The following is a 71491-nucleotide window of genomic DNA, read 5'->3' as shown; positions in this document are numbered from 1 at the left end:
CACAAAAAAGTGTTCATGCTTTGCATGACAGTAACTTCAAAATAAGCCTTACCTTCCCAAATAACATATCAATGTCTGAGTACACTTTTATTTTGAAATACAATGGCCTACTTGACTCATCAATGACGTCAACAACATTATGTTGTCCTGAAATTAAGTTTAATTGCTAACGATAATTAAAAAGTCTTAAAAAAGAATTTATTACGTCAGCACTGTATTATACAGCACCTCTTGCCAGTGATTAGCGGTGGCTCTATCGTTAGCATCTAGCAGCACCAGATGCTAGCAGCATTAATGGCTAGCAAAACTCATCTGCCCCATATAACCAAGCAAAAATTTACTTTTGATTTTATTTAACGACTCGATTAATCAATAGAATTTTCACTAGGAGATCCGAATACCAAAACATTCAATAGCTGCAGCCTTCCTTGCCATAGAGTCCCGATACCTCAAAAACTTTTGATTTATAAATTTTTGTATCACACAACGACAAAAAAATGACACTTTCCTTTTTTTTTTTCCAGATCATAATTCTTCCATGTGTCACACTGCTATAGTACAGCGCCAACTACTGCCCAGGAGAATTTTGTCAACGTCACAAGACAGGTATCGGCCCGCTATCGCACTTTTCTGGAATTTCAAGCATCACTCCTCTCTCTCCTCCACACACACACACACACACACACACACACACACACACACACACACAGACACACACACACACAGCTATTACTCCCTCCATCTTGTCCATTAGCATCCTTTCACTTTCTTCCTTTTTATAGATTTTCCTCTCCTCCTGTCTCATCTCATCCTGATGCTCCTTAAATACACAAACAAACACACGCGCAATAAGCGCACACAAGAAAAAAAAAACACACAATTAATCCCCGTTGATTTGCACACAAAAGTCCCTTGGCAACACCCCCCATCCCTCCCGAGGCAACGCACAGCACAGGTCGCAGCTGCGTGAACGCGAGGCTGAGTGCATCCTTGCCGTCGCCGTGGCAACACCCTAAAGCCAACATATAAGCGATGTATACATCAATGCGCGTGTGACAATTCCAAATACACACAGATGACAGGAGTTGATGCGAGACGTGTGACAGAACATGAATAATTCTCTTTATGTGATGATGAGCGTTCACATGAAGTCACACAATTCGGATCAAAAAGACGTCACGGCGTCACACCTGCGCCAACGGGTTAGAAAAGTCAGACGGGGAGGGGGGGGAAGTCACTTTGGTGAGAATGGAAAAGTTTTTACCTTTTCTTACGTAGAAAAAACGAACAAAAAAAATACCGAGTTAAATGTGGACGTTTCTGTGGAGACGTCAAATCGCAAACAATAAATACATGCGGGATATGGAGAAAAGCTAAGTGGTTAGCAAAGTTATCAGAAAGCTATGCAGTAAAAATAAAAATCTTTCAAATCAATGATGAGATAGGCGGTCAACAAAATGCATCCAGATTACTTCAAACTGTGATGCGGGCTCTACAGGAATTCAGGCTGTTGCTGAAGTTATGTGATCTTAAAAAAATGATCCAGATGAATGCAGGTTTTCAGCAGAGCTATGCAGCTGTCTGCATGGCTGGTCAGTGTGTGAAAGCATGCTCATTTTCTCCTTGCCGTCTTTAACGAGTGCATCAAGCACGCTAGCGATGAGCTCCTTAGCAATCGGCGCCCGCTAATAAGTATTTATTGGGTGCTAACAGGCGCTAGCGGGGCTCGTCAATGAACGCCGTTAGCGTATAATTGCTAATTAATTAGCTTTGCCGGCTGCCTCAATTAAGGAAGATATGAAGCCCGGCCCAAGCTCGTTAACGTCAACTATGCAAAAGGGGCAAATGTTAACTGACGCGGGGGGGAATCCAGACTCTGGATTTCTACTATTTTTGCTCCAAATCTCAAGATGTCCAATTTTTCAAAAGTGTGAGACGTTTGTTGATTTTGAGTGAACTCTGATGCAAGACAGCGTCCGTCAATGAAACCTTTTTTTTTTTTTGTCATTTGTAATAACATCCAGCTCACGATGACCAAAAAAAACAACAGATAATATTGTAAACTAAAATCGTCATGAGTCCAAAATGTCAGTCATTTGTTTTTATTTATGTATTTCTTTTCCCAAGCACATCAAGATTTTTCTCCAGGTTCACGAATTCCCATTTATGAGTTGTCGTAAGACTAGGAAAAAAAAAAAAAAAAAGATATCGATTGGACTCTACCATGGCTGCGTGGCATCTTTTTATGATTTTTGATAGAGACAGTGCGAGGGGTGAGAGGTGTGTGCAGCTCCCAATATGTCATTACTGTTAACTTCTGTAAATAAAAAGCTAGCTTCGTAGCAAATAAAAGAATAGTGCCTGCTTATTTTCACCTCAGAGGTTAGACTCTTGGAAGTTAGGTTTTGTTTGATGCTGATTTTTTTTTAAGCATAATGAAGGGCCATGATTGACATTTTGAGCGACATTCATCCGAGACGATTTTGAAACTTCCTGATTTTTGAAAGCTAGCATAATTTATCATATGATCGCAAGAATCATGTTGCTTTTGAACGCTATGCGGACGACAGTAATGGACTATTGATTTTCAACAAAGTTGGTCCGATTCTTCAAGTTTTGTGCGTCAAAGGAAGAACCCCGTCGATTTTTGAACGACGTCCAATCCAACTGGGGATTCGTTTGCATGTCGGAGCAAGAACCCCGTCGATTTTTAACGAGATTTGCTCTCAAACGCTTGAGGTCTTTGTCGTCAGCGCTCGGCAGTCAAAACTGCTCATTCCCACTTTTATGACTGAAGCGATAAGCCTATTGATTTTGTGTTAAATGGCGCACAAGATCTTCTTCAGTGTGGCGAAATAAGCTATAAAGTCATCCGCAGCACTCAAACGCCACCCAGCCAAGGTTGCGGCCGTTCGTCCGCTGCGCCCCGTGCTCGTTTTTTCCCATTCCGGAACTTTCCATCAAAGTGATCCGGGGTTCGAGATTAAGGTGTTAAAAACAACAACAACAAAAACAGAAGGTCAGCGAAATGGAGCGTAAAAGGTAAAAATGTCTCAAGGCAAGCCAACGCTCTTTTTTTTTTTTTTATTTATATATTTATTTTACGACAGCCATTTCTGTTTACGTGTTCTTTGCGGCGACATTTTGAGGCGTTTGACACAAAGCGACAGGAAAAAGCTGCACAGGTGCTAAAAGTGAAACACTACACACAACATCACCTGAAGGCTCAAGGAGCATTTTCAAAGAAAAGAAATGTGATTTTTAAGTGACGGTATCATCTTGTGACACGGAGAAAATCTTGACAGATCTGGAAGGCCCTCATCGAGACCTTTTCTTCTTCATTTTCTTCTTCTTGATGAGTGGATGTATGATTACTGGTTTAAATTTCAACGGCTAAAACCGAGCCACGATAGTTTGTTTCTAGAGGCAGGTATGGGGTTTCAAGGTGCACATTTTTAGTGGACATATTGTAAAGTTGATTTACCCTACTTGGTCGACGTTTTCTTTTCTCCCAGTCGTAATTATGGTCAATCCAATTATTTGTATATGTGGAAGCTTTTGATTATGCAAAACCATCTGAAGGTGCTTGAATGACATCACGGGTATGTTTCGCTTTGTTTGGTGGACTGGATTTGACTGTGAATAACTTCTCATCACTTTGTCGGTTTTGAGTTTGTAAGATAGCAGAACAAATAAGAGGAATCATAGCACAGTCCATGTGAAACAGTGACTTTTTCTTTGTTCTTCATTGTTGTCTACTTCTATGTAGCAATTCGATATATTTCTTTTTTGCAAGGTGGAGGTTACCTGCCAAGTTGTCACATTATTGCATTTATTTGGCATGTTTACATTTTGTGACTGCTGGTTTATTTATTGTTACAAGCAATATCAGCTTTGACAATATAGTACATGGCTGAGTGTGCGAAAGATTTTTGTGCAGGATACGATTTGTTATTGTGTTATTTTGAGTGGTTTTGTTTCATTTCTCTTTTACAAACTATAGTTTAATTCAAGCGTGTTCCTCCATCAAAGCGTAACAGGAAAAACAAGGCTCTGCGGGAAAGTCTTCTTGTAAGGACTTTGCAGTGTTTTTCCGTTTATTCCCCTTTTCTTCTTTTCCTTTTTATCTTCCTGCGGTTGTCTTTGCAGGGGAGGAGGCGGCGAAAGAATTTATGCCTTTAATTAGGAAGGCGGCTCGGCCTTGGAGGGACGTTACTCGTTTTACTCGCAGGTCGGCGGGCTCGTCTGGGACGTGCTCGCTGCTTTAGTGCTTTATTGGAAAAGGACGCGCCGTAAAAGCAAGTCGGCAACCTTTCCCTCCTGAGATGATCGTCATCGCGTCATCACGGCGACCGCTCTCCTCGGGTCAAAAAATGATCAAGTCGGTGAAATTAATCTCGGCTTTAGCAAAGACAATATTGTTGTCTGAATAAAAAATACACGCGCACTTCGGAGTTCAACAAGGTGTCAAACATCAGCGTGCCTCATTGGCACTCAATTAAGTTAAAGCATTAACTTCTACATGATGGTGATTATAAATAATCCATAATGTCAAAAATATTAATTCGTGCAACCATCAGCGGTGTTACCGCACAAGTCATACAATCACTTGAATATGATTGCTGAGTTATTCTCGATTACTTTCAAGCTTGCACAATAGAAAAAAATACATCTAATAGAAATAGAGAAAAATGACAAGGTCAACTCCATGCATTCAAAGAAAATGTATTTCCAAAAAACAATGCTAAGCAGATGAATACAATCAATGCTCTCACCAGATGCTAACAAAAATCCTCACCTCACCAAACACAAATATACAGATTCATAATAAAATAAAAATCATTGACACTATTTTTCATGCAAGTAAAATATGTCAGGCAGCTACTACCATTGTGAATAGGCAATTGTTCCTTGCATAATAGAAATAAGCAGTGTTACAAGAAAGAAATACCCACCACCTGCTCTAAAATATTATAATTTTCTCTTGCAGTTACTCATACTTGCCACAGTAGGAATACATGGCATATAACCACTCAAAATAATCCGCAAAGTGGACAGTCATGCATGGGCTTGTATGAAAACACATCACATAGGACATTAATCTATAATGTGCATGATTAAAAATAAATGCAAAGAATATACAAATGAAACGTTCCTTACGTAACAGAAATAAACAATTCTAACAATAATAAACAAATGAAATAGAATTAGGGCTGGGGGAGTCATCCAAGTTGACATGTATGCAAAGACTGTCTTGACATAGGGCTCCATCCCATTTCTTGGTGCACCACCTAGTGGCCGAATAGCTGATGCTATTTTTGTGCTTAAAAACACCTAGTGATTTAATAGTTATCAATTATTATTCACGTCTCCTTTAACAAAAAAACAGACCTTTAAGAGGGCTTTCGAGATCCGTCTATATTTTGTCAATGGGACTTCATTATGATGACGTAGTGGACATTTTTATTGATTGAAAGTAGTTGTTTTCTTGGCCTTTTGCTTGGGCAAACAGCTCATTGATTTGATCCCCGATTGGATTTGCGCTCGTCCAGCAGACAAAACTGAAGGCCGACAGCTGACATCCCGAATGCGGCAACCGCAGCAACATCAAATCAGTCTGTTGAAGGGTTCTCGCGACACGTACGCGGTTGTTACTTTTCATTTCTTACGCTCCTTTGGTTGACATTTGAAAAAGACAAAAGTTTGCGGGCTTCATTTATCACTGGTAATGATGACACAGACTTTGTTGTTCTCGGAGAAGAAACAAAGCAAATGTAATTTAGTCTGTTATTAATAATCAAGAATTTGTGCAACGGGTGCGATGAGCTCATCTGTGATGATGTCATTGCCGTGTGTGTGTGTGTGTGTTGAGGGGGGCTTCTGCACTCTCCCCTTCCCCCAATGTTTCCTGGGATGCTTTGCTTCAAAAAGCCAGCATGTGTGTGTGGGTGTAGAATAATGTTTGTTTAAAAGGAAGAATGATAAAAAGCATGAGGAAATAGTTTGCACAGGATGTTTTTGCCTTTTTCTAATGTGCCCCAACATTGACTGCCTGCCAGTTTCTATTAAAGTATTTTGACGACCTTGTCTTTAATATTCCAAGGGCATTTTTTTTCCTCTTCCATTGTCTGCCTGATGGAGTGAGCAGGGGGCATGTTGTTATTGATGATTTCGATATGCCAGAGCAGCGGTTTTCAACTTTTTTTTTTCCAAAGATGCACCCCTTGTGACTGTAATTCTAATTTAATGCGTTTTAATGCCAACCAGGAACAGTATTTTTTTTTTTTTTTTTATCAAAAACTACGTTGTTTATAGTCTTTTATACATATGATATTTTAGACACCAACAAAATGTGTTTATGCTAACCGACTAGCAATCACGATTAGCATTAGCGTGTTAGAAATTTCGGGCATGGGTGGGGAATTCCACTCCTCAAAGGCCCCTACCCCACATTTTTAAAATGTTTCTGAGCTGGAGCACACCTTAGTCACATGATCAGAATCATTATCATGGCCGCTGAAAAGCTGATTATTTGAATCAGGTGTATCGAGGGCGGAAAGCTCTAATATATGAGTTGCCCACCTCTCATTCAACGTATCACCTGACTTGGTCGACTTTTTCCCCCCCACTGCTAGTTATGTGGTACTTCCCTGGAAAAAAAAAAATCACATGTTGTACATTATAGAAAAAAAGTTAAGAACCACAATACTTGACTGTAAATCCCAAGCCTGATGTTGTGGCATCGCATTTGTATTTGCGATTCCGACTGAAGTGGGAATCATACGTGAGGCGGCTTTCATCCGGCAATGTTTGACAGGCCAAAGTCAAATAAATGTCGACCTGATAACTCGCTCGTTGAAAGTGCGCGCGAGTGCTCCCCCCTCATGCCATCAAAGCCAGAGCACAACTTCACACATTTTTCACCTGCATCACTAATAATGTAGAAGGGAACAAATTCGTTATAGATAACTAATAAAACAATTTAAACGAGAATTTAAAAAAAAAAAAAAACAACAAAGCTTATTCAAAAACTGAAAACGACCTTAAACTAGTATGTTTACCAATATTTTTCCAAAAGGAAACGTGCCCTTTTTTTACCTCTTTGTCGAAAAAAGAAAGAGTGTCAAGGACAATACAGTTTGAAAAAGTAGACAAGCATTCTGGAATTATGACAAACAAACAATATTTGACATGACATTTTATTTTTTTAGACATTTATTCACTCAAATAATTTTGTCAAAAATAACCCAATCATTGGTCGAAAAAGCACTGACCCAAAATTTGAGTTAATTTTTTTGCAAATTTCTGAGCTGTTTTATACAAAATACAATAAATATTGTTTAGATTAATTTGTAAAATGACCTATGTTTGTAAAACAACAAAAGTTGGGTCGGATTGCCCTTTATTCAGTTATTTTTAACAGCACTGTTTTTAGAGTCCATCATGTTTGTTTTAACATTATTATTATTATTATTACCGCTATTACTTATTATTTATCATTCCAAGAGTTTGAATTTGACCTTTTTGGTCATAGAACACATTGAACTGGTGTACCAAATGAAATGACTCTCAATGACTATTTGCATTACTTCTGGCATGAACTCTGCAACCTTGACAGATGTTATCAGGGTGGACACCATCGTGTGTGTGTGCGTGTGTGTGTGTGTGTGCATTTGTACCCTCAGGGGACTCCCCCCATCCTCTTAATAATAATGAGCAACACAGCAACATTTGGCTTATGGGTGCACAAACAATCCACTTATTAAGATGAAAGTTGCCAGTGGCTAATTCAGGCGCACATGCATATACAATTATGTGTGTATGTGTGTGTGTGTGAGTAGAATGGGAAGGTTGACAGACAAAAAGAAAGCCCGTGTGATTTTGTGTCCATATTTGGCGCGGTGGCGCACGGGCGGGCAAGAAGATCTGAAGATGCGCTGGAATGAAGATAGAAGACGACGATAGCAAGAAGTTGATGATGATTTAAAAAAGAGCAAAGACTATCGGCAGTAGATAGAAACATTCGATATATATTTGATGTGGAAAAGTAGTCCATGTACGTCGTGCTACTCGAGTCATTGCAACTACGCTTGAACTAAACTGGACAATAAAAGCCCGGTTTATTTGTCTAGAATCACATCTTCACTGAATTCCTTTTTAGTAAGTTATTACTTGAACAATTAGTTGGGGGCTGTTGAGAACAGTAAGATTTTTGGGGTGCTTGGATTCTCTTTACCAGTGCTTCAGCGCCCTCAAAAATGGGCTGACTACTTCACACTCAACTTTAGTAAAAATCTTCAAGTCTTCAGTCTGCTCTTTTTTCCTCACGATCAATGCCCCTTATGCAAGATATGAATATTAGTATGAGAGCGTCTATGAATATTTCTGTTATAGTTTGTGTGTGTAGTTTGTGTATTCAAATCCAGTACACATCTGAATTGAGACAAAGTGTGGTCTTAACGTCCTTGGGTCTTTTGAAAAAGCCTGCTTTTATTTTTTTTTAGTCTTTGTTGGCGCTTTGCAAAGCAGGAATCAAACATGAAGAAGCACACTTTCACATACAAGCATGTGTGGGTTTGTGTTATAGGATCGATGAGTTTTCTCCTCTACTACTGTGCAGAACTCACACTCAGGAACAATCATTCGATAATCAATTTGTGTATCCAGTGTCAATATGTCAGACGTAATTCACTTGTTCCTATTCCATTAGTCATTCATTGTTAGTTAGAATTTCAAAAATTGAGTTTTTTTATGATTACTGCGCGTGGTGTCATTTATCATAAATGACTGGCGTCAAAATACTACATAAGTCTGTTTAGCATAATGCTAACAGAGAACAATTCACTTTGTAGTTTGTTTGATAACGAATCTAACAGGAATCACTGCAGGAATCACTACAAGTATCAGCAAATCTAATTAATGTTTTTAATGCCAGGAGCTACAGTTTTCTTTTCGAATTAAGAGCAAATTAATAGGAACATAATCATCACAACATAAATGTTGAAACCTCTTCTGTAAGTGACTTTAATGACACTATTACTTGTGTTATTATTTGTGTGGTTTTCATCCCCGCCCCCGAAAATAAATAAATAAATAAATAAAGTTCGTAGCTCTACTCCAAAAAATCCAAAACATCTCTGCCTTGTACAGAGACTTTATGTTGGCCACAGTTTGAACCTGGAACAGATTATTTCTTTTTTACATCATTCCAATTATTTTTCTAAATCTGAATCATTATGCGTATTGTTTGACTTGACAATGCGCGTGTGTGTATGTGAGCCCGTGGGAGGCAGTATTAATAGAAAAAAAAAAAGCTGAAAGATGAAGCATGCATGTATGTAGAAATCTTCCACAAACACGCCTCCGGTCAACATTAGCTCTTTGTTGTTTTTCTTGCATTCCCCTGAGGCAGCACTTGACTGGGGTTAATTGAGTGTGTGTGTGCATAACCGCGTGTGTGTGTGTGTTTGTGCTGGTTTTACTGGTCAAATAAAATCTCTTTTTTTAAGCACTGAAATGTCACACAGGAGTCATCTGCATCTGCTGGCTGAGATAGTGTGTGCGTGGGTGTGTGTGTGTGCGCGTGTCTACAGAAGTGCATCAAATGGATCTTTGTTCATTTGTTCCATCAGAAAGTCATCAATGTACTTGTTTCCATTCTTGGCATGTGTCGCCTTCAAAAAGGCGCGCGCACACACACACACACACACACAGTTCAGTCACATGAGATGAGCACACACACATGTACAAACAAGTGCAGACAGTCAGATAAATACAAATACGCCAGGAGCTATTTGCACGCACACACAGACACACACACACACACACACACACACACACACACATCATGTGATGAACACGCAAAAAAATACACACATGAACTCATTGTTGAACACACATGCACACAGTGAATATGAATACAAAACATGGTGTGTATATGCTTAGTTATGCACACACATTATAGACATACACATGCAGGTGTGTGTGTGTGTGTGAGGGGGTGCCAGCCTGTTTCCATGGCGACATGTGAGAAAAAGGTGTGAATGAAAACTTTGCACCAACTGCATCACGGCGCATCAACTTCAGTCAATATAAGATTTTTCTTAAAGGGATACTACATTTATTTAGCAATTGCAGCAACAACAAAAAAAATCAATAGTTTTGTAGATAACTTTTAAAACCCATTTGTCCACTTGCTGTCTATTAAAAATGACATCACATGCTCAAGGGTCGGGTAAGGACCAATCAGGGACCAAATCCTGGAAACAGGTGATTATGTCATTTTCCATCGACAGCAAGTGGCAAAATGTGCTTTTAAAGACTTCAATCGTACATGGAAAATTATTTAATTTTCAAATTATTTGTAGACAAAATACACAACTGCTGTACTAAGCGTGTCACTCTGGCCCTTGTTCCTAATATTCTGCCTGCCTCATGTGGTCCAAAAGGGGGAAAAATGGAAAATTCTGAGTGGACGCCGCATTCACAGTGCACACACACGGTTCAGTGGGGTCTCCTAAAAATGTTGCGGGTTAATTATGCGTGCTCCACATTACATGGCGTTACCGCTCAGCTGACATGCTTAATTTCCCAGAGTAGCCGACTGCGCGCCAAAGAGGACGACGGACAACAATAATATATGTGTGTGTCCATATAGATAGATAGATAGATAGATAGATAGATAGATAGATAGATAGATAGATGAAGGAATTTCCATTTTTTAGGGTAGTTATTTTTTATTATTATTTTTATTATTAAATTTATACTGTATGTAGAAGCTGACTGTTTTAACGTCTAGAAACCTTTGGGAGATTTTAGACCATCTCCCCATTTGGTTTATGAAACAAAGTTTCATCAAAACTACGGTAAAACAGCACATTTGAGTAAGCCTGGTTTGTCCAAATTGATCAGTTGGAACTGTGTTCACGATTGAAGAGTTTTGCCATATGTTTAGTATTATCATACCAAAGATTAAAATTCTCATTCTGTTCACTTCTCCGAGCAGACTACAATCCATAATCGGGCAAATAAGTAAATAAATAGCAATATAAATAGCAATAAATACTCAAATTCCTCAAGGACCCGTTTCACTCCCAGACGCTAACTCAACCAGGGTGTTAGCTAACTAGCTAGCTAGCTGCGTCATGACTTGTTAATGATGTCGTCGGGGGTGCGAGGTTTGTCCTCTTTTGAACCGACTTACTCGAATTACTCAAGGACTCGTTTCACCCCTGGAAACTAACACAGTGAGCGTGTTAGTAAGCTAGCTAGTTAGCTGTGTATTTTCAAATGTTGTTGCCTGTGCTTTGTCCTTGGTTGCGGTAATGAGGCCAAGGTGTGCTTATTTACTGCCACCTTCACTTGATTCAATGTGACACCTATAAATATACACACCGTACTGTATATATACATATGAATGTGTAACCTGTTGACTGAAGCGCGGCCATGAATCATGTATGAGCAGGCACACGCACCATTGCGCACTATTAGGCAGTGTTTGTGAGCGCTGCCTTCTTTCTCGACAGACGCCCTCAATATCAATTCAATCGAAGACATGACATGAGTCCTCCATCTCCTTTACCCTCCATGTGTCTTTCATGTAAACTTGTTAGCCGACGCTCACCTTGGTACTGCTGACAGAACAATAAAATGATAACAAAAATAATTGTACGCCGACCAAAATGTTTGCTAGCTTGTCAAACTATTAATGAGTTTTGTCAGTTAGTTAGAAATTCAGCTGTATGTTGTCAATTTGTCGTCATTGGGTTTTCATCAGTTCTCAAATTAGTTAGCGAGTGAGCTAGCTAGTTCGTGAGTGAGCGAGGATGGTCGTCAACAAGCGAACAAACGAGTTAGCCAGTTAGTTGCTCAACCAGTGTGTTAGCTATTCCATTTTTATCTAGTTACTTAGGCAAGCGGTTTAGTTTGTTGGTAGTCATCATTTGGTCAACTAGTTCATCAATTATTCAGTCATTTCTTTGTAATTACATTTAAGGTAGTCATGTTATTTATTGCAAACAAGCTTAAGTTAGTAAATCAATATATTTATTTATATGACATGGTAGTCATAGCGGATGAACATGAGTGCCAACCATTGTGGTTTTTACTGCCGTATGCTCATGACAAATGCAGCTTTTTGGGTGAGGAGGTATCTTCCCCCTCCTTCCTCATCCTCCTCCTCATCATCATTATCAAAGCATACAATAATATTGGCGTCTATTAAAACCTCTGTGGATAATTGAAGGAGAGACTTGCAGAAGCGTTTTGCTGCCGTGATGAGCTGCGCATCCTTAATTGACATGGTCGTGCAGCGTGTTGATGCAAAACAATAAAATAAATAAAAGAAGGTGGCAGAATTACAACCCCCGTCTTCTATTGGGCTTCGTGAAAGTGGACACAGAAACATGTGGGCCGCATGAAATATGCAACAAGGTTACAGGCGGGACGAAGCAGGTGCGAAGGCGTCGCGGCGGCTTCGGCCGCTCAGCATTCAGCACCAGCTTCTCTTCCTCTGGCCACACTTCTTTTGTAAGAAGCTTGTCCATATATGGGCATGAGGCTCTATTTGCATTGAAGTTGGTCCCAGGCCTAGTCATCGGAGTATGGTTTTTCGTTGATGCTTTTTTAGGAACTTCACCAACCACAAATCAGGGAAGTAGTCGGTTGGTTAGACAGTCAGAATATTCTGTCTCATAATTGGGTAGCCAGTAAGTCATTCATTCATTCACCCATTCATTTATTTAGTTAGTGAGTGAATGAGTGAGTTGATTGGTGACTTATTATGCAGTAAGTTACAGTTGATAGTTGCACACTTAGTTAGTTAGTTAGTTAGTTAGTTAGTTAGTTAGTTAGTTAGTTAGTTAGTTGCTCAGTCAAATTGTTCAGTAATCCGTTTTCGTCATTTGACTAGTTTGTTACTCGGTCATTTTATTCATTAGTCAGTGAGTTATTGAGCCTGTTAACATACATAAAAAGTTTGTTTTTCAGTTAATCGGTTTAGTTAGTTAGTTAGTTAGTTAGTTGCTCAGTCAAATTGTTCAGTAATCCGTTTTCGTCATTTGACTAGTTTGTTACTCAGTCATTTTATTCATTAGTCAGTGAGTTATTGAGCCTGTTAACATACATAAAAAGTTTGTTTTTCAGTGAATCGGTTTAGTTAGTTAGTTAGTTCGTCTGAAGTGATTATTCAATCAGTGAGTCTGTTGATTGGTGACTTTAATTTAGTAATTGGTTATTCAATCAGTTAAGTAGTCAATGAGTTAGTCATTTAGTTAATTAGTAAGTGAGTTGCTTAAGGCTGTCCAAGGAGTTAGTCAGCTTGGTAGGTATTTATTCGGTGAGTGAGTTAATTAGTTACAATGTTAGCTTTTAAATTAGTCATATATATTCTTGCAAAAAAGGTCCAAAGTCAAGACAATGCAGAGTTAAAGATTTGGCATTTGCATTTTTGTAATGACATTTAAGAAGCAGCGCACTACATGTAGTACACGTACATGTGTACTACACGTACATGTAGTTCACGTGTGTACACGATTGAATTCGTCATTCAGCTAAAAACAACAAAACCTGCAGGATCGACATGAAAGTCCTCCCCGTTCCAAATCCAGACGCTCTCTGATAGGAGCCAGCTCTCCAAATTAACAGCCAGGTTTCAAAGTAAACACACTTTGCCACCACGCTTCATTTAGCTCCTACGCCCTAATTGGCCCCGCGGGTGAGGGCGGTCAGAAGAGAGGGAGGGTCGGAGGCAGATGGGATGCCGCCGGCCCAAATTTCCATACAACATGTGCACTAAGGAAAAGAATCCAGCAAAAAGAAGATTGCTAATGGCTGTACTAATAGCCAACCTAAGAGCCTGCTGGGACTTCATGCCTCCAAGCAAATGAATACTTAATATCATAAAAGTATTAATTAGACTCCCAATAACACATTTTAGGGTGAAATATAGCCAAACAGCAACTCCACATTTATCATCATCATTATTATTATCATCATTACTGTTTACAGCAATATGCCACTATGAAGCTCTAATGGGGTACGCTAAACAGTGAGAGGACCATACACCCTGTGATGTGGATCCCCTATGTGACATGTGCATACTACAGTCATATATACATCCTGTGTGTGTTGTGAGTGTATATACCACGTTACACGTGCATACTATACATTGCGTTCACCACTTTTCATGTGCATAAATTATACTATGTTATGTGTATGTATGCACCGTGAAACCTGCACATATCACGTGGCATGCAAATAACATGTTGTGCATTTTGTGTGATGTGTATACAATGTGCGCTTTGTCCATATACCATGTCAGACGTATACACCCTGTGACCTAGGTGACGTGACTTATGAGTGCATACTAAATGTGACATCTGTACACCATATGATGTGCATAAACCATGTGTCATGCGCACATACTATGTAATATGTACATACAGTATACACCATGAGACCTGTACACACTTTATTGTATATACACACTTATTGTATATACTCCGCATGAAAAGTGCATACACCGCATGATGTGTATGGACCATGTGACATGCTAATAGCCATTGGACATGCACAGACCATGCACCATATTTACACCATATGATGTGCATATAGAATGTGACTTGTATACACCTTGTGATGTACAGTACATACCCCATGCGGTATGTGCATATAACACGCGCATATCATCTGACCCGTCCATAAATCATGTAATGTGGCATGCATAGCACACACATCAAGTGACTTGTACATACACCTTGTCATCTACTATGTGACCTGTGCATACACATACTTGAAGGGACATAATGCACATCTCATGTTATCTGCCATGTGACCTTTGATTGGCCATGCCCTTTTCCCCTTATGTCTAGCTAGCCAATCATATACTTGTCTTGTCCAGCGTGTGTCTCGTCTCATTAACTCTGCTTGTATTCCTCTCTGCGCTTTCATTGATTGTACCGTAAAATCTTTTGTTCAACTGGCATTTCAAGTGCCTCCAGTCTCTGGAAATTGTATTTCCAAGCCTCTTTTCCACCAGCGCGGACAGTCATCTACAATATCTCAGCATGAAATATGCTTTCAGTGCTTTCGGTGAGGAGGGGGATGTCAGCGCCCAGCCAACTGTCACTCACCTCTTGGATAAAAAAAACTATATAGCAAAGACAATGTGGGTTTTTGAGGGTTTTGTTTTCAGTCCGACACTGATGGATGACTTAACGCCAGCATCTGGACAGTGCAGACCTTTATAAAAATCTGGTGGAAATAGCACTCATAGTACAACAATGCTTGACCCACCAAGTGGCCTATACACCGAGAGGCTACTACATACAGTACATGACACCAAATGACATGAATTATACGGGGGAAATTGGCTTTTCAATGTTTGGATCACAATATGCTAGACGACCTGAATCTGTGGCTTTATTCAAAATACTCTAAAATTCTAAAATTTGTCCGAATGCGATGTCACAATTCTGTAAATTACAGTATTTAGGCCGTACCAAGCGCTATCGTGTCAAACCTGAACGATAAGGAAAGCTCCTGTGTTAGCAAATATTAGCATTCCGCTGGTAGAAACAAGACATAATGCACAGTACAGCCAAATTGTTATTCAAATCAAAGCCAAGCCAATAATTGGCTCAGCGGTGCATGGGGCGGGATGAGCGCACACTCACCTCACAAGACAAATCCACGCTTAAAACAAAGCAATTTCACACCACCATTTCAAGAAATTTGCGATAATAAGCTTGTCATTCATGATCATTGGGCCATTCTAGCAAACACAGGCCCCAGGTGTATTATTAAGACCTCCTTTTGAGAAAAGGAATAATACAGTTTGTCTCATTTGAAAGAAATGTCATTTAGACATACTTGAAAATACCTGCAAGTCATGTGAAGTGTCCTATAATGATCCTATCAGTTTGGAGTAGCAAGACATGAGGGACATTTCCAGCCCGAATTCCACTAGCTATTATGTGAGCGAGCCATGCAGAATTTTGGCAGATAATGACCCAACAGACTGGAGGCAGCAAAGAGGCAATGTCTCCAACTTCCTATTCACGCCGCCAGGGAAAAGGAGAAAAAAAAAAAACTCCCACTCGCTGTCAGCGAGAACACAAGGAAGATATCCAAAGACAGCGAGTGAGAGAGTGGAGCTTCTGGCTTGGAGTGAGTGTGCAGTCAAAGCATGTTGGGCTCTAATATCATCTCCGAGGAGAGCAGGTTGGCAATTAGCTTGCTGCTAAATGATTCATAACTACAGTATACATGTGTGCCACTGGGGGGGGCATTCTGTGGCCTCCTCAAAGGTTGATTACAATACTGTACATGACCAATTGTTTTTGTGTGGGTGTTCACTGTACTGATCAAGCCCAATGAGTAAAAGCTCTCCATGTAGACTCATTCAGTAGTTACATTTACCCGCATATACCGCGTATAATAAAATGCAATACTGTAGAGTAATTCTGTTTCATCATCTCATAGCATAATTTCGAGTTGTATAGATTCCAGAAAGTAATATAATGTAGTATATTTTAGAGTCGTGAAATATAGATAAGTCTGTTTAATTTTAATTATTTAGCATTTACTACGTACATAAGACGCATGTGAGAATATAATGGCGCTAGAGAAATGATTCGAAAGACGCATTGAGAAAATTAAATGGTTATACAGGGACATCTGCTGGAGAAGTTATGAAACTACGTTTGAATAAAGGCGTTCATTTACGCGTTGTTATAAACTTTGTAATTACACACACATTTAGAGAAAATTGTTGCATCAGCTCTTAAAAGACAGGAACATTTATTTTTAAGTTTGGTTCAAGTTTCTTAATTCCACGCTAGGGTTACATGAATATTCCTAAAGAACGAGCGAACGTAATATGTAACCTATCCAAGTTAAAATGGCGTACAGTGAGAGTTAGCCAATCAAATGTTGCCTTTCTTTCAAGTTGACAAATCACAAGCAGGGATGCTTTTGGGTTGTTCGCGGAAGGGCAAATACCGGCGCCGCAGATTTCTATCAGTACTGGATGCAAGCGACATTGCGTGAACATTTGTGTACCTGCGTTGACACTTTTTGTGAGATCTGCGCTCAGTCATCTGTCCCTCAACCCAATATGGCCGCTCGGTTTGCGAATTGGACGGCATGAGAGGACACGGGATGCTGTAATGTCACTTGGCTGACATTATTATTCAATTCCAGGGTAACAGTTGTGTACATTGGAGCACAGCACGGAGGACGGTCTATCTTATGAGCAACAAGATAATTTAGCTCGCCATGTTTCGCCAGACGAAGGCGGTTCTCGAGAAACTTCGACATGTCCGGTAAGTTAGCCAAGCATTGGCTACCTACCCACGTAGCATCGTCTCATGAAATGTGCTAAAATAACACATGGACAGTGACAGTAACAGTTTGTTATTTGTTTTTGCTTAGTGAAGCCGTGACCAAGTTTTTAAAATATAGATGACTAGTTAACATACAATTGAAGTTAATGTTAAGGACAGTTTGGTAAGTCATTTGTTATCTGTGGATGTGAGATTTCGGATAGTCTGTGAATGCAACAATAGACTTAACTAGAGCGATGATAAATCGATTGAAGTGAACATTTAAAGGGGAAGTTAACCCATTTTTTCTTTCCAGTGTGTTCTATGCGCTATCACGAGTTTAAATATGTATATATTACAGTTGAATCTATGGAATATGAACTAAGCAACACAATCCTAGTTTTTTTAGTTTGTTTTTAACCTTCTTGCTGAAGTGTTAACAGAAACCGACAACACCGTTACTCGAGGCTCAGGTAACAGCCAATCACAGCTCAGCTTTTTTCTGACTTAGGTCATGTGATATTTCTACGTTGAGCTACGATTGGATGTTACCTGAGCTCTGAACAACTGTGATGTCATTTTCAGTCAGCAAGAACAAAAAAGCCCGCCCCCTGAGATAGATAAACAATATTTAGTTACTTATCTTAATCCACAAATGCAATATAAATCAAATGTGTTTGTTTAATCTGCTAGGGATGTAAAGAATATATTGGAATACTTTTTGAGAAGTTTGCTTCAACTCTAAGGATTTTAGGAACACTGACGCACAGTATATGTTTACTGGGAAAACTGTTATCACTTAATTATACCCAAAGCCAACACAAGATTGATTGATTTTTTTAAGGACACTTGATCCAATCACTCATTTGTGGAAGTGAGAACTGAAGTTTATACCTTCCTTGACCAGAGTGCGTTTTCATTATTTCTTTCCAGGTTTCACATATTTTAGAGCATGCTTGAATCAGTGTGTGCTGTCTGTTTGTGAATATACTCAAATTCATAACTTTTCTTCTTAATCTAGTTTAAAAGGCCCACATCTGTCTTGGAGACAGAGGAGCACAGCAGCAGCAGTAGACAAGGCTCTTCAATACACAGCTGGCCAACGCATCCATGGGTTTACTGTTAAAGAGGTGCGATCACTCAGTTGGGCTGGGTAAACTATAATCTCAGAAAGAATAGATGAACTGATTGGTAGACATGACATATATCTTATGTACTGAAACTTTAAATCTTGCGATATTTGCAGGTTGTGGCGGTTCCTGACTTGTTCCTCACTGCCATCAAGCTGACTCATGACAAAACAGGAGCTCAGTACCTTCACGCTGCCAGGGATGATTCCAACAATCTATTCAGGTGCCCAGAAATATTTAAATAAATCACACTATATGTGCACCACTCATTTTTTTTTTTTTTTGCATTTTTAGTGTGCAATTCCGGACCACCCCCATGGACAGCACGGGGGTCCCTCACATCTTGGAACACACGGTGCTGTGCGGCTCCCAAAAGTACCCGTGCAGGGATCCATTCTTCAAAATGCTCAATAGGTCGTTGTCCACCTTCATGAACGCCTTCACAGGTATATATTAAAACTAGGGCTGTCACCAGTTAAGATTTTTAGAATCAATTATTCTACAGATTATTTAAATGATTAATCAAACAAAGTGCATTACTAAGGCATGTTTTCCTTGAGAACTGATTATTCATCTATTATTGATATTATTGATCTTGTTTAGTCAAACAACTCAATGACACTTCAACAATAGCATTATTAATAATAAAGTAATATTAGTTAATTAATTAACAATAAAGTAATATTAACGTATATATTACATATATCAACAAATATTAATATTATTGAAAATAACAAAAGCAACTTACTTATTGCTTGATTGTTTATTGTTTATTTTTATTGTTTATTGCTTATTGTTTTGAAAGAATAAAGCAGAGGATTGCAAATGTTTTATTTTAATTGAACAAAAAAGATAATTGAACAAGAAGATTTTAGACAATTTTTAAACAATGACTCTTGAGTCTAAATAATTACTGTACTTGATTATGTAGCAAAAAAAAGGCAATTAATTTGATAGTCCATTACTGACAATTGATTAATTAATTAATTAATTCTTTGCAGATCATTTTAACAAACTACTTATTTCGGTTTTATAGTAAAAAAAAACAAAAAAAAAACAATAGATGTAGTAGAAAAATAGACCCCTTCCCCTCCCAAGTTATTCACTCCCACTGACAACTATTTATGTCAAAAGTCCATTTGAACTAAGCTAGAAGTGAATGAGTTAATAAACCCAACATTTAAAATGACTAAATGCGGTGTCCCCTTGCCAACAGCCAGCGACTACACCATGTATCCATTCTCCACGCAAAATGCAAAAGACTTCCAAAATCTTCTGTCCGTCTACCTGGATGCCGTCTTCTTCCCTTGCTTACGCGAGCAGGACTTCTGGTGAGTGTTTGAAACTTTTAGGTTGTGTTTTTTGGTTTTGTTTTCCTTCCCCTGTCCTAAGCGAGAACTTTCCAGGCAGGAGGGCTGGAGGCTGGAGAACGAAAACCCCAGCGACGCTAGCTCGCCCCTCATCTTCAAAGGTGTCGTCTTCAACGAGATGAAAGGAGCCTTTGTGAGTCCCGTTCCTGTTTGTTCAGCTGAAATTGAAACCGGCTGAGATGATTGACTGCCGGCGTTTGCTTCCTGGCAGTCGGACAATGAGCGCTTGTATGCGCAACACCTCCAAAACAAACTTTATCCTGACCACACGTACTCAGTGGTGTCCGGCGGCGAGCCACTGGCCATCCCCGACCTCACCTGGGAGCAGCTCAAGCACTTCCACGCCACGCACTACCACCCCAGCAATGCCAGGTAACACACAAACACACACATCACCGCTTCTGTTATTTCTCTCCTGAACCTCCAACTCTGTCGTCAGGTTCTTCACATACGGAGACCTTCCACTGGAGCAACACCTGAAGCAGATTGACGAGGAGGCACTGTCCAAATTTGAGCGAATCCACCCCAACACCCAAGTCCCATCGCAGCCGATCTGGACAAGCCCCGTGAGCTCTCAAAATCGGCGTGCGGAGGCTACGTTCGCGTCACAAGATTTGACGGGTTTATTTGAACGTTCAGAGAGAAGAGCACGTGACCTGCAGTCCAGACGCCATGGCTCCCGACGCCGCTCGACAGAACACGCTGTGTGTCAGCTTCCTGCTGGGAGAGTAAGATCACAGTGATTCTCCTGCTTCGTGTCTTTTCAATTTGAGACAGTAGGGAAGAAAATGATTTTGACAGAGGCATTTATTAATTATGTCTGAAATATCATAGACTCCAAAGCTCCCCTGGAGTTCAGACACCTGATTTATACGTAGAACATTAGTCAGCAAGAGTATAAAAAAACATATCACTTAATTTATTCCAAAGTGCACATGAATTCAACCTCAAACATGAGACTGCTCTGCATTTGAATCAAATTAAATACAAATTAAATTAAAGAACCGCTGTATGTTTGTGCTTTTATCAAAAATTTTGGAGATACACCAATATGCATCGATGCACTTTTCTGGCTAATCTTGTATCAGGACATGCCTAAAGTATGTTATCATGTTAGTATCATAAAATATTTCCTGCCTAAAAAAGAACAAAAGCACGTATGTTTGGGCTAATATAGTATCAGATCAATATCGTTATTTAACATCACTCTTGTAGGCTGCAATATTTGCATCATCATCAAAGCCCCTAATTTGTAATTTGTGTATTGAAGCAAATTTGATTATTTTGTCTAGCGTGCAGCTTTGTTTTTTAAGTTCACATATTTGGCACCCGAAATCTGGAAAAAACATACTTTGCCCTGTGCAACGTGTATTCAGGATGTGAAGATGATTTCCCAAAGCCTAAAACTCAAACGTGCCTTTTCACCCGCAGCATCACCGACACCTTCGAAGCCTTCACCCTCAGCCTGCTTTCTTCTCTGATGACATCCGGCCCCAACGCCCCGTTCTACAAAGCCCTCATCGAGCCCAAAATTGGAACGGACTTCTCCTCGGTGGTCGGGTGAGACGAGCGGGTGGAAACGGAACATTTGAATCAGGAATCGAGCGCGATGTTGCTTTGCGTCGCGCAGGTACGACGGCAGCACCAAGGAGGCGTCGTTCAGCATCGGCCTGCAGGGGATGGCGGAAGAGGACGCTGAAAAAGTCAAGAACATCATCCACAAAACCATCGACGACATCATCCAGTAAGGCGAAATGGGATTGTTTTCTATCATGAGCGATTCAACCTTTTGATGTGTGAAATTTTCAAGAATATATTTACAATCAAAATTAGTGGAAGCCAACCAAGTTTAAATACTTATTTTTAATTTACGTTGTGAAGAAAATTGCTGGCTTAAATTGCTTGTAATATTTGAAAGAGTGTTGTGCCATCCATGTCTGATGTGTTAAATTTTGGTGCTATTGTTTCTCATGGTATCTGTAGGCATATTTTACTCATCAACTCCAGAATGTAGAATTTGTAACCTCATCTGTTGTATTTTTGATTATCCTTGTGGAAAATTGCATCACTAATGACATTGCGCAACTTAACAAAAAAAAATGCATACAATGTTTAGTAAATGAGGTGCTAAAACACAATTGAGCAAGTTGCATCAGGTTCCAATTAATTTCCAATTAATTTGCTCTTAATTTGAAAAGAAACATCCTGTCACGGCATGGAAAGGCACTAAATAAGGTTTGCAGCAACCCCATTTGAAGTTTCATGTTAGGTGCCTTCATGTACACCCGGGAGCAGCTAAACGCCAATTTGAGAACCACTGGACCAAAGCTGGCTTTGTGATAGTCTCATGCTGGTGCTAGTGAAGAAGTGTTTTCTAGCAAATTTGAATTGCCAGTCCTGGTTTCCATATTTGCCTCTCTCCTCAGGACTGGCTTCGAGGACGAGAGGATCGAGGCCCTCCTGCACAAGCTGGAGATCCAGATGAAGCACCAGTCCAGCAACTTTGGTCTCTCTTTAGCCTCGGTGAGCAGAGTGATTTCTGAGCCGGCCAGGTTTGTTTTTGTCGAACCGGCTCCTGCTTTTGTAGTACATCGCGTCTTCGTGGAACCACGATGGCGACCCGGTGGAGCTGCTACAGATCAACGACAGCGTCCACAAGTTCAGACGAGCCCTGCAGGAGAACCCGCGGTTCCTCCAGGACAAAGTCCGACACTACTTTAAGGTTGGTATGAGGGACACCGCGGTTCACAAATGAAATCATATTAACGTTTGCTTGCTTTTTGATATTTATTTATTCTTTTTCCTCGCTTTGAAATTGGATGCTTTCATAACATACCAGGAAAACACCCACAAACTGACCCTCTCCATGAGTCCCGATGCCTCCTACCTGGACAAGCAGGCCTCGGCCGAGCAGTGCAAACTACAAGAGAAGATCGACGCTCTATCAGATAACGACAAGAAGGACATTTACGAAAGAGGTGCTGAGATTTACGCAGAATTAGCATTCCCGAGGGGCCCATTGCATACCTTGACTTACTAATGCTCCAACTTGAGTATTTTTCCAGCTATGTGCCATCGCCTGGTCCTCTTATTTCAGGTCTTCAGCTGCTGGAGGCTCAAAGTCAAAAGCAGGACGCGTCCTGTCTGCCCGCGCTCAAAGTGTCCGACATTGCGCCCACCATACCTGTCACTCCTGTACACATGACCAAAGCAGGTACTGCACAGCTTCACTTTCTTCCTACTTGCTGATGTATTTTATGATATTATCTTTCTGTTGGATTTTGATTGGTCGAAATCTTCACGCTAGTTTTTTTTGGGGCGGGGTGTTTTCCGATACTCAGACGGCGTTCCACTCCAGTTGTGCGAGCAGCCCACCAACGGCTTGGTGTACTTCCGGGCCATGTGCAGCCTCAACACCTTGCCTGAGGACCTGAAGCTCTATGTGCCGCTCTTCTGCAGCGTCATCACCCAGTCAGTTTACTTCACCCGAAAACGATCTAAAAAAAATAATACTAATAATTTAAATATAGACCCCCTCAAAAAAATACGTACTTAAATTTGTTTACCTCTTAATCATTAAAAAAGCGCCCCCCAAAGAGTTATATTTTGAAAGTTTTCTGCTATAGAAATGTTTGTATTTTTATGTATAAAAAAGCAAAACAAAATATTTTTTGTCCCCTGAACCCAAAAATTTTACCTTTTTTCTCTTTTTCCTTTTCCTTTGTAATATTTTTTCCATGGGAAAAATCTGCAATTTAATTTTACATGCACAAATGTGCTCATTAGTTCTTCAACAGTAGTTGTTTTATTTTTTTGTGCTCAGGATGGGTTGCGGTTCTATGGACTACCGTCAGCAGGCCCAGCGGATGGAGCTGAGGACCGGAGGCATGTCCGTGTCCCCCCAAGTCATCCCTGACTGCTCCCACATGGACATGTTTGAGCAGGTCAGCTTGACTTGACTCGCCTGACCCGTAATAACTACAAAAACGTGACGTGGAGGCCTCAATGCTCTCAGGGCGTCCTCCTGTCCTCCTCGTGCTTGGAGAGGAACCTCCCTGAAATGTTCCGGTTGTGGGGTGACATCTTCAGCAGTCCCCGCTTTGATGACCAAGAGCGTTTGCGAGTGCTGGTGATGATGTCGGCGCAGGAGCTGGCCAATGGGATCTCCTACTCCGGCCACGTGTACGCCATGACCCGGGCCGGGCACCACCTGACGCCGGCCGGGGAGCTCCTCGAAACCTTTGATGGGATGGACCAGGTAGCGTAACTGGAGACATTTGAAGAAATGTCCTTCATCCGCGATCGGTCTCAATCTGCCGTCCTCAGGTGAAGTTCATGAAGAGGATAGCTGAGATGTCGGACCTGACCCCAGTTATCCGCATGCTACCTAGGATCAAGAAGCACCTCTTCAACCCCAACAACATGAGGTTCCTCTCACCTCCACGTTCCTGATTTGCCACCCATGGCATGGCAAAAAAATTTTTACTTTGCATCGTTGCTACAGATGTGCCATCAACGCCACTCCTCAGGCGGCGTCCGAGTCGCTGGCCCATGTGGAGAGCTTCATCAAGGACGTGGCCACCAACAGGAAGAACTTCAAAGCCGTGCGATCAAACGTCGTCCAGGTGCGAGACTGACAAACCGCTTTGTGCTTAGAAAGAGCCAGGCGGAATGTTGATGCAATGTCACGTTTATCCTTTAGAGGCCGCTAGATGTCCTCAACGTCTCCGGAGCCAGCAAGGCACTTGTGGCTGTAGGTTTTTGTTTTCATCTTTCCTCAAAATCAATCATCTAGCTTTGCTCAGAATTTGAGAATGCATCCTGAATACATTCACAAGTTCCCTTTTATCCAACAACGGAGCTTCAACATTTTTTTTTTCAAAGTCTATTTACATACATTGTTGTGTTATGATGAAATCTCCCTTCCTTTTTCAAGGACACAAATTTCCAACCTTGTCACATGAAGACTTTCTTCCAGCTGCCATTCCCTGTCAATTTTGTCAGCGAGTCCATCCGCACCGTCCCTTACGGCCACCAGGACTTTGCCAGGTTTTCTTTCAAATAATCGACATGACGGACAGAGTCTGGGGAAGCATTTCCAAACGACTTCTTTTTCTTTCGCCAGTCTGTGCGTGTTGGCAAGGATGATGACTGCCAAGTTTCTCCACGGGGAGATCCGAGAGAAGGGCGGGGCCTACGGGGGCGGAGCCAAGATGGGCGGAGGAGGCCTCTTCTCGTTTTACTCTTACAGGTGACCGGATGTTTATTTAATACGTTTAGACACGGTTGTTCTCATCGCTTTTCAGGAGACCCCAAAAATCGCAAATTTGTTCAAGCATTAGCGCCGTGGAACTGAGGAAGCCATTTTCAGCAGTTTAGACAGGGTTTATGGTCAATAATTTGTCAAATTAGCACCCAGTCATGATGACTGACCAATAGAGTTAATTTTTGACAAAATATGAAATTTGCTAAAATGTAACATGATGTTTTGGAAACGTTATTTTGAAGTACAGTTTTCGCTAATTTATCGCAGGTTAGTTTGCTCAAAATACCCGCAGCAACCAAAATCATAGATTGACCTTTTTTGTTCCCTTTTTTTTAGTTTGTTTATTTTAAAAAATAAATACGTAAAATCGCTACTTGGCTGCAAAAGGTTTGCTCATTAACAAATACCAATGTAGTAAAGGTTGCGTTTTTGAAAACAAAAAATTGCTATTTTGACTTAATTTTTGAAGCACCAATAGCTATGAAGTGTAAAAACACAAAAATAGTAAACAAAAAGAAATGTTAGCGACATCAAAAAGACATCTATAAACATTCGCCCAAAAATTATACAAATATATCAGGTATAACTATAAAGTCCTGCGATAACCTTTGTCCGATTCTTTTAGCTTTAATGCTGACTATGCTAATTAGTAACTACCAGAAGACTGCATGATCTCCATTAAAATATTTACTGCATGCCAGAAAGCTGTTGCACACAGCTGTGGAGCCTTATTCTGCTCAATTCGGAAGAAGGTCCGATCTCTCACCAAATGCTTTCCACTCCATCGTGCCGCCATTTTATACTAGTAACGTTCGATGCGTCAGAGCCGTTTTTGTTTCGGGGGGGGAACGTGGACACCAAAAGCTTATTCTCCTTCATCGGGTTGGTGAAAGGGATCCCAACTCGGTCCAGACGCTCGCCGCCTTCAGCAAAGGCGTGGACTGGGCCAAGTCGGCCAAGTTCAACCAGCAGGACATCGACGAAGCCAAGCTGTCGGTTTTTTCCGCCGTCGACTCGCCCGTGGCGCCCTCCAACAAAGGTAACCGACGCTGCCCATTTTGGAGCATACCCAAAGGCTGACGATACTTTTTTGTTTTTGACTCAGGAATGTCCGTCTTCCTGAGCGGAATCACCGACGAAATGAAGCAGCAACACCGCCGACGACTCTTTGACGTAACTCGGGAAAACCTGCTGCACGTGGCTGAGAGGTTTGAACTCGATGCATCTCCTTCTTTCTTAAACTTATTGTTCAACATTTCCAAAAATAAACAACAAAATATTTAATACTGCTTTTTAAAGCAAGTAATTGTAGCATTATAATATTGTAGAAATGTGCCCAAAATTAAGTAGATTACACCATGCAATACAATGCAAATGTAAAACTTCTAGTAAGAAAAATAAATATAAACATGCATTAAAAAATGATCCTCGCAGTAATTTTTATGACAATTTTTGCTATTACGCAATTCTGACTTGTTTTTGCCGCAGGTATCTGAGCGTGGGGAAGAAGACGTGCGGCGTTTCCATCCTGGGCCCGGAGAACGACGCCATCCAGAAAGATCCGTCATGGGTGGTGAAGTAAACGGCGCCTTTGTCAAAACATCCTGTACATATTCATGCAACAAGGTGAATAAATTATCATTTTGAAATAGAACACCAAAAGATTTTGGTGACCAAGGTGACACAACTTTTTTTTTTTTGAGTTACAACGCTAGTGTTTATTTTCGCCTCGGTTACTCAAAAATACCACAGAAGAAGAAGGTTAAGAATAGGCTATACACAAACACTATTTTTGAGACCAATCAGAGTTTAAAAACAAGCAATCCGTTGTGATTGACAAACGGCGCTTCATGAAGCACTTGATATTTTTTGCCTCCTCTAGATGGCGCTCTTGCTTCAAAGAAGCAGGGGAATTTCATACATATCCTTTCCACTTGTTTTTATTTTTAAACCAAAAGCACCATCTAGAGAAGCAAAAAAACAACACAGATGCTTCATGAAGCTTCATTTTCTCATCACGACCAATCCTATCACAAGATGGGCCAATATTTCTATAAATGTATTCAAATAAATAAATTTACTGCATATGCTTCAATATTGTTTGTAGTATATCAACAAAATACTTCAATTTTTAAAAATTAAAGCATGTTTGCTGTGGTTTAACAATTTTGATCATGCACGATTAAAAAAACTAACTGAGTTGCCCTTTAAATCTGCCTTACATATTAGTTAAATTAATGTATATCACCATGTAAATAAATGACTCCAAAAACACAGTTTTTATCCAACACTTAAAAGCCTTTTTATTAAAGAATTCAAACCCTCGTTTCCTTGGAGGAGGTAATAGAGAGGAAAAAAACAACCGATGACTTTGTGTTTTTTTTCAACTGATTGTGGTTAAAAAAAAAAAAAAAAAACAAGTGGAAAGTTTAGCTGTCCTGATTTCTGTGGGGAAAAAAAATAAAGACAATAAAGGATTCACAGTTGCATCACAATGGTGGTTTTACGAGAGAATGGCGGGAACCCATGCGTCACCGTCCAGGTGGTCCAAGCTAGCAGAGCGCTTCCTGGAGGCGCGCCGCGCGTCCTTGAACGCCTCGTCACTCAATCTGGAAATAGCCTACACAATTACGTTTCTTTTTGGTCAACTTGTTTCTTTAAAGTTAGCTTCCATTGTTAGCTCGAACGTCAATGTTAAAGCTAAGGAAGATGTTAGCAGATGTTATCGTTAAGATGAGGTCTGTTAGCTTTCAGCATTAGCATCTGATGTTACCTTCTAATGTTTTTTTTCTGATTTTAGCGCTAAATAGAATCAATATTAGTTTGCAAAGTTAGTTTTTAGTCTTAGCTTCTTTATTGTTAGCAATTTTAGCATTCTAAATGAACTCGTTGGTTTCCAACATTTCCTAAAACATTTGAACTTTAAAACCCGTAATTTTCTGATTGTCAGTTTCCAATATTTGCTTCCAACTTAACCTCTGAGTGCCTTCTTCAATGTTAGTTTCAACTTCAGTCTCCAATGTTAGCTTCTTCAACTCATTTTCCCAAAGTTGCTTCAAGCGTTAGCATCTTATCTACAAGCATTATGTTAGCGCTAAATAGGACCATTATTAGTTTGCAAAGTTAGTTTTAGCTTCTCTATTACGTTAGCATTTTTAGAATTACAATTTAGCTCCCTGTGTTATTTTTTAACATTTCCTTAAACCTTTTAAATGAATAAAGACCTTAATTTTTGGGAGTTAGCTTCCAATATTAGCTTGTGACTTTACAATATTTTCTTCAGTCTTAGTTTCAGCATTAGCCTCCAGTATTAGCTTCTTAATTTTTAAAGTCGAGCGTTAGCTTCCACTGTTAGCTTTAGCTTCTATATTACATTAGCATTTTTAGAATTACAATTTAGCTCCCTGTGTTATTCTTTAACATTTTCTTAAACCTTTTAAATGAATAAAGACCTTACTTTTGGGGAGTTAGCTTCCAATATTAGCTTGTGTCTTAGTTTCAGCATTAGCCTCCAATATTAGCTTCTTAGTTTTTAAAGTCGAGCGTTAGCTTCCACTGTTAGCTTTACAGTTATATGTAATGTTAGAGCTATTAGTTAGTTAGCTGTATGTTATTGACATTGGTATGTTATTTTTAAATGTTACGACTTTTTACTGTATTCGTTTGTTATGATCATGTTATTGACACATTTTGGTCATAGATGCTAGCAAGCTAGGGATATACCTCCAACTTTTGCGCCTTTTGATGGCTGAGGGCCTCCAGCGGGATGCTAAGGTCGTTGGCCTCGGAAAGCGAGCGCAGGTCAAAGTAATACTTGACGTAAACGCTGGAAGGCACGTTGATGTTGAACTGCACGAGTTCCAGGAAGTGACGCTCCAGATCGTTCCTGTCAGACATCGAGGACGTCACAACAGGAATTTTTACACAACAAAACTCATTGGCCCTCAAGGTGGACATAAAGTAACATTTTGTTAGCGCTGTAGCATTGTTGGCTAATATTTGTATGGTTGTTTTGTACTTTAATGTCATATTTGAATGTTAGTAAATAACGAGGAATATGTTTGCCTGCTGTCGGCGTTATAATATAATGTTAGCTTACTAGCATAGTTGGCTAACATTGTGCTATTTGAGTGTTGGAAAACTAGAAAATATAAACGAAGCATTGTCAAAGAAATTGAAGCTGTATCGGTGCCGTTTCCACGTTGTTTTCTATGAAATTTACTGTTTTGAAGCGCGAAACACAACGTAAAACTGTAATATGCTGCGAAAGTTTGTTTTTTGTTTTTCTCAAAACGGGTTCTTGGAGCTATGAAGCTAAAACATTCATCGAAAAAAATCAACGCAAGAATTTGGTTCAGCGCGGTTCGCTTAAAAAGTGATCAGTAGGAATGGCAACTATGTCAAGGTAATAGTGGCGGCTGACCACGTACATGTCGGCCACGGTCACGTCTTTGAGGATTTGACAGTAGTCCACGTTCCACACGGCCTGGTCGTCCCACACTTTGGACGCCAGCAGGACGGCGCCCAGCACCATTCGTCTCCACGTGGCCGGACTCATGGAGACCTCCGCGTACGTCAGAAGCCTCTCGAGGTACACCTGCTAACCGAAACGTTACCGTAGCTTTATGGCATGAACTTTAGGGTCCAAATACGTCATTTGACGTTTTCCCGTCCTCACCAGCATGACGATGGCGCACTCGGGCCTGAGCTGCGCCGCGCAGAAGAGCGTGCGGACGAAGCGGTAAACCTGCCTCTGCTCGGGCTCCCGACGTTCGTGATCGGGCACCTGCTGCGATCCCTGCGGGCCGGAAGAAGCCTTGAAGCTGGATGTTACAGGCGGATTTGAAAAAAAAAAAAAAAAAAAGATCTCCTACCGAGAGAGGGTGGAGCCTCTCGTCAAAAATGTCCAGAAGCGGTGTTACGTCATCATCCCTGCAAGGAGACGATCGATCGATCGGTCAATCAATCAATGACGCCCAAGACAACATTGGCCCACTCACCTGTTCTTTATATGGTAGTAAATTGCCAATGCTACACTGAACAAAAAGTCATTTTTATGTATATTAATACAATAATGTCATATTCATAATAACCAATGTATTTGTGATGATTTTACCATTTGATTGTGTATTTGAGGTGAGGCCGGCTGACGGTGTTCTCATCAAGGAAGATAGTGGAACAGGAGCTGTACTTCCACCTGCTGGTCGGACCGCGCTATGACACATACGCACAATTTCCTAAAATCCAGGACAGCAAAAGTGTGTGCTGTCTAAAGTTATGGATGAAGATGCTGACTCACGTAGCGGATGAAATGGATCTTCTGGTTTTCTCGCACTGGAAAATACACACACAAAAAAAGAGTTGCGGAAAGAAATTTGTTTCTAATCTTGAGAAAACACGTTGAACTCGGTTGTGTTAGCGTCCATTGTTAGCATTTCAAGTTAGCTTAAGACATTATCCTTAGGATAATAACGATGATAGCTAATGTTAGCTAGCTTATAAAATTAGCTTCCAGCATTATCTTTGATGTTACATTCATGTTAGCTTCCAAACGCTACACTTCCAAAGTCATCTTCAAGATTATTGCTAACGTTAGCGTCCAATGTTAGTTTCACATATAGGTTACAAAATTAGGTTCCAACTTTATTTTGATCTCAAATCTCGGGAAGAGTGTTTGAAATGAAACTTTTCCATGCTTGCTTTCATAGTTAGCTTCCCACGTTCCATTTCGTACTGCTGCGCATGAGATTTTGACCTCACCGTCGTTCATGGATTTGCTGAGGAAGATGGTGCTGCTTTGAGGATGATCTGCTGGACTCAACGTCATGTCCAACTCTGGAAACAAACAATTGCGCTATTAAACCTATGTTGGTTTTAGAAGAAGAAAAAAAAATGTTGTCCTCATCAAACTATATGGAGAAAAAAAAGAACATAAAGACATATAATTAAGTCCATTTAGAAAGTTGATTCATGTTCCAATTAATTTGCTCTCAAATTGAAAAGCTCCTACAATCTCGTTTTTAAATGATTAATTAAGCAAATGTTTAATGAAAAACTTTTAAATTGTGTTTGCTTGACTGCACGCCATCTCCCGTCGACTTGAAAGACGAAAGAGGAAACCTCGCTGCAGGTGAATAATCCATGAACAACTCAACACCCTTGACTCCCTGTTAACAAGTCAACCATTGTCTTCCCGACCATCCGGGCGCTAAAGCTTGTTTGTGCTTTTTTTTTTTTTTTTTAGAACATTTTGATTGTGTCAATTTTGCAGGTCGAGCCTGACATGAACCTCAGATCCATTTCAGATGTTCTTTTTTTGTTTTGTTTTGTTTTTCTCCGGTGAAAAAAGAAAAAAACGTATAAAATGTTTACATTTAATTATGACGGTTTTCTATGTCATTTTGTTTGGAAATGCCAATATTTCTATTCAAGTACGTTATTTGTTTTGACAAAACAAATTCTCATCCCCAACAAGTTCAAGTTACCGTCCATGTTCTCGATGTCACTTATGTGTTGCAGGTTGTCTTTTTGTAGGAGCGGAGAGTCCTGTCGCAGGTTCGGTTCCGGTTCGGCAAGATCCTCTTCCAGTCTGGAGTGGACTTTCGGAGTGGCGGGGACGCAGCAGGAGGTCGTGCTTCCCATCCCGGACTCCTCTCGAGCCGCGTAGTCCGCCGGCCAAGCAGCCCTGGCGCGTTTTGCTTTATTTTTTTTAAATGTTTCCGCGGTTCGTAAAAGCGATATATACAGTGGAAGGAAGTCACACAATGCTCTGTAAATGTTTTGAATAGCAAAAACGGCGACCTCTGTCGGCGACTTGGAGATACTGCGCCATGCCTTGCAGCCAATAATATTGCCGCGTCCTGCCAAACTTCCGTCCACGAATTGTGAATGGACTAGTGCTGCATTCGGTGAGAATGGGGAATCTGAATGATGGCACACGGATTGGCGATGGTTGATTCCGATCTGAACCCGGTTTCAAGCTTTATTTTTTTAATTATTATTAATAAATATGTTTTTAATATATCGTTGGATTTTGTCTTTCTTCAAATAGATAATCTAATCAAATAGATTGTCTATCTATAGATCTTTTCTATAGATCTATAGATAGATATATAATTAGCTAGCTCGTTAGCTAGCAAGCTATCTACTGTATAATAGATATAGAAATATAGATAATTAGCTAGCTCGTTAGCTAGCAAGCTATCTATGATAATTAGCTAGCTCGTTAGCTAGCAAGCTATCCATGATAGATAGATAGATAGATAGATAGATAGATAGATAGATAGATAGATAGATAGATAGATAGATAGATAGATAGATAGATAGATAGATAGATAGATAGATAGATAGATAGATAGATAGATAGACAGATAGACAGATAGACAGATCCATCTTTTTTCAGACATGACGCCACAGTTGAAATGTGATGCTGGTGCTTTATTGAGAAGGAAGGATGAGTGCCATTAACTTCACAGCTTAGTTTATACAAAAGAATACTAGCAAAGAAGCTACCGTCAGCATTGAAAGGTGTCGCAAAGGGTGACAGACTCCTTGAATGAACTGTGTAGCACAAAGTCAGTGCAGCTAAACCTGAATAGTCCCGCGCGTGTTCCAACCTTTGACACCACAATGGAGAAAGACGGGCCAGGAGGTAAACGTGAGCTAAACCTGAAAGTGGAACATGGAGGTCATTTCCAAACATTCTGCTTGTATCGTCGATGTATTGCTACACGCTGAAAGTCCATGAGTAGAGACGTATACGTCGTACAGTACATATATGTACAAATGCATAATCGAGGATATAATATAACCGAACACGTTTATTGTTTGTGTCGAGACAAAACTATTTACAAGAAAGTGTCGAAACTAGTACGAGTATGGATATCCGTATGTCCTTTGAGAATAGCAGCATGAAAGCGTTTGGTTTGCCGAGGGCCCGGCAACAAAATGGCTCCCCTTAACTCATTCCATACGAAACATATTTTTATGCTTTTTTTTTTCCAGTTCCAGAAATCGAATCCCAGATACACAAACATATCTTTTTAACTTTAGGATACTGAGAGTATTAAATTGATTACTTTTGATACTGAGTACTGAAGTAATCAACTACTTTAGTTACTAGAGTACAATACCTAAAGTAATTGATTTTAATTGAATCACGCAAGTATGAGAATTGATTAATACAGTACTCAATTGTTTTATACTGAACCCCCCGATACCAGGGGTAAGTCATTAATTACTTTAGTACTTCATTCTTTAAGTTCGATTCATTTGTAAACACTCCTTTAACCACATTTGAAAAAAAATATATAAATTAACTGGGATTAAATGTCTGGACTCTTAAAAAACGTTTGGGAGTGAATGAGTTTTGAACATAAAGCAGATTTCTCGAAATAACGTCCTCCCTTTGATGTCTGCTTGCTCATTTAAGACAAACAAACGGCATTTTTCGCCAACATAAGTGATAGACAAACAAAGCTTCATGAAGCACTGGTCATTTTTTTTGACTCCTCTAGATGGCACTGTTGGGTCAAAGAGACAAGGGGAAATGTAATGCATTGCCACAGCACTAAAGCAGTGTTTCTGAATTATATTTTGCAAGGAAAAAGAAACCACGCCCCCTCTCAATAAGATCATTATCTAAAAAAAATAAATGTGAAATTATGCCTAAAAGTGTATTATTTTCAACATCAACAAAAGAAAAAGCAACTTGAGTATAAAGGTTATTTTTTTAGTGTTTCACAGGTTAGTCTGAAACTGAAACAAGTAATTTGCACCAAAAGCGCCATCTAGAGGAGTAAAATTACAATAAAAAATAAAAATAAGAAAAAAATCACGGGTGCTTCATTTGGCCATCGCAAATAGAAAGTACAGTCGCAGACATAGACGAGTAAAATTGAACATTTTTTGCAGCAGCGCGTCAACGGGCTGAAATGAAAGTGCGCCCCCTTCATGCTGTGCGCGTCCATACTTCCGTCCTTCCTTAAACTCACTCCGCTTAAATAACGTCGAATACAATTTTTTATGAAATAAATACCTGCCCGCCCCGCCGCCATTTTGAGAACTACATAAGCTTATATAATACGCATGTAAGAAGAGTGAGTGGACACGAAGCGTTGCCTTTGTGGGCGGTCAGAGGTCGGGGAAGCGGCTGGGGTCTTCTTTAAAGTCGGGGGGGATGACGAAGAGCTGGTCCTGGAAGCGGTCGTGGCGGAACTCCTGGAAGGTGACGGTGGCCGTGATGGTGGGGAACACGGGGATGTCTGAGGAGAAAAAGGAGGTGTTACCGAGGGGGAGGGGCGGAGGGGGTCGCCGAGGAAACGGGGCCGCGCACCGAGTTTGACGGGAAAGCCGGGGGGCAGTTTCATCTGGACGAACTCGCGCAGCTTGTTGAAGTGCTTGAAAGGGGCCACCACCTCCAACACGTTCAGCAAACTGCAATCGCAGCGACGACGCTTTAAGACGTAGCCATTAAGCCGTCTCTACCGCCACCTACTGTCTTGAAGACGGGAACGCGGCCTAATTTCAGACCTCGTATCGGTTCCGATCGGGTGCACTTACGACTCGATGCCCAGAGGGAAGTCCTGGCTCATGGCGACGGTGGCCTTGAACTGCTTCTTGTTCTCCTTGCACACCAGCTCCCGGCCCACATGCGGAGGCCTGCGCCGGCAAGGGGGAGACCGTGGCGACGTTGCGCCGCCAGATACAGCGATACGACGACCACCACTTACTTTCCGTGTTCCGCCGTGATGTACTCTTCCCAGGAAATGGTGTTGGGGGCCGGCGCCGAGAGGGACTGCCTCCTCACCGACTGCTGGGGGCGGGGGGTCGGTAATATTTTTTTGGAGAGGGGGGAGGGGGAATAATGGAGCACGCGTCACCTCAAAGTTGTGCTCGCCGATGCTGCCGCCTTTGCTGAGGCTCTCCATGATGGCTTTGTTCCTGAGGATGTCCTCCTCGCTCAGGTGCTCGCGGCGCTTGCGGGACTCCAGCACCAGGCCGTTGACGGCGTAAAAGTCCGCCAGGAAGTTTCCCACCCGCTCCTGCGTCAAAACACACGTGAACTCATTCTACGCCGGGGACGTACTGTATTTTCCGACCATTCGATCCCAGATGCTTCAAAAACGTAAAAATACGTTTCTGGCATTGAATGAGTTAAGTACTGGACGCCTGGACTCTAAAATCACGCAGCCATCACACCTAAGGACAATTTAGTATCTGAAGTTCTTACAGTTTTGTCCTCCCTGAAGAGCCAGCCACTCTGAGTGCGGGAGAAAGTGATGGACTTTGTGGACAAGGTGGCCGAGTAGACGTCGCTGCTCATCAAGATGTCCACCTCCTCCTCCGTCTCCATCTCCGATTCCTTTCAGGACACAAACGCGAGGCCATTCGATTCAAACTTTCCCGCCGCATCGTCTCGCGCAGCTGGAGGGCGTCTCTGACCTCGTGGTGTATTCTTTGGTACACTTTGGCCTCGTTGTCCAGGACCACGAAGGACTGCGAGGGCGGCGCGTCGCCGTTGAAGATGAAGCTGAGGTCGCCGCGCTGACACTTCATGTCGATAAAGTCGATGAGGGTGGTATCCAACCTACCGAGGGCCAAACGTCAATTTCTCTCCATGTGAGGAAGAATAATCGATAAAAATCATCTAAAAAGTTGAAGTGACCGGATATAAGAAAGTTCTTCGCATGACCTTAAACTAAAGTAAAATAATACTAATACTAAAATAATCTTATTGGACTTGTAAAGGATGCCTAGATCAAATGGAAATGAAAACCAAACAAATTAAACCACCTAAACAACGTTTTCCACATGCACACCAGCGCATTCTCAAGGCAAACAAATGAACTGCATTCATACTGTCAAATGATACAATTACTGTTCTCAATTTAAAGGGTTTAGGACCTAAACCCTTTAAATTGAGAACAGTAATTGTATCATTTGACATTTGACTTTCTTATATCCGGTCACTTATATAGGTGTCAAACTCCAGTCCTGGAGGGCCGGCATCCTGCATGTTTTCCGGTTTTCTTTCCCCAACACACCTGATTCAAAAGATTAGCTCATTAGCAAGCTCTGCAGGAGCTTCAAAATGATCCCAATCATTTGAATCAGGTGTTTTTGAGGGAAAGGGTTTGAAAACATGTAGGATACCGGCCCTCGAGGACTGGAGTTCCACACCTGTGGTTTAGGTGGATTTGGAACAAATTAGGCTGTTTACATGCAAACAGCGCCTCTACAAAAACAAATGAGTTTTGTAAGTACCGTATTTTCCGCACTATAAGGCGCACCGGATTATAAGGCGCACCCTCAATTATTGACATATTTGAAAACGTTTTCCATATATAAAGCGCACCAGATTATAAGAATGACATATTTGAAAACTTTCTCAATCACAATATAGTAATGCTCAAAGAAATAACAAAAATAACTCAAATAATCCCTCTAAACTCTCAATAGCATAATAACTCAATGACAATATGACCGAGCCAGAGTGGATATTTCCATAGCCGTTACCTGATGTTGATACCCTGCTTGTAGATTTTACAAGTATCAGAGGGAAGCATCCGGGACAACAGCGGCACTGCCGTGAAGAAACGATGTCAATAAAGACACGGCCACGGCTTTCCCAAACGTTGAGCGCAAAGACTCACCCCAGCTTTGAAAATCCCAATGCAGCTCCAGATAAAAGTCGCCCAGCTACGGAAAGGGAAGGTGAGGGTGAGGAGTGTGAAGATTTGGAATCCGGAAGGCAAAAAAGTGACAATTGACAATTGCTGGCTGACCTCCCTGAGGGCTTTGAGTAACTTTGGCCTTTTGTCTTCCACGCTCTCCCTGGATTGTTGCTTCAGTTTGCGCAGTATTGCTGTGACTGGGGGACAAGGAAGCAAAAATGAAAAACAAAAAACGATTCCTTCCCGTGGGCCGCATGATTAGAAGCAAAAAAAGGCGAGTTTGAACTTTTAAAATGTATTCACTCCTTCAAAGACATATTTTTACATCCACATACTCAATCTTATGGACTTATTCATCATTTTCATCACATTTTTAAAGTGTTTGGCTAAAGAAGGGTGCAAAAATGGTACTTAAGTACTAAAGTAATTGATTAGTACTTTGGTATAGTTTGGATATTAAGTAATCAATTTCTCTAGAGTTATTAATTCATTCATTTCTGTACTAAGGTACTAAAAGTAACCAATTACTTAAGGTTTTAAAGTACTAGAGTCATTGATTACCCTTGTAATTAATCGCCAAAGGTAATTGATTTCTATAGTATCTATCACCTAAATGTACTGAAGTAATGACTTTTGGTATGAAAGTAAACAAATATTATTACTTGTTTTAAACAACATTGTGGGCCACGTCAATTGTTATTAATCAATGCGGCAAACGGACCCCGAGCCGCAGTTTGGACACCCCCGCCCTTAATTATTCATGTGATGAGGCCGCTATTTATTTAATAATGAGCACATTGCATGAATAAAATGTGTCCAAAAAAAAGAAAAATGCACCATGCTCAAAATTGTAAAAGTGGAATTCACCACAAAATGGCCGCCTCAAACCAAAAAGTCCCACTTCCTGTTCAAATACAAACAACAATTTGCATAAGTTAATGAAAGTGGCGCCCATGGTCAAGCGCATATTAAATAATGTACAAACATTTTAAAAACACGTGACTATCTTTACAACGGCGCCATTTGGGGGATTTTAGATTTGCGTACCCGATGGCGTTTCCAGTGAACGTATTCACATAAGTGCATCTGCTCAAACACGGACAAAAAAAAAAAGGAAGAAAACGCAAACTCCGCATTAAAATCCAGTAATGGCCGACTTCATTAAAAGGACATATAAAATTTCACTCAATGGCGCTCCACATTAAGCTAATGCATCTCCAGATGCATTGTGGGAAGCTAACATGCTGACCAGGCTTTTTTTTGCAGCTTCTACAGGTGACCCTACATTTTTTTTTCAACCCTCACACCCTTCAAATGACTTATTTTTCCGATAATATACGACCGTATCGCTATGCGAAGAAATTAGCGGGAGAGGCTGCAGAAGCGGCGGCGGCCTGCGAGCCACTTTTCAATTATTCACTCCGGGCTTTTCCATCTTTAATGGCTCGCACAAGATTCGCAGCATGAGCGGAGAGGAGGCATTCCGAATGCCGTTTAGACGGCAAAGCCCCGTGACCAGCTTCCCGACGCTAAGCTGTCATTTGGGCCGCGCTCCAAAGCCGCCTGGACGGCCGACGCCAGAATCCGAAACGCTGGGATCAAATCTACTGAATAACACGCACGGAAAAGCAACTGGCATGCTTCTGTCGGAGTAACACATTGAGGTCCACTTCTGGGGAAAAAAAAAAAAAATCCTTTTTTTAAATTTCATTTTAAATAATATTTAAAAATATTTTTAATATTTTTAAAATATTAAAAAAACTCCTTTTTTTAAAATATTTTTAAAATATTTAAAAAAAAAACTCATTTTTAAAAATATTTTTAAAATATTTAAAAAAACTCCTTTTTTAAAAATATTTTTAAAATATTAAAAAAAAACTCATTTTTAAAAATATTTTTAAAATATTAAAAAAAAACTTTTTTAAAAATATTTTTAAAATATAAAAAAAAACCTCCTTTTTTTTAATGTTTTACAGATATTAAAGTGTGTTTGCGTAGCCCGCTTCCACGCAATAAAACCACTCACTCATTTGTCTATCTCCGTAGCTGATGGCTTCAGCCAGAGGGCTCCATCCCTGCGCATTCTTCATCTTCACTGGTGCATTGTGGGCCAGAAGAAGAAGGGCACATTCTGAAAAATCACATAGGAACAAATCAATATTCATTTTTGCACGTGCAGACACCCAAGGGCGTTAACTCACTCAATCCCAGACATATTTTTCTCTTTTCTATTTTTTAGTGACACTGTGTAAGAGTGTGACCGTTTTTCATTCAAAACAAATCCATGATATGATTATACATTTCAAAAACGTGCAAATAAATGTGTGCTTAACGACCAAGTGTATGTTTTAAACATAATCGTAGATCGAGTTATCATTAAATGATGTGACATGGGGCGTATTTGCTGCCTTTACCGTAATGCCCCTAAAGCTCCCATGGCGCATGCAGAAAATGACACACACTCCCTTTAAGAATCCAAAATCAAATCACAGTATCATATCCCTTTTTTTTTTTCAAAATGTTTGGCTAAAGGAGAGGCTATAAATGGTAAGAAACAAATTAAGGATGAAAGCATTCAATCCCAGGTATTAATTGATAATTGTTTATATTTTTAAGTGGCTAATAGAGGGTCTGAAAATGTAAATGCTGCTACTAAATGAATTTAGTACTTAAGTAATCAATTGTTTTAGGTGATCAAGTACTAAAGTGATTGCTTTAGGTAAGCAAGCACAGATGTAATTGATTACCATAATTCCCCACGTATAAGGCGCACCTGTGTAAAGGATGCACCATTAATTTGGGGGTCAAATTCTGGTATTTTCTACCGTGCATAAGACGCAGCAACACTTTGGCAATAATGTAAAAACTGTGGCAAAACAGAATAAATCTCATCTTCCTAAAGTCTTCATTTTTTCTTGTGTTCATATCTTTAAGTTATATGTTTGTTGTGCGTAAAGTTAAGTGTGTTTCAGATTTCCCACATTGTGAACGGTCAGTGAACCCTTCGCCAGTGTCGCGAATGCGCTCAAAGCAGATTTTCCTTTTCCTCGCAACGTGGCTTGAGTTCATTTTACCAAAGTTGCGCAAGCATCCGTGTTTCACCAAGTTTGGGATGGTGTCTACAGTATTTGCCAAAACACTGCAATTCATAAACGCGTCAAATGAAATACCTTTCCATGTATTTCATGCCACTCTTAATTGAGTCAGCTGGAGATATTCTAACCTTTACATAACGCTCTCCGTTTCAGTGATATTCCTGTGTGTGAACAAGGATGGACTCGAACGGTGGTTCGGTCTGCTCGCTTCTTTTACCGAAAATAATGTCGTAACAACCTTAGCTAACACAATCTGCCGCAAAAGCCCTTGCTTCTAACAGCCATCTGACATTTGTGGCCCTAAAACAGATGATGTGCATTTCCGTTATTTCCTAAGTGTTGCAGTTACTTCAGCTACATATTGAAAACATCTGCCAGTGTCACGTGACTGCACTCTTACCTTTGTGCCCCAGCATCACAGCCAAATGGAGAGGTGTATTACCTTACAAAAAAGACATACAAATCCATATTAAACTACAGAATAACAATTGTGTAGATATTGTATATGAATGTTAATGTATTGAAAATGTGTAAAAAATACTACTAAGATTTGCAGTTGAAATGATTTAAATCTTTCAGGAAATGTGAAGACATAGCTTCATATATAAAACAGAAATGATTTGGGGGTATGCAACATATACTAAATACACCCTAAAAGACCTGAACCGAAATGGAGACACTGGAAATTATGTAACTGACTCAATTTTGATGTTACATCAAGAGGTCAACTGTCAAAAAGATACACCCAACACTCTCCGAACTAATGGCTCACAAACAGGGGATCATTTAAAATATATTTAAAAATTACCATCTTTAAAAATAAGCATTCAATTAGGGGATCATTACTGCAAAATATTAGAATTTCATCAAAATAATCCACCGTTCAAAAGGATATTGAATATTACTAAAAACAAAAACAAAAAGTCAGTTGAGGGAGCACGTGAAATCAGTAATAGTTGTCGAAAAAATAATTCTTGAGCGTCGTTCTTACCGTGCACGTCTTTCTGAGAGATGCTCTGGGTCCTGATGAGGGAGGAGAGCCGCCTCACATCCCCTTTGAACACGCACTCGTGCACCGGGAAATCCTCGTTGATGATGATAATCGGATTCTTATTGTCGTCGTTGACAATAGCTGCGTTTCCGTTCAGGTTGTTTGCATTGAGCTGCTGATGCAGGGCCGACGGTTTGACCGCTTTCAGAAAAGCCTTGTTGGACTTCAGATGGTGACCGGTCCCGTTGGGGATGGTCCCGTTGGTGGTCTCGTCGAACGAGTCGACGGCTTGGGCGTTTTTGTTGCCTTTGTAGTGCTCCTTGCGCGCGGCGCGTATCGTCTCACCTGTCATGTTGACCAAAAGAGCCAAAGTCACCTAGATATTAGCTAGCCGCGCTCGTCGGCATTAGCATCGAACAAAAAAATTCGTCGAAAAATGTCGAAAAGAACAACACTGGCGAATTCCGCTGCTTTACGGCGGTCGAACTTAGCGGCGACATCAATCGAGCAGCCGAGAAGCGCTGCTACCTCTCAGGCTGGCCCCGCAATAAAAATATTTAGTATTATTTAGTATTAAGTGGGCGCGGCGATAAAATGAAAACACGGAAGCCGGTTAGAATTAAGTGGCACACGCGTCAAAACAAAACGCGACAAAGACTCATTTACATTCCCATTAATTGAAGCCTTTGTTTGATCAAAACGGTTGAGATTCAGCGCGCTTTGCGGCAAATAGATGGGATGGTTCAATAAGCCACGAGAGTTCACTATTATCGCGAGACGCGCCGTGAACACTACTCTGCCTGCGTCATTTTCACGCGCCATTATGGGTTCAGCCCGTTAAGCCAGCTAACTCGAGCAGCCGTGTTGCTGTTTGTATTTTTTAAAACATAATGGCCACCGCGAAAAAGGGGAAAGGGAAGAAAGTTGTCAACCAAGAGGAACTCCGTCGCTTGATGAGAGAGAAGCAAAGGCAAACGTCCGAGAAGAAGCGCGTCGAGTCTCCCTTTGCCAAGTATAACAGCTTGGGCCACTTGAGCTGTGTTCTGTGCAACGCGCAGGTAAAGTCTGAGCTACTGTGGCCCGCTCATGTTCTTGGAAAACAACACAAGGAGAAGGTGAGCGAGCTCAAAGATGGCAAACAGGCAACGCAGAGTCAAGCGGTGAAAAGAAAAGTGACGGATGACGACAAGGAAATCAACGGGAAAAAGGCTAAAGAAGCTCCGGGTGCAGATCACTCGGCTGCAGCGGTTCCTGGAGATTTCTTCGAAAAGCCCGATTCTGTCAAAAAGTCTGCAGGCGTTAGTCTGCTAGCTGGTGCCTATGACGATGATGAGGAAATCGAGGAGACGGCTGGTCAAGCTGAGACGACCCCCGAAGCTCCTCAGCCACCGGAACAAGCTGGATTACCAGCGGACTTCTTCGACAGCTCCATCCCGTCCGCCCCAGCCGTGTCCCATTCTGGTTCCATCGTCAAGGCGGAAACGCCGGAGAAAAGCGCCGAGAAGAAGGACAACACTGCCGAGGCGCTGCCCGAAGGCTTTTTTGACGATCCGGTGCGGGATGCTAAGGTGCGCAACGTGGACGCGCCCAAGGACCACATGGACAAGGAGTGGGAAGAGTTCCAGAAGGAGATCCGGCAGGTGAACACCAAATCGGAGGCAATCGTTGCTGAGGATGACGAGGAGGGTCGCCTCGAGCGACAGATCGACGAGATCGATGAGCAGATCGAGTGTTACAAGAGGGTGGAAATGCTGAGGGACAAGAGGGAAGTGGTGAAGAGAAGGTCTCAGCCTAGGAAAGAGGAACCCATGGAGACTGAAGCCAGCATAGAGGAGGAGGAAGATGAAAATGAAGAAGAACTACTTGGACTTTTGTCCCAGGACTGGCGAGCCAAAGGGGCACTGGCATGATTAATAAACAAAACACGCACACAAACGACTCAACTTTTTGTACTTACTGTATATTGACAATAAATATGAGGGAAGATGAGCTAAAATCGTCCTTTTAACTGTTTATTGATGCTCACACACAAAAACACTAATAAAATCTCAAAGTAGCAGCATTTAGATCAGGGATGGGGAACCAGTCCCCCGAGCCATACTAAATAAATGCAAACTGAGCAAATAAATGTTTCATAATGTGAGCATGTGTGGCTTAAAATATATTTTGAGGCCTACGGATCCCCACCCTGATCTACACCAACACCGTTCATCTCATTCCCAGCAAATTGTCTGAAACTACCAGTAGTTGACAAACATATCTTTGTCATAAATAAATGTGTACAGGTTACATTAGCATAAGCAACTTGGAGAGCACAACCTAAAATAAGGAAACCGGTTTTAACACCTGGAACAAGATGAAATGATTTTTTTTGTTTTGTTTTAAACAGGACAGCGGTTTCAAGAAGAGTCCCACAAAAACACCATTACGCCATCCATAAATTGAGTTTTAAAAAGAAGTGATGTCAGTGCTTGTACTACCTGTTACATATTAAACTTGGTGCATCTACCTCAGGGGTGAGGAGCCTTTTTCCTACTTCATCAAGTCATTGGCGGGTCATACTTCATAAATATTATACAACGATCAAAAGAAATGTTAGCGATGATATATATTTAGCATTCCTACGTTACGTTTGTTGACCCGCGTGCTTAAGGTGGCCCACCCCTGCTCTACTGCATGCTATGCCTCTTATTATTGCTACATAAATTCTTAAGTGTTTCCAAGTGAACATAGCCCTTTAAATCTTGAACGAAAAAAAAGGGGAGGGGGGGGAATGGTTAAGTTATTTGGTTCTATTGTATATAATTATTAACCAGGATTAGGATCAATCGAGCGTCTCGGTTAAAAACAAGAACAGGTCAGCAGAATATGCTTCTCGTAACCAAATGTGTAAACATTCGTAAAATTATAAATACACACTTGCACCAAGTGAGGGGGTTGCGGCAAATATCCGAGCAACGAGGAGAGGATGATACTTCGAAGTAGGTGAACGTTCTGTGAATTCTGAAGTGGGTGAGAGCTCAAGGGCTTTTTTGGAGGTGATAAGAGCTGAGCTTATGGTCAGAAATGGAACAAGACAATCGGTTCACGCAAAAAAAGTGCAGCAATTACTGAGCGTGTACCCCAGGCCCCGCTGGGGTTCCTTCAATACTGTTCACTCCCATCTGCGGGTTACTTGCTCACACCCCAAAAGCGGCTCTCAGCTCCGTCAGGGAGTACCTCTCGTCGCCGTCGATGTCAAAGCACCTCAGCACACGAGCTTTCGGTGCCGACGGCCCGAGTTGTCCCCAAAGCTCTTTATACGTCAGGCCCGCTGGATGGCCTCCCATGTTGGCGTAGATGTCTTTGAGACCTTTTGAACAAATGAAATCGCCATTGAAATCCTGGAAAAAAATGACTTGAGATTCTGTTACAAATTCTGCTTGCATGGAAGACTACTTCCTTTTAAGAGGGTTGGAAATCCAAAGGATTTAGATCATTTTAAATTCAACTAGGTATCAGAACGATTTATCAACGATCAAAAAAGGATTCCTTTGATCATCGATCAATTCATGCAGGTCTGGATAGAAAAAATGTTTTTGTTTTACACACCTTTCAGAGAGACACCTGTAAGCAAACGCCTCTTTTGGCATTTGCTGTCAGTATTTCTCTTGGGGCGGTTCGAGTGGAGAAAGCGTGGGAGTCTGCTGGTTTCCAAGTCGGGACTCAGCGTGGAGTTGTCTATCAAAATAAAAGGATGGTAACGTAGGTAAAAAGCGGTGAACGGGTTTTAAACTGTAATGACAAAGGGGCACCTGGTGATGACACTTTGGTAGTTTGATTCTCGACCATCTTCTGTGTTATTTGAGGCCCGCTGATGTTGACGGGCTGCAGTTCGGTGTCTTTAGACTGGGGATATGGAGGCAAAAAGAATGATTAAGAGCTATTCCGTTTTTGTTATATTAGTTGAATAATCAAATTAGGCATGGGTCGATAACCGGATCGGCAATATATCGCGGTTTTAAAAGTCACGGTTCATTTAAAACCATCCAAATTTGTCAAAACCTTTAAGTTTTTTTCCCCTCCCGCGTTGTCTACCTTAATAGGCAATTGCACTGTGCAGCTCTCATTGCGTATCATACGCGAGACCTCCTCTGCTGCAGCAGCCAATCATATTGTCCATTTCTTGATTTGTGGGTTTGAAAATCAATATAATTTTGCTTCTGAGGCTAACTACAGAGGGTAAAGCTGCATTATGTATTTTGTTTACAAACAAAACTGTTTTATAATGTAGAAAATAGCTCTTTAGCATCAAACATTTTCAAATGATATATTTTAGAGCTGTAATTTCAATACCGTGATCCTGCGATATACTGTAGCGTAATTTTTTGCTCAAGTTATCACACTGTCAGAATCTGATATCTTTCCACGCCTAATTCAACGTTTTTTTTTCCAACTGAAATAATCGAAAAAAAATCATCATTTAAATAAGTTGAAAACTGCTGAACTCGTTTATAAAAGGTTTGACCATGCTCTTCGGTGAGAACATATGTCCCCAAGCCAAAGAAAAAGCTCACGTTTCGTTGTGAGCCGCTCTCCAACGACGACACTCGACGCTGGAGCTCGGCGATGGTAGACAGGAGCGTGTGGATCTGCTCATCGCTCCACGTGTGGTGTTTGGCTTCCGTCTGGTTGGCTTCACTCACCGCTTTCCTCAATTCACTAATATCCTATTCAAACAAATACACAACAAGTAAATATTACTACAGTATATATGATTTCATCCGAGGGGGGGGCAACTTGAGAAGATTAACCTGAAACTAGACCAGCATCTTGCTAGGCACCAATGTTTGTTCAAATCTGACATAAGAGGAAGTGTCAACAGATTCTAAGTCTGCTTCACATGGTTAGCGGCCAAGTGACTTATATTCACCAGATAAAAGAAAACAAAATAACATCTCACACTCCCCAATGTCATAAGTTATTTAAGACCTGCGTTAAACGACTCAACACATTGAGGCCGTATTACAAAAACGGTGTTTTCATCATCTTTTTGAGGCCAAATTTGTGAGTTCTCAAATGTTTGACCTACTTTTTGACTCATAAAGTAAGCTCTGGAAATAGACTGGCACTTGTTCCATGTATTATTAATGAAAACACAAGCCCGATGGCGCAGGGAAACAAGACCGGTCTTAACCTGCTGTCTTTTGCAATGGAAACGCCACAAAAGGCACATCATGTATTTCACGGAATAATATTGTAATGCATAAAGATTGGGAGCATTTGCTTTGGATTGCAGCCACGGCAAAGAAGATCTGCTGACATCTCAAGGCCTCGTTATTAAAAGATTAATAGGCAGGAGGAGGACAACAGCTGAGTGCTTACAAGTAGAGCAGATGCTACACATGGTGCAGTTACATGACCATTCACGCTCGCAAGATCACAGCTTTACTTTCATTTTACAACTTGACCATGACATTATTTTGTGAAATATCCCATAGTCTTGAAACAATACATTTTTATCTGTCCTTTTTTTTTTTTACTGTAAACCAGTAATAGATTGATAATCGAGTGCTTTTAATGTCAGGACAGCGACAGTACATTTTTCTTTTCAAATTGCGAGCAAATAAATTGGAATATTAAGCAAATTATTTCTAAACTGGGTTATAGTGGCTCCTATGCAAACTGTTGTATGACTTTATTTTGTCACCTTAACGATGTCCGCTGTAGTTGTTGACAAGATTTTCTGGCAGATGAGCCAGAAATAAAACAGACGATGATGTTCTTGTTAAATTAAAACTTTACGCAATGTGTAAAAATGTACCATTGTTGCCTTGAGCCCGTCGGCCGAATTCTTTTGCGCTTCTAGCGCGGTCTGCATCGTCTTCACGTCATGCTGAACACTCGTTAGCGTGCTCCCAATCGTGGCCACGCTCTGAAATCAAAGAGGGAAAACGTATAAATACTAAGAATGTGGGGTAGCATTTTTTTAACGCTACGATTATTTACCTTTTGAAGTTCTTCCACTGTAGTGGGCAGGCTGATTAAATCTGAGGCAGATTTCAAATTGGCTTTTAAATGGTTTACGGCAGTGTCCAGCAAAGTGATCTGAGGGCAATGACATTTATTAAAAGACTACGATATGAATTTATTATGCTGCAAAAAATGGGGCGCATATTCATATTAGTGAAAAGAAAACAAAACAGTGTTAAGAAAACTAACCTTCCTATTGATGTCTGTGAGGTTGAGCCAGAGTTTGGCCAACCCTTTGTCCCCATTCTCAATGTCATCAAGCTTCCTGTCCTGGTTTTTCAAATCCTCGTTTAGTTTCGGTATTTCATTCGAGGACGCCTTTTGGCTAGAGTCCACTGTGAGAAAAGAAACAAACGGTGTTGAAGTTCTAAGATCTTCGTGGCCATCGCAACGCAACAGCAAGTTGGGTGAGTCGCTTACTGCTATGCAGTTGTTCCTTCATGGAGTCCATATCTTCCTTCAAGGCAATCTGCATCCATATGAGTCCAGCGCAGGCCATGACGCAGGCGGCGAGTAAGATGAAGAGAAACAACGGGTAGCACACAGAGCAACATTGGCTGTAACTTCGCCTGAAAGCAGATAAAAGTGGCAGCATTAGACACGTTGCAACACTTCTTTAATTATTCATGCGAAAAGATATTTTCGGGACTTTGTTATGCCGCGGGGATTGTACGTGTTCATTACATGTTCAAGGCTCCATAAACTGCAAAGTATTAGAGCCTCACTGAAGTGAACCGCTGGGAACGTTATGAGTGGGAACAACAGAATTATGTAAACAAAGGAGTTCTCATAAAAGGTTGTCACTCCTCTAAAATTAACATTCAAGATCTTTCTTGTATCATTTACATTTAGTCTAAGAAAATGACATCTTTTTATTCTCACCTTTATTGCTGTAATAGCCCCACTTTTGTGAAATTATCATTTCTTTCTCATAGTTTAACTGAACTTGTGAAAAAAATCATTTTTCAATGTAGCAGTTTTGTTGTCAAATATTACAATTTTTGTCAAATCCATGTTTTCTACATTATAATTTCCCCGTAATGTTTTTCTCATAAATTTGTGTTCGTTCTTGTTGTTCCCTCACTTTAGTATTGTTAAATTATTTCTTCTAATGTGACTTTTGTAACACTGGCACAGATTAATTTACCTTATATTCCTCACTTGTTCTTATATTCCTTAATATTAATACATCGTTATATGACAGCTTCATCATCAACATGACTTGGTCCTGAGAAATGACAATTCATAAAGTTTCTTGTATCTTTTTTATTATTGTGGTGATAGTTTTCATTTGTTCCTTGTAAAATTAACTCTTTGAATATATGACCATTTAAAAAAAAAAACACAGACTTGATCAAGTTATGTGCATTATTTATGGCATATTACATTTTTACCCTGAATACTATATTCTTTGCAATAACATTTTATTCTCACTAAATAACAGCTTTAGCAAAAAGTTCATATGAAATGATAAAGCCACAACTTTCACAATTATTTTATTTCTTGTTACGTGCATTATTTATGGTATGTTACCTTATCATCTTCCTATTATTCTATGCATAATGAATGTTTTTATTCTCACTAAATGACAACTTTAGCATGGAAAGTGTCAAAAATTCATTCGAAATGATAAACCATTTTTTTCGTTTCTTGTTGCAGCACTACTTAATTCTTTGAGAATGGCCACTCATTTCTATCGCAAAAATAATATTTTGGGCTAGGTTTTTCTTTTGTTTCTTTGTGTAAGAGGATTAGACATCGAACTATGTAAACCACAACAGAAAATAAACATACTCCGATTGAAGTCTTTCAATTATTTAATTTTTTGTAAAATCGTTTTCTGTAAAATTACGACTCAATTGCAAAATTCAAGTGAAGGTTTAGTGTGCTTTTTTTCGTCTGTGCATTGTTTTAGTTGAGCCTAATAAGATTGACACTTACGTTTCTATAGCAAGGAGTTCCTGTAATTGTTATTAATAAAAAATATATCATCATATTATTGCCATCAAGTGAGCACTCACTTGCTAAAGCTGGCTCCGTTGCTCATGCCGTTGAACTCGTCCTCCTCCGAGCTGGAGTCCGACTCCGAGCCGGGTGGCTCGGTTCGGAGTAACCTATGACCGGAGCCCTTCTTCGCCTTCTTCCTCTTGCTGTCCCCGAGTCCGATGAGGGCGTTAAGCTCCTTCCTCTTCTTCATTTTCTTCTGCGGGGTCAGCGAAGCCGCCGTGCTCGACTTGAAGCCGACTAAATCCAACGTTTTGTCCAGTTTGTGATTGCAGCTAAGCTAGCGCCAGAGTTTCAATTATGGAATGGAACCAAGGGAAATAAACAGACCGGACGGCGCCGGTTACTCTATGGCAGAAAACTACCGCGTGATTTTAAAAAAAATACGCGACATAACCTAAAGTTTATTTGAATAAAATCCCAGCTCCCAAGAACTTTAAACGCCAGAGCTCGTATTAAAATCCACCGGATGGCTAACTCGGCTACATTTGACACTGTGCTAACGCTAGCGAGCACAACTACAAGTGGTTAACCTCGTCTCAGCGGGAATCAAAATGCCTCGCGCCCGTGACGAGCATTTTTGTGTCAATGATGACGGAAATATAAACATAGAAACGCCATATTAAAGATCAAAATTCCAATTTACTGCGCCTTGTTTCGAAGCGTCGGGCGGCCTTGCTACAAGAACAGTATGTTTAGGTGCGACGTTCCAGTAAGTTAAAATCTGATTGGTGAAGTGATGAGAATCCAACTTCCTGTTTCGCAATGTCGGTCCGCCCACTTCTCTGCAGCATTTGGAAATTGTATACAACTATAACCCCGTTCATTTCATCCAGATTTAGGGTGACAAGTTGTATTTGTTAATTTTATTTTATTTATATTTGCATTTATTTTATTTTATTCCTTTATTCTTTTATCCCTATCATTTTATTCGCTATTTTATTCTTTTTATCCTTGATTTTATTCTATGTTTTACCCTCACTCATTTGTCTTATCAGATTTAGCGTCTTATATCCTTGAGCTATTGTGTCTGTTTTTACGATGTTCTTATTTTTTTTTGTACAGCACTTTGGTCAGCTGTTGCTGTTTTAAAGTACTTAACAAATAAAGTTGGATTGGATTGGAATTGTGTTTCTTATTTGTTAATTGGCAGTACACCTAGTGGTTTAAACAACAGAAAATGCTCCAAATCAAATTGAAAGTGACCTGGAAATTCTCTGAATTGAACAGGAAGTGCCTCAAAATCAAAAGAAAGGAGTACAAATTGAACAGAAAGTGACCCCGAAGTATCCAACTAGGAAATGACTTGGATGTGTCCCAAAAGCAATAGGAATTCATCAGGAAATCACCCCAAATTGCCCCAAAAATCAACAGGAAGGAACCTAAATGAACAGGAAGTGCGACATAAGCAACAGGTAAAGCCACAATCGATAAGGACCCCAAAGTACCCCAAAATCAATATGGCCAACCATGCAAAAATGTGTGTTTGTGGGATGCATATACCTTTGCGATCTTGTTGCGACAAATTGTGGACACAAAGAATTATGCTGGAAGATGAAATAGTGAAACTGCATGGTCCAGATCCTTTTTTTTTTGTACAGTATAATAAGAAATTTCCCAGTCAGTCAGACTTTTTTGTTGAAGGCCTTGATTTACTAAACATAACTGTATATACGTGTGAAATTTTGTGGCTGCTTATCAAGCTAAACTTGTGGGAACTTTCAAGTCAGTCTTGTTTTTGAGGGGTTAGACCGGTTCAACTGTCTGCAATGTTTGGAGTTTAATAATAACCCCGACTGGCAAAATTTTATGACACAGAAAACTGTTTGTGTGAAGCATATTAAAATAGACTATTGTAATAAATTTCAGGTTAACTGGACGTGTTTTCAGAGGAGCTTGACCTACCGTAAATTGCGGGCTTAATAAAAGCTTGATGTTTTGATGCTGAGCTGCAATAGGTTAGAGAAGAAATCTCTTGCTAGGCGGCAATTTTGCAACACAGCTTCAAAGCAAATCGTTAGCTGGGGTAAGGGAATGATATATTTTGAAAAACACGGTAAAAAATGGATGACCTGTTGGCTGCCTGAATGATACTGGTATCTAAATAAAAAAAAGCATGTGTACAGTAATGATTGAAATATTCATTTAATTGTTAATTGTGTTGTTGTTGTTGTTTTTTTAGTATGTTAAATGAATCATACGAGAATAATTTTAAAGTCCAGAGTCTTGACGGACTTCACTAGCTCAATTTTTTTTCCTGTCTACCCAACCATTTGTTTGGGCCAGGGGTTTTTCCCAGGGCTTAGGAACTTTAAATTCTAAATCACATTGATTACTATGATACAGTTCAGTTTGTCAAAAATGCTTCTAGTTTGATTGACTTTTTTATTTCAGGCGTTTTTTTTTTTTTCAGGCTCCTTCAAGCATTTTTTTCAGATTCAGAATAATCTATCGGCTATATAAACCCCTGCAAAAGTAAATATTTGCTGGAAGTTGATTTAAATTGCTTTTTTTTTCTTTTGTTAATTTAAAAAGGACACAATTTTGGGTATCATACAATTTCCATTGATAATGATCTCATTTTTAGTCACAGCAGCAATTGTGTGTGTGTGGTGGGCGGTTCTATTTCCTTGTTGGTTTTGCATTGTATTAATACAATCCCCCAAATAGCAATGACTAGTCTATGGATATGTGGCAACAATTCAATGATTTCTTTTATAAATATGAACAAGCTAGCTTTTAGCATTAGCTTAAATAATACCATAGCCATCAGTCACCAAATTGACTGGTTAAATTTGTTAAAAAAAAAAAAAATACATATAGAATATGTAATTTTTTTTTGTTTTTTTTGAAAATCTGGTCTATAAACTGCCCTGGAGGAAAAAGTTTGAAGGCCAACCGGACTCATAGGGCGAGCAACTAATTGGGCCATCTCCCAAGGGGACCTCCCGTTGAGCCGTCTTTTTCTTAGTATTTACTTATTTATATCCTGAATGCAGTACATTGTGCAAATATCGATTGGCGCTGCCATGTGGCTGTCTGCAGCAGGTCACCCCACCGACCGCCGGCGTGACCCAGCAAGACTCTCAGGCTGAGCGAAGGCGAGAGTCCGCTGGCCTTTAGCTCTTTTTCATGAAAATTGCACACCCACTGGCCTGCTTTCTGCTGGGGGAAAATATATTCCTTTACAACCCCCGCTGCCCCACCCCCCCACCAAAACTACTGCGGAGAATGACTAATAATAGTCTCCCGGTATGAAATTCAACACACAATATAGCCGCTGAATGCTCCTTAGCGTCTCAGTTTGAGACGTGGCCCTACTGCTGATGCTTTATCACGCCCAGAAAAAAAGAATCCCTCACATAATAATAACATGGTGCCCACACAGAGCTAATATTATCATAGCTTAGCAGGACTAATGTGTCAGTTCTGCCGCACCGAATTAGGCGGGGGGCATGATGTTATTGTTTTGAAGATTACAGGGCGACAAAATTCAATCGGCGTCGGAACGCCCGGAGAGAGGGACATGCGTCCTGCTGAGGTTCGAACACATCCTTGCCAGCGTGGGGCTCTCGGATCAAAGAACCGCCGCTGCTTCATCTCATTATTATTATTTTTTTTTAAACCCGGGGTCGTAAGGCCTTATGTCACGTTGCCGATTATTACAACAAAAACAACACGGGTTGTTGCGCGCGGCCGGGAATGTAAACAACTGCGTCGATTTGGAGTAGGATTGGCTGCTAATTGAAGAATTCGGCCTGCCGTTGTTGACTTTGTGAATACAGATTATCATCAATTGGAAGTTGAGGCCGCGGTCGGAATACAGATTTTTTTTCTTCGCCTCGCATTTTACCTCTCATTCACCACGTCCAGATTTATTTTGTTATGCAGGACGCTGCGAGATTTGTGTGGACTTGTTTGTTCTTTTTTGTTATTTTAGCTCGAATTTGCAAGTTGCTCTTTGTTCCAGTCAATTTTATCTTCATTTGAAATGAAAAATGTACTGTTTTTCTCGCTATCCTCGTTATAAATGCTTTATGTTTCAATTAATTTAGTCTTATTCAGAAAAGAAAAATGTACTGTTCCTCTCACTATCCTGGTTATATATGCTTCATGTTTCAATTAATTTAGTCTTATTTAGAAAAGAAAAATGTACTACTCCTGCTACCGATGTCCGACATATATCATGTCAGACAAAGTCAATAAATTTCACTTAAGTTGCATTAAAAGTGAAGTATTAAGTATGAGTAAGTAAGTAAGTAAGTAAGTAAGTACTTAAATATAAATATAAGTACTTAAATATAAGTAGCTTTATATAAGATTCGCTCATATCTGCAGAAACCCTGTTAAAAGATTGCATGTCACCTGGATGATTTTCACATGGATGTTCCAAAATATTGTTTCAGTTCCTTACATTAAGCCAGATAGAGAAAACATTCAACTCAATCGGACTTGTTTGACATAGCTCTGAGTTTGGACCTTAATTCGAGAAAATTGTCCAAATGTTGTTTTTTTTTGCACGCATATGCCCATCCCTGTGTATTATAACATCAGCAGGGGGCAATGTTCTCTCACTATAGTCACATCCAAACGCGCACACCAGCAGAAGCTCTGGAGGCAGTGCAAACTAGATCAGTTTCTCCATTAGGCTCACTTCTCTCAGCTTGAGCAAGTGAGTATTTCACGCTGAGCAATAGCGACGGGATGCATATATTCACACAAGATGTAGCCATCAATATTAAAAAGGTCTTGCATGAAACACCATTGTGCAGGTACACGGCGCCCGCGGGTTAATGTGGAAGGAGTGACATTAAAAGCGCATGGTGTCACTCTAACAATACAATGCAGGTAATGATAACAAGAGTGTTTAAGATTCAATCACCAATCAGCCGATGACTGTGTGGGTTGGCTCTCAAGCCGAGGCACGTACGAGGGAACGGGCTTCGTCTATTAAGCTAATGAAATGAACCCGGGGCAAGAAAACAGCACTTTGATTGCAATTGAAACCCCTTCACGATGTTGCAAGCTCGAAGACGGCCGATATAAAAATGCACAGCTGTGCGTCAAAACGATCGGTCGTCCCCGAATGGTGTCGAAAAAAAAAATCCGAATTTTAAGTGATTGTTTATAGAACGCATCCATACGTTTGGGCTTCATTTTATGGGGGAAAAAAAAGTGTGTTTTATGTTTGAGGGATTACGGTATTTGTTTCAAGTGGCGTAGCAGTGGGAACATTGAGTAAAAAAAAAAACATTTCAAATTATAATTATTATTCATGGAAAATGTGTCCCACAACATGCATGCAACCCACCTTTTTTTTTTATCATGGTAGAAAAAAAAGAAAGTGAATCACATGAAACACTGGACTTTATCATCAAACAGTTTTCCATAAAATGGGTAGTGCAAACGTATGCCCTCTCTTCTACTTTTCCTATTTTTTATCAAAAAGTTAGCCTTCCTTGAATGTCTCATTCTATCTCATTCAGCCCTGTTATGCATATAATTAGAATAAGGCAATGTTTTTTTCATTGTTATTTATATAAGTTTGCTAACATATAAATCTCCAATTTTAACCCTTTTACTACATTTTTTCTCGAAAAATATAAAATTTACGGCATATATTACTTGTTTATAAGACTATGATACATGGCAAATTATTAAAAAAAATTGCCACTTTTATAGATTAGGTTACAGGTTATTATTATTACTAGTAATAATAATAGTAATTATAATACAAAAAATTCTTATAATAATATAAACATGCCAGAGAAGTGAATATTATCACCAAACGCCTACACTACATATATACTGTAGCACATATAATAAAAATATTAAAAGGTTAGATTGGTCCTGGCCAGCTCAGTGAATAGCACGCCCGCCTCCCAGTTAAATGGACCTAAATTCAAATCCACCTTGCTCTGGCCTTCCTGTGTGGAGTTTGCATGTTCTCCCCGAGCCTGCGTGCGCTCTCTTCGGGCACTCTGGCTTCCTCCCAGACTCCAAAAAACACGTTATTGGACATACCAAATTGTCCTTAAGTGTGATTGTGTGCGTGAATGGTTGATTGTCTCTGTGTGTCAGATAATATATGCCATAAATTTTATGTAAAAAAAAAACAAAAAAAATCATCAGTGAAAGACTTAAATCCATTGACAACTTCAACTACAGTACATCTTTGTGATGTGCTTTTGTCAATATTAGAAAGAAAGTAAAACTACCCCGCCCTGTAAACCGCTAAACCAATGGTGAGTCTTGCGTTTTGTCACCACGGCAACCGAAGGGTAGATGGACTATACATCTACTCATTTGGTGGATTTTTTTTTTTTTTTATAGAAATCCATTTGTGAAATCCATTGTGAATGGATGAGTTAAATATCACCAACAGGTGAGTGTAGACTTCCACTATAATGAATGGAATTCATGTTTTTTTTTTTTTTGGTTTCCTTTGTCAGTCAGCAGGCTAGTTCCCGGTTGCGGGAAGGGAAAAGATTCCCTGCCCCGGTTTTTAATCGATACCCTGGTGCAGAAGCACTAATTCATATCACATGATTGCATCTTTGATTTGAAGCGAGCTAATCCGTCGTCAGCGCGGTTGAAAGCGTACGAAAGAAGAAGCGGCGGCGGCACTGGAAGGAGAACAGAGGCGCGGCTGATATACGATGCTCATTTAGCACAAAGAAAATTGGGGCAACGGGGGGTGGAAGGCATTTGAAGTTTGGCAGATGAAATTAAAAACAGTTCACGCGAGCTGCTCAAAGCTCAACAACAAAGGAAGTGAAAGATGAAGATGATGATGAGGAGGATGTACCTCATCCGGAAAAGGAGAGGAGGAGAATTCAGCTCTTCATCAAGCACTTATGTGCTGAAGCTCAACTTTGCTATCTATCTATCTATCTATCTATCTATCTATCTATCTATCTATCTATCTATCTATCTATCTATCTATCTATCTATCTATCTATCTATCTATCTATCTATCTATCTATCTATCTATCTATCTATCTATCTATCTATCTATCTATCGTAGATAGCTTGCTAGCTAACGAGCTAGCTAATTATCTATATTTCTTTATATCTATCTATATCTGTCATAGATAGCTTGCTAGCTAACGAGCTAGCTAATATCTATCTATCCATCATCCATCCATCCATCCATCTATCTATCTATCCGGTCCTATATGCAAAATATGCAAAAAATGCATAGTTGCTTCAAATACTTTGGCTGTAAAATGATGTCTGATAAATTGTCAACCTTGTATATGGGCCTCAAGTTGTTCCCAAAATTTTGGATGTCCTTAATTCTTTTTAACACCTAATATTTTTGTGGATTTAAAATTTTGCAAAATGTATGAGGTTTACCTCTGGACAAATTATTAAGTTATTTATTATTTTCTCGATTTTTAAGTCCGCTATTCAACAGAATAAGAATTTCATTGTGTAGTCTTACTTTGCAATATGAAAGTAAAACTCTTGAATCTTGAAGTACAGCCAACTGATTAGGTACCCTTCAAATATTAGGCCATTCTGAGAGCAATATTAATCATAATAATAATAATAATAATAATAATAATAATGAGGGTGAGCGGAATAGTTTGGGAGTTCCTAGAAATGTGTCATCTATGTGCTGATTTTTTGGGGTCTATCCATTTTTTACCTCAGGTCCACTTTATGGATCAGGAGTACCTAATATTTTGGCTGGCATGTGCTCTCACAATTTTTAACATACTATATTTGACCTAATGTGCATATATATATATATATATATATATATATATATATATATATATATATATATATATATATATATATATATATATATATATATATATATATACATCTATACACTCACACACAATAAGCGAAAATGTGGTTAGGTATCATAACATTTTGCTCCCAAGTTTTGGAGGGTCAAATAAATAATTTCCCAACCCATTGCATGGATTGCACGATAAAAGATCTTCATTTTCTTGGCAAGCTTATTGCGGCCCGGTTTTCATATTTCCACTCTGCTGTTGTTCTCTTTCCATGCCATTTCCTTCAAATTTGCTTTCCACAGTTTACACGTGTCTCCCAAATGGAGTGGTGGAAGCTAATCTTTCCAAAGTAAACACGGTGGGAGTCCCGATTTTTTTTTTTTTGGTTATATTTATATATCGTTTTCCCTCCAAGATGAAGTGAAAAATGACATGCTTGTGTGTGCGCGGACACCGCAGTAGTATCAGCATCACATCATAACCTCATTTCCCACCTTCGCCTTGGCACTTGCCGAGTATTTGACAGTTGGCACCACGACGAATCCTTGAGTCTAATGTGTGAACTCCAGCGTTGAAGCATATGTTGCACGTCACATGTGGCCTTTGAATTACCGGGCAACATCTGCTCAGTGTTAGCCTATACTGTACTTGTGCACTATATAAAGACATTGATAGACATACTTTATCTGCTGTCATTTTTAGTACGCCCATTCACGCAGTCTGTGATATATTTGTGAAAAATAAGATGTCATGTACGACATATTTGAAGCACTTCGACATTGTGAGCCTATCATTTAGGCACGTCTCAATCCAATCACGTTATTTCAGTGCTATCAAAAAGATTACATGTGGAATAAACGTTTCCATTTATATTGATAAAATGTATTTACATTTTTTATTACAATACATTCATAAACTGCATATCTGCAAGTCTCAGCTTTTGATTATTATTTAAAAATAATTTGGGAAAAATATTTGAAATAATAATAATAACTCTTCTAGCAGGGTTTACTTAGATATAATATATTCATTTAGGCATTTCCTGCATATAAAGTTTGTCAATAGTTAATTTAATGATAATTATTTTTTAATTTTCTTGTTTCTTTGTTTCAGTTTCTTTAAAAATACATTTGCCACTTGCTGTTGATGGAGGGAAACAACAAATCACGGCTCATTTGTTGGTTGTGTGGCATTGACAAGCCTTGTGAGCCCGTGATGTCATTTTCAGTTGACAGAAAGTGGCAAAATGTGTTTTTAAAAATAATAATTGTACCTGAATGAACCCTGATTACATTCATTTTAGACAAAATAACTTTTTAAGAAGAGGAAGACTATCCCCTTAAAATGAGAGATTTGTTTTTGGTAACCCTACATGGATTAACAACAATTACAAATGTTTTTTTTTGTTTTGTTTTTTTAAATAATTGTATATCCTTTACAGTTCAAGAAAATCATTTAAAAACAAACATTGACAAATTACAAAAGAGTAAAGAACTACAATAATTATTGGATATTTCACAGGATATTTTTTTTCTGTACTTTATGTACCATGACAACAATATAAGTCATGTGTTATTAATATTTTATAAAAAAAAAGTATTATATATTTGGCAGGTTGCTTGAATAGTTTGGGTAATTTATTATCTTTATCTTATTAATTTAATTGTAATAATCTTGTTAATTTATATATATATATATATATATATATATATATATATATATATATATATATATATATATATATATATATATATATATATATATATATATATATATATATATATATATATATATAAATGTGTGTGTAAAATAATAGAAAATTTTGTACTCAGGATGAAAGAAAATCCAAGCTTTTTTTTTTTTGACAATACTTTCATCATGGCCTCACTTGACTGACTGAATTATGTAATGCATATATTTTGAGTGTATCAATACAGCGCTTTGATTACTTTTTCATTGCTTATATTGAGGTTCATATCAAAAGTAACTAAAAAGTATTATTTTGACTGGATAACTATTTTGAGTGCTAGTACATATCATGTTTTAACGTACAGCGTACATATATATATATATATATATATATATATATATATATATTAAAGAAAGAACACATCGCCATCTGGTGATCCTCTGGCTCGTACAAACTTGCATTTTTACTTTCATGTTTTTGTTTGGAGCCCATCGGGAGAATGAAAAGCGGACCGGCCGCGCATTTGGGTTGGACTAAAACCCTTCAAAGCCTTCTCGGCCTGCCTTGGATCTTTTTTGTGTACAGCACATGGAAAAGAAGCTTCTCCACACTCGGTACCGCTTCGTGCCTTATTTGTGCTCGTCTGGACCTTGAAGTGAGCCGGGGGAAAAAGAAAAAAAAAAAAAAAAAAAAAACTAACAGGGGCTTCGCTGGTGAAAAGAGGCGTTTCTTTTCGAAGCACGTAAGAGGATTATGGGGCCACTAATATATGCGTAACCTTCAATGAATACCTGGACGTATTTGTCGAATTTCGCTTTTAACGCACTTGAAGACCTGTCACGGTTGACGTAAAGCTCTCTTAATGAAATACTACAAGGTTGTTTCTTTGCGCGCATAAATGAGGAGGCAACCATTCACTACAATCGGAAAAAGGAATTGGATTCACGGAGGAAAACGTCGACGCATCGCGTCTGTGAATCAAGCGCATTAGTCTGCGTGTATCAAGGATTTACTTGTAGGCCAACCATTATTCTCGCGCTCATTCTTGTTGTGTTCAAACGTCGACGGTGAATTGATTGGGCTGTGATGAAATGCAGGTCGGGAAAAAGTCGCTCTCGGGAGTGATGATTAAAAAAAGGCAAAGGTTGATTTTACATGTTGCGCATGTCTGGAAGCATCCGTGATGACAATAGGCCATCTTGCACCAGCCAAGTCTTTATGAGCTCCCTGTTTCTCGTTTGGCTTTGTTGCCGCTCCGTTTAGCTCCCCGTCGCCCGTTTAAATAATAGACCCTAAAAATATTAGCTTTTTTCAAGTATCATACATGGAGGATGTAAGAAAAAACAATACTTCAGACAAAAGTACACTGTACACGCCATCCCTTCATAACCTATTTAAAAATAGGCAACCAAATATAACCAAAACAATGAAAATTATAATTATTTATAAGATTATTCAGTACAGTATAAATATAAACCAAACTTTTATGCATTTAAATATTTGTGAAGAAAGTGCTGTCGAGTGATTGAACCTTAAAGTGTAAATAATTAAGATCTTTCATCAATTTATCTAATTAATGTATTTAGAATAACCAAAAATTCGGAGAAAATTCCTCTAGCAATTTTATTTTTAGAAACATTGTATTATTGTGGCATGTCATAAGATTTTAATACATGAACAAAACTGGATTCTAGATGCCAAAAAAAAAGATTCACATAAGAATGAAGTCCCTCACTTATTATGACTCATTATATATATATATATATATATATATATATATATATATATATATATATATATATATATATATATATATATATATATATATATATATATATATATATATATATATATATATATATATACGTGTGTGTGTGTGTATGTGGGTGTGGTGTGTGTTTATTCTAAAGTAAACACACAATACAATTATTTGAAAGAAAACACTAGGGACCTGAAAATTCACCCAGATTGTGTCAAGATGTCAAAGTTCAACATGGCATGACCTATTATTTATCATACAAGCAGGATTGTGCAAACCCTCGGCTAAAATACTGTGAGAATGATGTGGAAGGAAATGACCCAAAAATGGTGATTATATTGCAGGGTTAAAATCCGCTAGACACATATGCAGTTATTGCATCCAGCATCAGCGCTAGCTAGCTGCTATCTATGTGGTGCATTTAAATGCAGTTGGACATCTCACACTTCCCACTGGCATTTTTTTTTACACATCTACTGAATATGTTAAAGTAGAAATCATTGTCAAGTAAATGACTTTTAATCAAAAATCATTTTAAATAGAAAAGCCTATGGTGATTTCTGCATGTGGACAACCTGAATTTTGTTGTTGTTTTTTTTCTACTAAAATCTCCAGAGCTGTTGAGTTTTCACTGCATTACATTGGTTCACTTATTACAAACTGATTGATACACACATTGATACATAATTGTTTTTGTCGTTGTCATCATAAAAAGGAATCCGTTTGAAGATAATAATCATTCTCGTTGAGACAGCATAAAGGAAACGCAGTCAATTAGAAATAATTAAGTCTCGGCATGGTCAGAAATAATGCAATTACGATAAGTGGAGCTGGAATCGCTCGGGTCTTTTTGATTCATTTGAGACTTTTATTCAAGATGTTGGAGATGTGTTTACAGCCGAGGTCCAGGATGTGTTTCTGTGTGAGCGACAACACATGAACATGGCGACTTTTGATGTGCCAGTGAGAAGATTTGGGACGCTCTCTCCCCGCGTCTTGCACGGTTACTAGTGATCTGCTGCTCCTCTTTGACTCACAGACGTGCTTAATGCAAACTGACAAAGAAGTTTAAAGATTTTTTTTTTTATTTTTTATCCCTCTGCTGAATTTTTTAAACTCTATCTATCTATCTATCTATCTATCTATCTATCTATCTATCTATCTATCTATCTATCTATCTATCTATCTATCTATCTATCTATCTATCTATCTATCTATCTATCTATCTATCTATCTATCTATCTATCTATCTATCTATCTATCTGCTAGCTAGCTAGCATTAAAATGTATACATAGACGAATGGGTTTTTCGCTGGCTAGCTAGCTTATCGCGTTAGCTAGAGCCACAGCTAGCCAGCTAGCTAGCTAGCTACATAAAAATCTGTCTGTTTGCCAACCCATGCGTCTGTCAAGCTATCTAGCTACCTAGCATTAAAATGTATACATAGACGAATGGGTTTTTAGCTGGCTAGCTAGCTATATCTCGTTAGCTAGATCCACAGCTCGATAGCTAGCTAGCTACATAAAAATCTGTCTGTTCGCCAACCCATACGTCAATCAAGCTATCTAGCTTGATTGCTGCCTAAAAACCCAGTCATCTATGTATACATTTTAATGCTTACTTACATACATTTTTTTTTTTTTTAAATAGCAAACCAAAAGAAATAAGTGAAATCCAAAATGGATTAGATGGATTTGAAAAATATATATTACTTTAAAAAATATAAATCCTCTGACTCCCATCATCAAAGCAGAAAAATTGTTGAAAACAAACAAACAAACAAACAAAAACAGGACACTTATGGGCAGCTTGAACTTGAAAATGTTGACCATCTTTTAAAAGGTCTTTAATTCTGTGAATTCAAATTCTCCAATTTGGTATATGTAAACATGAAGATAGAAATAGTGAAATTCATTCATTCAGAACTTAAATGTAAACGTGTTTTTATCCATCGACATAAATAATTACGTTTTGCGAGTTAAGAAAATCAAACCAGCGTAAAACGCCTTCAAGGCTTCACACCAAACTTATACAGAACCTCTCTGTCAAAAGCTGTAGAAATTCTGTTAACTACAAAACGATGGTCCCATCTGGAATGACAGACCTTTACTTATTTCTTACTAGTTGTTAATCCTTGACATAATTTTATTCAAAAAGCTTCCTGCGAAGACTGAAAACTACTTTTCCTTCCTCCCTTTGACACCTCAAGCACCGCAGAAGGGACTAAAGTGTCTTTCATCATGTTAGACAAATATTAATAGGCATAATAGATCAAATGAATAGAGATGAAATTTAATGCACCAAGGACGCGGATTTGACTTTATATACACTCAAGGTGGTACATGCGGCAGATTGATAATGAAATAAATACATGAAAATGCTTCACATACAAAGTTAATTGGAATAAATAGTGAGCAAATATCTATCCATCCATCCATATTCATAGTATCAAGTAGCAACATTTTTTTCTAGTATCGATAAACAAGATATCTTCAGTATCCAGCATCAGGTAGCAAAGTATTTATCTAGTATCAAGTAGCTACATATCTAGTATCGAGTAGGTAGAAATCGATATAATATAGCTACGTATTCATCTCGTAATTAGTAGCCAAATATATATCTAGTATCTCAAGTACTCACATATCTATATAGTATGAAGTATCTAGCCATCTTTCTAGCAGTGAGTATCTGCATTTATAACTTTGTACCAAACTAGCTACATAGCATATCTACTATCAAGTTCTTAAATATCTATTTCTTATTGAGTACCTACATTTCCATCTAGTATCGAGTATTTACATATTTATCAAGTAGCCGAGTACTACACATCTATCTAGTATCGAGTCCTTACATAGCTACAGTATTGAGTTCTTATACAGTTACCTTGTATCAAGTATTTACCCATTTATCTCATAGTAAGTATCTACATTTAGAACTACGCACATGTCTACTGTAGGTATCCAGTAGCTACATCTAGTATCAAGTATGTATCATTGCTTTAGTATTGAGTATCTACATTTATAATATACATAACGAGTTAAGTATTGATGAGCTATACGTATATCTACGGAATATCGAGTGCCAAGTATATAGTATCGAGTTCTTCCATGTTTTATCAAGTACCTAGATACTGTTTCTATCTCGTGTCGAGTACATACATATCTTGTATTGTAAAATTACCTTGTATTGAGTACTTACATACAGTATTATCTAGTATCGAGTCCCTTTGCACCAATCTGGGATTGAGTAGCTACATTTATTTTATACCTAACGATCTAAGTATCGAGTATTTACATATCTATCGACAATAGTTTTGAGTGGCACCATAGTTATCTAGTATTGAGTACCTACCTAGCATTGAGTAGTTATGTATAGTATTTATTCATCTATCCATCAATATAGTATCTATCTATAGTATCGAGTTCTTACATGCCTTATCAAGTACCTGCATATTGGATCTATTGACTGTCAAGTACCTACATATCTATCCTGTATCGAGTATCTACCTAGCATAGCGTACTTATGTCTAGTATTTATTTAGTATCGAGTGTCTATCCGTCGATCTCGTAATGACTGTCTACATTTATAATATACCTAACGGTATTGAGTAGTCACATGTCTATTGACAGTAGTTTTGAGTATCTGCATATCTAGTATCTAAATTTCATAGTATCGAGTCTTACATGTCCAATTGAGCACTTACTTATTATCTGGTCTCGAGTATCTACATATCGGTCTTGTATCGAGTATCCATCTAGTATTGAGTACTCAAAACAAGCGCCGTATCAGCCACATGTTATTTTGATACATTTTAAGCTCTGTAGCAAAATGTTTGTCACTTTCCGCCAAAAGAAAATACAATAATTGTGACTCAAATCCATGTTGGCACCTTGGACTCCTTTAATGGCCGCGTTGCTGCTGTATAAATCCCAGTGCTGCAGTCACTTGTCATGCTGGTAGTGACACAAGCTATTTGTCAGCGCCTCACATCACTTTGCATGCACCCACGAACGCAAAAAAAAAAAAAAGGATCTTAAACACGCCATCGTCCGCATTTCAACATGGGGAGCTTCGATCAAGTACGACTCAGCTTGGCAATTGACTAATATTAATGTCACTTGTTGTCGAAACAACTGCGGTGTTGTGTTTAACCGCCGCATGATGTCACTGCCTGTTTTTGTCACCCTACCAGAAATCCTATAACTGCTCTCTCACTTTTTTTAAGCGCGTATAAAAAGTCTGTGCGCTCGTGTCCAAATGCCAGGTTTTTGTGACATAAAAAAAAACAACTGTCATAACGTGCTAGCACATTCAGAATTAATTCCATTGTGCCGCAACTGTTCTTAAATGTGATTGGTTGATTACAGCGATGCTTCCAAAGACTAAAAGAATTCATTTCAATCATCATGATACTGTCGTGGGAATTTGCTTTGTAGAAAACTCTCAGAAGGACTTAAATAAGTGCCAGTTGACATTTTGAATTTTGTAATGATTTTATAAGGCCCTACAATAGCTAGACCCTCTTTTTTTTTTTTTAAAGCCTTCTGCGACAAGTGAAAACTACCTTTCCTTCTTCCCTTTGACGCCTCAAGCGCCACGGAAGGACCGACAGTTTCTTTCATCATGTTAGACAAATATTAATAAGAATTATAGATCAAATGAGTAGAGATTCAACTGAATGTACTAAGGACATGAATTTGACTTCATATACTCTCAAGGTGATACATGCTGCAGGCTGATAATGCAGTGAATCCTCCTACTTCGCTGTCTCAGATACCGCAGTCTCAGTACTGCAAGCAAAAATGAAAAAAAATGAAGAAAAAGAAAAAAGTACATTATACAGTACTGCATTCATCAATAACTAAGTAATATTAGTTAATAACTATGTTAAGAATTCTTCAAGCGTTGGAGTTCGTGACGTATGTTATCTTATTTTGAAATGTGTACTTTTAATTTGTCGGGTCGCGTTGCGTTTCCGTTTCCTGTTTTACGTTCTCTGTGCGTCATTCAGATCGTTACGGTGACGTTGCGAATGACAACGTAAGCTAATATTTATAGTTTATTATCATTTATGTTGATAACGCACGCTACTGCCTATGTTTTGTAAGCGATGAATGTTTATTCTGTTTATGTGTTCGTTTGTGTAGAGGTTGCACTTTATAGTTAGTAGTAGTTGTTAGCTGTTGCTAACCCGCTAATGTCGGCCAAAAATACACTAAATTCATAGATTAAAGTTCGGCAAGTGTTTATATGTTAGTTGCCTGCCAATATTACTACTAACACTATACATATGACAATAAAAACTCATGAATCTTGCATAGATTCCTTGATGGATGCAGAAACAATAACTTTACACGTATGAAAATAGATTTAGCGGCTTTGCAACAAAAGCCATGGCAAATAAACAAGATATGGCTCTCAGCGGTCGGAATATGTACATCTGTTGTACATAGAATAATTACTGAGGAAAAGTGATATAATATATACGAACCATTGGGTTGGCCAGGATATCTAGAACATCCAAATCTGAACAGCCACATCCATATAGACAATGTACACTCTTTGTCAAACACATTTGTCTCTTGTCTACTCCTCATACTGCATCACATTTTGTGCAAAATCCCATTAATTTATTGCAAGAACAGGCTCATTTTGCTCTTTTACCCCAGTTTTTATGAATGTTTAATCATTTTGGAGTGCTGATGCATGCCTGTGGTTATACGTGCATGTGTGTGTGTCATAGAAAACGGATGATGCTTCCTGCCTTGGCATTAGTCCTCCGAAATAATCCAGCACTGATTAAAGCGCTTGATAGTTCCGATGTTTAGTAGTGTCTTTGAGTCCAAAAGCTCCCCGTGCGCACCCCCTTGAGCACCAGTACCGCACACTCATGGCTTTACAAACCACAGCAACATTAAGCAAATTAGATTAGCCTCCAGTGACATTATGAGAAAACATTTATCTATAATAAAACACATCTGTAAAATGGCCACGCGGATGCCTTTGTTTCATTGCGTTCGTCAATGAAGACAAATGACTAGGAGAAAGAGACGATACTTTTATTTATTTTGATAAGGCAAGAATCCTGTTCTCTCCATCAAAATGTCCTCCTTACATTTCATACATTATAGTGATGAAACTGTTTTTGTTTTTTTATTAAACCTTTGCTCTTATCATATCGATTGCACTCAAGCAATAAGTCGTCTTACATGGACGAGAAGCGGACAACATTCGTCTTTCAAATTTGTCTTATACTCCCCCTGGTGGCCAAGGCACACACACCAGAAGGATCAGAAAAATGTACACTGAAAAGAAGCAAAAAATTAGGCCAAATGTTGATTTCTTTACTTTTTATTTAAAGCTACTTCCTGTACGGTGAAAAATGATACTTTTCTTCTTTCCAAAACACTCATTTTTAGCATAGGATACGCTCTACAGCAGGGGGTGCTCAATGGGTCGAACTTTGCTGACCGGTTTCACGCTGAGGTAGTGTTGGTTGACACCGGGAAAAAAAATCAGCCGAAGAAAACAATGTCAATCAAGAAAAACACCGCTCTGGTAGAAAACAATTACCAAGTTGACCATTGTCATGGCCATTCTTCCGGGAGGAATTTCATAATAAAAGCATACCAAGGCCGTTCATGTCATACTTTACTTGTTGTGGCACAGTTCATTTTCAAGTAATGACTGGCTTTCCCACGATGTTTGGCTGTTTTATTATAATAGAGGAGACTGGTAGGCAGCGCATTCTCCTCATGTATTTCAATGCACTTCTGGCCCATTCCTATTAGTTACTGTGTCTATTCTGCTTGGCTCATTTTACACTTTCTTTAGCCATTAAGAGGATCTTTTTAGTTTATTATTTTGGTGCTGAGCTTATTATTGGTAACCCCCCCCCCCCCCCCCCAACAGTAGATTGCGGTAGCTTGTGTGCCAGAACAACAAATGCAAATGATTGTGAATAAATGCAAATAAAGGTCCACGGGTTCCTCCTATTGTAAACAAAACAACAACCTGCAATCAAAGGGATCAGATTCAACCCTATCCACTGTGTTCGCGGGTCGGAATTTCACATCCAGTTGATTTGATTGCGCAAGTGTACCTAAGAAGATACCCGAGGAGGGTCTTAATCATGAGTTAATGGGAGGACGGCGGGAGCGTATAAAACGTGAGCCATTAGATCTGGCAGGCGGCTAGCTCGGAAGACTTGCACCTCTGCCCAAAGCCCCGAGCTTCACCGTGGGGAGAGATTAACCCCGTCCTCTGCCGTTTGATGTGCTCGGGTGATGTAAACTCTCCCACACCGGCCTCATGCTAATGCTACTTCATGTGTGATATATACTCTACACACACACACAACTGCAACAGCCTCCAGCCACGCATGATGTCACTTCTCGCCCTGCAGAGAGACTAATCAGCCCCGCCGCATGCCTGAAGGCGTCCCTCCCCCCCGAGGAGTTATCACTCTTTGATAGTTGTCTCGGTTGCAGCTTATTCAATATGTAAGACCACTTCAGACCGCACGCGAGCCCATAACAAACAAACGGGATCATTTCTGTCGTTAGAAGTGTGGGGGGAAAAAAAGCCTCAGCTTCGCTCATTACATCCCGGTAGCCCGTGCGTTAATATATCAAAGCTGACAATTGCTACGCCGAGCAAGTCTTGTGAACGTAAATACACTGAAAGGCCGTAATATTAGGCACACAATCGAATGAGATCCGACGCAAAACCATTTGAATGACATCAGCCATGCTTCTGTAGTCTTTTGAGTCCAAATCATACACCATACAAACACCGAAAACTGGTATTATTATTATTATTAGCATGATGTTAGAGCTGAGCAGGACGTTTAAGCTTGGACAGACGAATTAGAGCAGTTCACATCTTGATCAATGCAGTACTTGTACGTTGTACAACCCCAAGTCCGATCCCACAGGAAAATGGAAATAACAGCTCTCTGTAGGCCAATGTATATGTCAGGCGCCACTCTGAAACCCGTATTTATGCCATCCATAATAATAAACACTTTGTTGTACCAGTCTCTCTCTCGTAGGTGCAAAAAAAGCGAGCATTTTATGTATACTGTATTAAGGTGATTAAAGTTAAAGTGTTAATTTGGAAGATTCGTTTAAATTTTATAAGTAAAAAAAAAAAAATCACATTCAACTCGGTTGTACTCACTTCCTGTAGTAGCTGAATGATGCTTAACATTGCAATCGAACTGAGAGGAGCGACACCAGCGCAAAGACAGATGGACGTTTACACAGTTTTATTTTTAAAATGTCGCTTTGTTCACACTATATAGCTATCGTTCAAAGACATTATTAGTTGTTAGCTATCTGCTGATGGGCAGAAACAAAACCGAAAAGTGAAAAGTTTTAACAATTGTTTCTGTGAGAAACATTAAAAAAAATGCCTTTAATAATGATGAATCATAATATATAGTCTTCTTCAAAAGTTGCAGTTTACAGAAAAAGAATCATATTAAAAGATCAAAATAAACAATTTCTTTGAAAATATATTTAATTTATTGTATGATTTTATGTCATTAGGTCATTATTATGATTTGCCTGTACTACCCTATGGAAAGGTAAGATTGTGGAGGATCTCATTAATTGCGAGAGTGCAATAAATGATGTGGCTGGAAAATGTACATTCACATTTATATGGTATGCATGCGCGCACTCACACACACACGCGCACACACACACAGATCTCAGTGTGCCATTTCCTCTTCTCCTGCTGCTATGTCCTTAAACCTCTTCACCCTCCACACGGGGTGCAAAACACTGTGCTCCTTCCTCTTTGTCATGCTAATAATCTTAAGACTAGCTGTCCCCACATTTTGCCTGTCAACTTGCATTTATGTTGAGTTTTTTTTTTTCTGTTTTGCTTTTCTTTCTCCGATGTGTACCATCGGGTTCACCTACCCTTCTTGTAAGCGACGACATTTCACGGTTGGGCCTCTCATTGCCTACACAAAAAAGGACAAAAAAAGAGCTATTCGCTATAACCTCGCTATTGTACCTCCGCCGGTCCATTCTTACGATCCCACGCTCGAGATTTTTATTCTTTTCCTGACACCGCCAATATAAATCTGCTTGTTTGTGTGCCCCTGCAAGCGGGGGACGCTCTCCCGGTTAGCCTAGCAACATCGTGTGAGCTTCCACTTGTATGCCCGGCGGCTTATCCTTCGTCGCGGTGAGAAACTCCCCCGCGAAGAGCTCCTGCTGCTGTTACTATTAAGCCGGTTTGCTTGATGGTATGACAAGAAAAAGAAGGAAACAAAGTTGTTTTTGGCGCCGTGTTTTATCACACGTTTCTGCCCGAGAAGCGCTGAGAGGCGTGTTAAAGCCGCCGTGGTTTTGTTCTCGTTCATTTTGACACAGCGTCTGGTGTTTTGGTGGCTCTGCAAAACACAACGTGGGCCTGCTGCCGAAGGCCACGCAAAGGTCGGGCATTATGCGCTTTCAAATAGCATTCAGCTAAAAGAGTTTCTCAAATAGTGGCCGTGGTGCACGTCAGAAGAATGGACGCTCCTCTATTGTTGCTCTTTTAGTCCCTCCGCCTATCCAGCACCACCGATCGACTTTCTCTCCTTCCAACCTATTAGCCTACGTATCGTTATTACATGTACAGTACAGATAAGAAACAGTATGTACGTGTGGAAAAAATAGCTAATTCCAAAATGCATTGTTATTGCTAATAGGTAATCAAATATCGTCTGCGTCGAAAAACTCAATTGAATGTTTGATATGATAATCGTAACACGTGGAGATTGATCATGTGATTCCTCGAGATGGAGTTGATTTGTCTATTTAGCACAGTAGTGATTTTTTATTTACACTTATTAAAGGGACAGCGTGTAAGATGTAGACTGTTTTTCATTAAAAAAGAATATATCAAACGGTTGCAAATTTCAAAAACTTGCAAATGATTATGTTCTTAATGACCCACAGTATTTTTTAAATATAATCATAGGTCTAGTTATCATTAAATTATATTACATGAGGGGTGGCACTTCTCCGGAGGCGGCCATGTTTGTTATAGCTATGGACAATGGTAAATACAGCACCTGCAGCACCCCCTGCTGGCCGTAATGAAAAATGGTCTAAATCTTACACACTATCCCTTTAAAGCAACTTCTTGATTAAAAACAATGTCATCACACATTTATGTTAAGATCCCGCAAGAGAAAATAAGCCACAGTTTGATGAATTCAACCGAAATATTTACATAGCAAAACAATACGCCACCCCTTTGATTCAAAATAAAATTTCATTCAGATTTTACGAACTGAGGTGTTTATTGAAAACGCTTTATTTGGATTGGTCATTTGGATTCTTTCTAATGCAAACGTAATTCCGGCTAGTAATACCAATGCTAACGCTAACGCTAACAACACTCTCAGAGACTTTCTAAGCCACTGTGCCATGTGCAATTGGTTGACGATGCCAGAAATGCTATTCTTTTGACTTTGAAATAATATTCATTACAAATTGTTGCTTTCTTGCCACACAACCGTCAATCTCCAATAATATAATTAGCATGCAATTTTCCATTTCTCATTCAAGTTAAAGATGCATTTGCATGTATATTGTGTAATTATTGACTATTAAGGGTTAGACAATGGTAAATATACGATTGCGAGAATGCCAATTAGTTTTCATTGTACACAAACACAAACGCGTGCGCGCGCTCTCACACACACGCACAAACACGCACGCGAAAACAACATCAGCGTGATTAACCAGCTTGAATAATAACAACACCCCACAAGCGTATTCCATTTAAAAGCTACTAATGCAGTGCTAGAGAATAAAAGATGAGCCTCTTTGCAGTTTAAACTATACACTTATTCATGATCCTCCTGCTCCACCTGCAAAAATGTTTTCTCTCTGAGGAGGCACCTCTCCCCCCGAGGGATCACACCGCCTCATCTCAATGCTTTGACTTCGACTTAAAGGTGACAAGAACCGATAGCGCGTCGCCAGGGTATTTTTTTTTCAAAGCCTCACCCATGAAAACCCATGAGAATCACATGGCATATACAGTATAAATAAATATATATATATATATATATATATATATATATATATATATATATATATATATATATATATATATATATATATATATATATATATATATATATATATATATATTAGTGCACCCTACCGTGATGTCACACTAAATACCATCATTTATGACACCACAGCTGGAGAAATCATATACAGAAGCACATGTACGCATTACTAAGCATTTACTAAGGCTATTTTACAGGATATTTCAAAATTAAAAAACAGCAAATGAGCAAATAATTTGCACGAGCAAATAAAACGTATTTTTTGACGTGCTACTGTCAAAACTTAAAATTAAAAAGGGAATTTAAAATGATCTGCACAAAGTTTTATTCAGTC

At 39.4% G+C, this 71491-nt stretch overlaps 5 protein-coding genes across 6 annotated transcripts; 2 read left to right on the top strand and 3 right to left on the bottom strand.

The window, feature by feature from the left end:
- Positions 1–17049: 17049 nt before the first annotated feature.
- pitrm1 (pitrilysin metallopeptidase 1) lies at positions 17050–26777 on the top strand. The gene is made up of 26 exons (XM_088429646.1): positions 17050–17324; positions 18346–18454; positions 18571–18677; positions 18749–18900; positions 19671–19785; positions 19861–19957; positions 20036–20196; positions 20264–20390; positions 20464–20552; positions 21256–21384; positions 21455–21568; positions 22251–22347; positions 22412–22546; positions 22664–22802; positions 22922–23038; positions 23166–23295; positions 23648–23768; positions 23840–24082; positions 24151–24251; positions 24329–24449; positions 24527–24577; positions 24761–24873; positions 24950–25075; positions 25984–26129; positions 26196–26298; positions 26579–26777. Exons 1-26 carry the CDS (start codon positions 17278–17280, stop codon positions 26670–26672), a joined length of 3084 nt encoding a protein of 1027 aa, XP_088285772.1. The 5' UTR covers positions 17050–17277; the 3' UTR covers positions 26673–26777.
- Positions 26778–27518: 741 nt separating this feature from the next.
- LOC148414460 (cyclin-Y-like) lies at positions 27519–31851 on the bottom strand. The gene is made up of 10 exons (XM_088429647.1): positions 31576–31851; positions 30851–30925; positions 30390–30424; positions 30207–30304; positions 30091–30126; positions 29965–30022; positions 29769–29888; positions 29521–29687; positions 28814–28976; positions 27519–27710 (listed from the first exon to the last, which is right to left on the bottom strand). The coding sequence occupies exons 1-10, from the start codon at positions 31730–31732 to the stop codon at positions 27594–27596; spliced, it is 1026 nt and encodes a 341-aa protein (XP_088285773.1). The 5' UTR covers positions 31733–31851; the 3' UTR covers positions 27519–27593.
- A 655-nt stretch (positions 31852–32506) lies between these two features.
- Positions 32507–41629, bottom strand: LOC148414459 (ankyrin repeat domain-containing protein 13C-like). 2 transcript variants are annotated; one of them, XM_088429390.1, is made up of 13 exons: positions 40852–41629; positions 40261–40302; positions 38792–38896; positions 36877–36962; positions 36745–36790; positions 36608–36674; positions 35534–35678; positions 35322–35453; positions 34972–35133; positions 34822–34904; positions 34652–34750; positions 34425–34525; positions 32507–34353 (listed from the first exon to the last, which is right to left on the bottom strand). In XM_088429390.1, the coding sequence occupies exons 1-13, from the start codon at positions 41201–41203 to the stop codon at positions 34223–34225; spliced, it is 1551 nt and encodes a 516-aa protein (XP_088285516.1). In that variant the 5' UTR covers positions 41204–41629; the 3' UTR covers positions 32507–34222. The 2 variants fall into 2 exon arrangements, with proteins under 2 accessions (XP_088285516.1, XP_088285517.1); XM_088429391.1 differs by having other exon boundaries at positions 34822–34901; positions 40852–41627.
- A 13-nt stretch (positions 41630–41642) lies between these two features.
- Positions 41643–42786, top strand: znf830 (zinc finger protein 830). Its single transcript, XM_088429393.1, has one exon. It carries the CDS (start codon positions 41742–41744, stop codon positions 42759–42761), a length of 1020 nt encoding a protein of 339 aa, XP_088285519.1. The 5' UTR covers positions 41643–41741; the 3' UTR covers positions 42762–42786.
- Positions 42787–42849: 63 nt separating this feature from the next.
- On the bottom strand, positions 42850–49591 carry efcab14 (EF-hand calcium binding domain 14). Its single transcript, XM_088429392.1, has 9 exons — positions 48885–49591; positions 47284–47432; positions 47053–47198; positions 46840–46938; positions 46655–46765; positions 45408–45560; positions 44646–44739; positions 44443–44571; positions 42850–44203 (listed from the first exon to the last, which is right to left on the bottom strand). Exons 1-9 carry the CDS (start codon positions 49058–49060, stop codon positions 44031–44033), a joined length of 1230 nt encoding a protein of 409 aa, XP_088285518.1. The 5' UTR covers positions 49061–49591; the 3' UTR covers positions 42850–44030.
- Between the last annotated feature and the right edge of the window lie 21900 nt (positions 49592–71491).

Source organism: Hippichthys cyanospilos, chromosome 12 (genome assembly GCF_059441005.1).
Source record: "Hippichthys cyanospilos isolate Australia breed blue-spotted pipefish chromosome 12, RoL_Hcya_1.0, whole genome shotgun sequence".
Taxonomy (NCBI): domain Eukaryota; kingdom Metazoa; phylum Chordata; class Actinopteri; order Syngnathiformes; family Syngnathidae; genus Hippichthys; species Hippichthys cyanospilos.
Note: the sequence above shows the minus strand (reverse complement) of the source record. Positions and strands in the feature narration are given on the sequence as shown.

Coding starts and splice junctions, on each gene's coding strand:
- efcab14 (XM_088429392.1), bottom strand. CDS start 49,060: ATGAAGAAGAGGAAGGAGCTTAACGCCCTCATCGGACTCGGGGACAGC. Junction 45,561..46,654: donor ACGGGCTCAAGGCAACAATG/GTACATTTTTAC, acceptor TTGTTTGAATAG/GATATTAGTGAATTGAGGAA. Junction 44,740..45,407: donor AGAGCGGCTCACAACGAAAC/GTGAGCTTTTTC, acceptor CCATATCCCCAG/TCTAAAGACACCGAACTGCA.
- znf830 (XM_088429393.1), top strand. CDS start 41,742: ATGGCCACCGCGAAAAAGGGGAAAGGGAAGAAAGTTGTCAACCAAGAG.
- LOC148414459 (XM_088429390.1), bottom strand. CDS start 41,203: ATGACAGGTGAGACGATACGCGCCGCGCGCAAGGAGCACTACAAAGGC. Junction 36,963..38,791: donor CTACGGAGATAGACAAATGA/GTGAGTGGTTTT, acceptor CTTGTCCCCCAG/TCACAGCAATACTGCGCAAA. Junction 34,526..34,651: donor TTCCCTCTGGGCATCGAGTC/GTAAGTGCACCC, acceptor CTGCGATTGCAG/TTTGCTGAACGTGTTGGAGG.
- LOC148414460 (XM_088429647.1), bottom strand. CDS start 31,732: ATGGGAAGCACGACCTCCTGCTGCGTCCCCGCCACTCCGAAAGTCCAC. Junction 30,305..30,389: donor AGATCCATTTCATCCGCTAC/GTGAGTCAGCAT, acceptor TATGTGTCATAG/CGCGGTCCGACCAGCAGGTG. Junction 28,977..29,520: donor GACGTGACCGTGGCCGACAT/GTACGTGGTCAG, acceptor GATGTCTGACAG/GAACGATCTGGAGCGTCACT.
- pitrm1 (XM_088429646.1), top strand. CDS start 17,278: ATGTTTCGCCAGACGAAGGCGGTTCTCGAGAAACTTCGACATGTCCG. Junction 20,391..20,463: donor AGCCGATCTGGACAAGCCCC/GTGAGCTCTCAA, acceptor TTGAACGTTCAG/AGAGAAGAGCACGTGACCTG. Junction 24,083..24,150: donor CCTTTGATGGGATGGACCAG/GTAGCGTAACTG, acceptor TGCCGTCCTCAG/GTGAAGTTCATGAAGAGGAT.